Raw genomic sequence first — 72,089 nt, forward strand, 5'->3', positions numbered from 1 at the left:
TGTTAGGCAAATGTAAAACCAAGTTGGGCCTTGCCGAAGGAGTTTTATTCAAAATGAACTGTCAAGGGGTTCCCATAACACCCAATCGCGTAAGGAACACAAAATCAAGGAACATAACACCGGTATGACGGAAACTAGGGCGGCAAGAGTGGAACAAAACACCAGGCATAAGGCCGAGCCTTCCACCCTTTACCAAGTATATAGATGCATTAATTAAATAAGAGATATTGTGATATCCCAACAATAACCATGTTCCAACATGGAACAAACTTCATCTTCACCTGCAACTAGCAACGCTATAAGAGGGGCTGAGCAAAGCGGTAACATAGCCAAACAACGGTTTGTTGGGAAAGGTGGTTTAGAGGCTTGTCATGGAAATATGGGAGTCATGATATAACAAGTGGTAGGTATCGCGGCATAGAAATAGAGCGAGCAACTAGCAAGCAAATATAGAAGTGATTTCGAGGGTATGGTCATCTTGTCTGAGATCTCGCAAGGAAGAAGAACGAGTCCATGAAGAAGACAAACGGACGAAGTTGAACGGATCCTCACAACTCCAGAACGAAACTGAAGCTAACGAGAGAAGCAACCCGGAAAGAAGCAAGCAACATAGTAAACAAACATCACATAAACATGGCATGATGCACAATCAAGTATGATACAAGTCCGGTTTAAAGAGGCATAGCATGGCAAAGAGCACAAACAATACTACAAATTAAGTGGAGATCAATATGCAATGAGTTGCATATTAATGAAACACCAAATCAATTATTTAGTTCTCTCTCGTTTATGTACCCAACAATATTAAGTTTTATTAAACATGGCAATATGGTGAAGCATGAGTAGAATACATAGTTAGGCATTTTAAATGAGGCCAGAAACAACAACAACAATTCCGGTAAATCCCCATATGCATTAGTAATTTAAGCAAACAACAATTGAAACATTCTTGATGTTGTTATCATGATGCAGATGACCTTGCAAGTTTTATGCAATATTTATGAAAATTTTGACTTGAGCATAACAAGAAGCATTTGTCACCATGGTGGAAAGAAAGGGTGCCACGGCGATGAATCCAAAAATGACGCCACGTCACCATATCGGTTCCGGTAGCTCACGGAGATACCGGTGCAAAAGGAAAAGTGACGGCAGCGTGTCATGCAAGGATGGCGGGGTGCTCCCGGATACCGGGTTCCCACATGTCGGTGACAAGGCAAAAGAGGGGCAACGACTAATGTTCACGGGCAGATACAACATCCAAACAGGCATCTCATACAACACATGCATTCATTCTCAGACGGTCGTTCTCGGCGGTTATACCTTCGAAGCGTGCGTTTCGAAGCAGATCGGTTCGTAGAAGAAGTAGTCGTTCACGGGTCATCGAGGGAAGTAGTGGTTCATGTTCTGTAGATGTTCGGGCGGCGGTAGTGGTACACGTTTCGAAGGTGAACTTGACAAACTCGAATCCCTTCGGGGTTGTCGTGGTACTTGGGGTCTTCGGACCCACCGGTCTCGTTCTTGCGACATAGTTGAACTTAAAGTTTTTGGTTCATGGGTCTTCGGCAACGGTACTCGTTCCAGGCATCGGGCGTCGAGGTACTTGGCAACAACCGGGGTTTTTGACGATCAGGCGAGACGACATGGTCCGGGGCAGTCTTGATCTTAATGGTCTCGATCTCCAAAGTGGCACAAGGAGAGATGCACAGTCGTGGTCATCTTCGGACCTAGGGCTCCATGATGGCGTCGTGATGGTCTTGTAGCAGTAGCCAGGGCGGCGGGGAGGAGATGGTCGTGGCGAGGTGATCAGGGGCGTGACGAAGTGGTCCTGGTCGCGACAAGAGAGGCAGCGAGGTGAGGCCCTTGCCGGACGGAGCTGGAGCAAGAGAAGGGGTCAACGCCCGGTGACGAGGTGCCGAGGCGGGAGCTTCGAGCTCGGCTGGCTGCGACCATGGAGGACGGCGGCACGGAGGCGGGGCACTCGAGGGTGCGGCGCGGATGCGGCTTGCGTGAAGGGAGAGGGACGGGGAGGCATGGGCGAGGAGGTGGACGCCGGCAGCGGCTGCTCCATGGCAGGAGGCCATGGTGAGCAGGCGGTGGCCATGGACGGCGACACATCACGGCGGCAAGCTCGCGGCAGGCTTCCTGCTGGACGCGGATGATGGCAGATGCGGGGGACGGTGCCATGGAAGGTGGCTGGAGGAGGCACGATCGGGGACTAGCATTGCAGAGGGAGGCGCGCGAGATTGAGAGGGAGAGATGGAGATGAGTGAATGAGGGAGAGAAGGATGGGGATCGAGCGAAGGAGCTCCTCTCCCTCTGCTCGATGAATGCTCTAGGGTTAGACGGGGGAGTGGGCCTTGGGAGGCCGGCCCAGTAGAGGGAGAGATGCGCCTAGGGAGCCTGACGGCTGGTTGGGCTGTGGGGAAAGGATGGACCTGGACTCTCTTCTCCCTCTCTCTCCTTAAAACCCATTTCTTTAACAGAAAAGAAATTAAAGAGAGGAAAAGAAAAGGAGGGTTAGGGAAGGATTTTGCGCATGGGGCTAATTTTCCCGAACTCACAAAAATATGCTCGTTCTGAGAAAAATAGAAAAAGCTAGATCGAACAAAAAGAATTCAAATGGATTTGAACTGGGACGAGGTTTTTGGAGTGTCCAAAAATGTTGAGAATTTTTGGTGGAGCTCCGGAAAATGAAGAAAGGATATATGGCAAAGTTAGAGGCCAAGAGTTGTGATAACAAAGGCATTAGGATTTTGCAAGTGTGTTATGGTGAATTCCAAAATAAAGGAATATTTATTATAGCTCCCTAATACTGGGATATATGTTGTAAAGAGAATCACCACGTGAATTCCCTCAGTTTAAATGGATCGAAGATCCATGCAATTTGTTTAAGAGAGTTTTAGTTAGCTTTGAGAAAAAGATGGCATGATGACATGATGCAATGCAAAATATGAAAAGAGGAATGCAGCAAGCAAAACAAAACACATGACAAAACTCGGAAACCCTGGAAGGCATCTGAAGCTCCGGTCTTGGGGCGTTACACACTAAGTGTTAATGCTTTAGTCTGGTACTCTATTAAAAAGAGGCCTTAATATCCCTTAGTTTCCAATAGGACCCCCCTGCCATGGGAGGGTAGGACAAAAGATGTCATGCATGTTCTTTTCCATAAGCATGTATGACTATATTCGGACTACATGCCTGCATTACATTGATGAACTAGAGCTAGTTCTGTATCACCCTATGTTATAACTGTTGCATGAGGAATCGCGTCCGACATAATTATCCATCATTGATCCATTGCCTACGAGCTTTTCACATATTGATCTTTGCTTAGTTACTTTTCTATTGCCACTGTTAGAATTGCTACAAAAACTACTACTGTTACTTTTGCCACTGTTACCGTTACTTCCATACTACTTTGCTACTAAATACTTTGCTGCAGATATTAAGTATTTCAGGTGCTATTGAATTGATAACTCCACTGTTAATACTTGATAATATTCTTTGGCTCCCCTTGTGTCGAATCAATAAATTTGGGTTGAATACTCTACCCTAGAAAACTATTGTGATCCCCTTACTTGTGGGTTATCAAGACTATTTTCTGGCATCGTTGCCGGGGAGCATAGCTTTATTCTTTGAGTCACTTGGGTTTTATATCTGTTGATCACTATGAGGAACTTAAAAGATGAAAGAACCAAGATTTTTCCCTCAACTACGAGGGGAGGTAAGGAACTTCCATCTAGCTCTGCACTTGATTCACCTTTTGTTTTGAGTAAACTTGCGACACCTATTGCTGCTATTGATTCTGATATGTCGCATGTTATTGATGATGCCACTTCTGCTATGCATTATGCTTATGATGAAACAACTTCTATGCTTGATAATACTATGCCATTAGGTGGATTTCTTGATGACCAACTTGCTAGGGTTAGAGAAAATGAAATTATTGAAACTGATAATACTGATGAAAGTGATGATGAAGATTCTCCCCCTAGATATGAATTGCCTGATGTGCCTGAGGGTTATATTATGGATGAAGAAAATGATAGAGATCTTTTAGCTTGCAAAGATAGATATGATCTTAAGAAACTGTTAGCTAAGCTGAAAGAAAAGTCTTTGAATGCTAGAATGAAATATGACCCTGCTTTTGCTACTTCACCTATCTGTATTTCTCATAAGGATTATGATTTCTCTGTCGATCCTGAGTTAATTACTTTGGTTGAATCTGATCCTTTTTATGGCTATGAATCTGAAACTGTTATGGCACATCTTACTAAATTGAATGATATAGCCACCCTATTCACTCATGAGGAAAAAATTCGTTACTACTATATCCTTAAGTTGTTTCCGTTCTCATTAAAGGGTGATGCTATAACATGGTTTAATTCTCTTGCTCCTGGTTGTGTGCGTAGTCCCCAGGATATGATTTATTACTTCTCTGCTAAATATTTCCCCACTCATAAGAAACAAGTTGCCTTAAGGGAAATATATAATTTTGTGCAAATTGAAGAAGAGAGTCTCCCGCAAGCTTGGGGGAGGCTTCTCTGATTACTTAATGCTTTGCTTGATCATCCTCTCAAGAAAAATTAAATACTTGATATCTTTTATAATGGACTAACCGATGCTTCCACAGACCACCTAGATAGTTGTGTTGGTTGTGTTTTCACGAAAGAACTGTTGAGCAAGCTGAATTGCTATTGAATAATATGTTGAGTAATGATAATGATTGGATACTTCCTGAACCAAGTCCTAAGCCAACTCCGAAGACTATTTCTCAGTCCTGAAGATATGCAAGAGGCAAGGAAATCTATGAAATAAAAAGGTTTTAAAGCTAAAGATGTTAAGAATTTACCACCTATTGAAGAAATACATGGTCTTAATAACCCGACACTGGTAGTAAAGGTAAATTCTCTCTATATATTTGATGAAGGTGATATTCCTCGTAATAAGTCTGCTAGCAAATACTTGGATGAGTTTGATGATTTCATTGTTAAACAAGAAAACTTCAATGCTTATGTTGGTTGACAATTGAAACGTAATGCTTATATGAGTGAACACTTGAGTGATCATATGTCTAGAGTTAAAGGTGACCTTAAAATTATCAGTAAACATGATTCCATGGTTACCACTCAAGTAGAACAAGTTCTTAAAGCACAAGATGATTTGCTCAATGAATTGAATAATAAGAAAAGCGATAATGTTGTTAGAGTTATGACTAGAGGGTGTAAAACGACTCATGAACCTTTGTATCCCGAGGGCCACCCTAAGAGAGTTGAGCAAGATTCTCAGAGAACTAATGTTGATGCACCTAGTCCTTCTAAGAAGAAAAAGAAAAATGATAGGACTTTGCATGCTTCTAGTGAACCTGTTGTTGACACACCTGAGAATCCCAATGATATTTCTATTTTTGATGCTGAAACACAATCTGTTAATGAACATGAACCTATTGATAATATTAATGATGATGTTCATGTTGATGCTCAATCTAGCAATAACAATGACGTAGAGATTGAACCTGATGTTGATCTTGATAACCCACAATCAAAGAATCAACATTATGATAAGAGAGACTTCGTTGCTCGGAAGCATGGTAAAGAAAGAGAACCATGGGTTCAGAAACCCATGCCTTTTCCTCCTAAACCATCCAAGAAAAAAAGATGATGAGGATTTTGAGCGCTTTGCTGAAATGATTAGACCTATCTTTTTGCGCATGCGTTTGACTGATATGCATAAAATGAATCCTTATGCTAAGTATATGAAATATATTGTTAGAAATAAAATAAAGATACCGGAAGCTGAAATTTCCACCATTCTTGCAAATTATACTTTAAAGTTGGAATACCTAAGAAACTAGGAGATCCTGGAATACCAACTATACCATGCTCCATTAAAAGAAACTATGTTAAAACTGCTTTATGTGATCTTGGAGCCAGTGTTAGTGTTATGCCTTTCTATTTATATCGTAGACTTGATTTTAATAAGTTGACACCTACTGAAATATCTTTGCAAATGGACGATAAATCAACTGCTATACCTATCAGTATTTGTGAGGATGTGCCTGTTGTAGTTGCAAACATTACTATTTTAATGGACTTTGTTATTCTTGATATCCCCGAGGACGATAGTATGTCGATTATCCTTGGTAGACCCTTTTTGAATACTGAAGGGGATTTTATTGATTGCAACAAAGGCAATGTCACTTTTCATGTTAATGGTAATGAGCATATGGTACACTTTCCGAGGAAACAATCTCAAGTCCATAGTATCAATTCTATTGGAAAAATTGCAACGATCACTAATGGAGGTTTTGGATTCCCTCTTCCTACTGTCAAGAAGAAATATGATATTCTTATTGTTGGGGACATGCATATCCCTGTTGAGGTAACCTAGTGTTATTAGAAAATTCTCTGGTTTCATGTTATTCAGAAAGAGTTTGTTAACAAGACTTGATCAACCTTGGTAGTGGATTCCTTTTGATGAGCATGAGATGGATGAAGTTAGAAAGCACAACCCTCTATACCCTCCTTTTACTTTCTGTTATTTAGATTAAATAAACAAAAATAGTATTTTCTATTTGTTTTCTAAATTATCCTTGCAATAAAAATACCCCGAAAATAAAAGTTGTCCAAATGTCCTAAAATGGTATATGATTTTTTGTAGAATATTTTAGAATTGTTCGCACTAAGAACACACCAGGCGGCTCCACCACTTGGCCACGAGAGTGCAGGGCACCACCCTGGGGCGCGCCCCCTGCCTTGTGGACCCCACGTGGACGCCCTCCACTTATTCCAGCACCCACACACTTCGTCTTCCTCCAAAAAAATCATCTCGTAGCTCAAACCCGTGTTCTAGCTCATCTTGCTGCCATTTTCGATCTCCTTTCTCAAAGCTCCATTCACAAAACTGCTTTGGGGGATTGTTCTTCGGTATGTGACTCCTCCAATGGTCAAATTCGTTTTTGTTCTAGTGCTTTATTTATTGCAAATTTTTGCTGCTTAGGTGACCCTATTCTTGAGCTTGCATGTCAAATTTATGTGGTCAAAAGTAGTTTTAATGCATGATATAGCCTCTAGGCACTTGTGGGAGTAGTTGCTATCAATCTTGTTCAGTTTAGTTCACTTTTATTTTGAGTCACTAAAAATTTCAGAAATTTTTAGAGGGAGAAAATGTTTAAGAGATTGTTGAGAGGCTCTTCGAGCTATAGCTCGAAGGATAAGCATAATGAGGAGAATAAAAATCCCAAATATAATCTTCCTCACACTGTGGATGTTCGCCCGTGTGAATGGCCTTGTGATGAGTTCTTAAGAACCGCCGAAATTTACGATGATTTCTATTACTTGGCTGAGAATGCAGGCCTCACCGACTTCCTCCACGACCAGCGTGAACAATATCTCCTACTCACTAATATTTTCGTGCAAATTTTTTATTTCCGTGCTAAGAAATCGCCACCTTCAGTGGAGTATCACTTATATGATGAGGTTAAGGAGATGTCACTCCATGATTTTTGTTGAGTCTGCAAGATACCCTTTGAGGGCAGCATCGAGGAACCACACCGTAGTGATGTGGATGGGTTTATTGATAGAATTGCTGTAGGAGAAACTAGGAACATTTCCGATGCAAGAATTACCAGTATACATTTTCCTGTTCTATGTTACTTTGCGATATTGGCTAATAGATGCTTAATTGGTCACGGGAACATTGGAAATCTTAGTGCTCCTGATATTGTCATATTGCACCATGCTTTGTTTCGTGATACCACTTTCAGTTTAGGTGCTATTCTTGCTAAATGATTGAATCCGAACCGTACAAAGGGCCCCATTTTGGAGGCATCTTTGCTTCATGCCTTCCTGAACATTTTGGGATACCTATTAGGCATTATGAGAAAGAGGAAAAGTTGTTGCCCCCTATTTTTTCTAGATTATAAGAGTATGGTAGCACATGATTTTATTGTTAAAGATAAGAAGAAGAGGCTTAAGTATAATTTGATATTTGATAAAACTCACTGTGAGATTATTACCTTGCCTGCACCCTCTTTGTTTAACATACTTTCATGCACGTACCTCTTCTTACCAGAGGCCATTTATGCATACTAGAGGTTGACACAAGTCCCAGAGCCTGAGCCCGATCCACCACTTGATCCGTATCGTTAGTCTGTTTATCTGTGGGATTCGGAGGAGATCGTCAACCAGTGGCATCCTGAGGACCCTCCTCAGTACACCGGAGGGAGTAGCTTCGATCTGTGGGCATAGACCAACTTAGGCCAAAAGCCTAAGCTTGGGGGAGTACGTATTTCTCACCCACATTACATTCATGTTCACACGCTCATTCTAGTTGTCGGTGCTCATACTTTTTCATTGTACTATCCATGCTAGTTTATTTTCTTTTCTAAGCCCTCGTCTTGTGTGTTTGAAAAACCTTAAGAAAAACCCAAAAAAATAGTTGTAGCTTTTATCTAGTTTACTCTGCATGCATGTAGTAGTAATTAAAAGAAAACCCAAAAAGATTTCTCATCCTTCTTTTTCTTGTTGGGAGCTTTCCCGTGTAAATAGTTTTATTTCTTTTCTTGCTCTTTGGGGTCGAGAGGATAAGACCATGATGAAAATGTTGAGTGGCTCTCATATGCATTATTGTTGATTTAACTAAGAGCCCATGTTACCTTGTCTTCTCCCTTGTATTAAATGCTTGCAGATTCTAGCTTAGTCCAATACACATGCACTATTATTATTATCCACATCGTTCGGTTGTGCAAGTGAAAGGAAATAATAACGATATATGATGGACTGATTGAGATGAGAGAAGCTGGTATGAACTCGACCTATCTTGTTTTTGTAAATACGATTAGTTCATCGTTCCTGATTTAGCCTATTATGAATAAAACATGTTTGCAACGACAATTAGAGATTATAGTTGCCCATGCCATGCTTATTTAGCTAGGAGTTTATAATGGTTTACCTTGCGTCCCAACATGCTATTAAAATGGTTGTGATGTGGTATGATAGGGTAGTATCCTCCTTTGAACGATTCGAGTGGATTGACTTGGCACATGTTCACGCATGTAGTTGAAACAAAATCAACATAGCCTCCACGATACTTATGTTCATGGTGATTTATATCCTACTCATGCTTGCACTCATTGTTGATTAATCTTAATGCATGTTCATGACAGTTGCCGCTCTCTAGTTGGTCGGTTCCCTGTCTCTTTCTAGCCTTCACTTGTACTAAGCGGGAATACTGCTTGTGCATCCACTTCTATAAACCCCAAAAGTTATTCCATATGAGTCCAACATACCTTCCTATATGCGGTATCTACCTGCCATTCCAAGTAAATTTGTATGTGCCAAACTCTAAACCTTCAAATGAAATTCTGTTTTGTATGCTCGAATATCTCATGTATCAACTAGGGCTGACTATATCTTCCATGCTTGGTGCGTTATTCTCAAGATGAATGGACTCCGCTCATCATTCATGAGAAAATGGCTGGTAACCGGGATGCCCAGTCCCATGCTCAAATCAAAATAATTGCAAACAAAACTCCCCCAGGATTATTGTTAGTTGGAGGCACCCGTTGTTTCGGACAAGCCATGGATTGATTTTTGTTAGTGGTTGGGGAGTATAAACTTCACCATTCTGTTTGGGAACTACCTATAATGTGTGTAGCATGGAAGATATCGAGATGTCTTGGTTGTTATGTTGACAATGAAAGTATACCACTCAAAATATTATTTATCTCTGTTTCAAAACTTGAGCTCTGGCACCTCTGCAAATCCCTGCTTCGCTTTGTGATGGGTCTATCTATTTACTTTTATCTTGAGTCATCATCCTCTTATTAAAAAGCACTAGTTGGAGAGCACCGCTATCATTTGCATGCATTGCTATTAATTTACATTGAGTATGACTGTGACTGGATCTCTTTTACCATGAATTACAATGTTTAGTCAGTCCTTGATCTTCAGGGGTGCTCTGCATTTATGTTATGCGGTCTCAGAAAGGGCTAGCGAGATACCATCTTGTTATATCATATTATGATTGTTTTGAGAAAGTGTTGTGATCCAAGATTTATTATTATTGCTCGCTAGTTGATTATGCCATTGATATGAGGAAACATGAGCCCTAAATGTTATTGTGAATATGGTTAGTTCATAACCTTTGCTGAAAACATCAATGTTGGCTTTACATATTTGCAACAACAATAGCAAACAAAGTTTGTAAAAGTTCTTCTTTATCACTTTCAGTTTGTCAACTGAATTTCTTGAGGACAAGCAAAGGTTTAAGCTTGGGGGAGTTGATACGTCTCCAACCTATCTACTATTCCAAACACTTTTTCCCTTGTTTTGGACTCTAACTTACATGATTTGAATGGAACTAACCCGGACTGATGTTGTTTTCTGCAGAATTGCCATGGTATTATTTTTGTGCAGAAATAAAAGTTCTTAGAATGACCTGAAAATTCATGGAGACACGTTTTGGAATATATAAAAAATACCGGCAAAAGAATCAACGTAAGGGGGGCCACACCCTATGCACGAGGGTGCAGGGCGCGCCCCCCGCCTCGTGGGCCTCCTGAGGCTCCACTGACGTCAACTCCAACTCTCACTACTAGGAAAAGGCCTACTAATGGCGCACTGGTTTTGCCTACTAATGGCGCATTACCAGTGCGCCATTAGTAGCATGTCACTAGTATATCTTACTAATGGCGCACCACAGGTGCGCCATTAGTATCTGGTATACTAATGGCGCACCCACTAGTGCGCCATTAGTATGTAACAGCATGCGCCATTAGTGTGCCTCCCGGGGGGCCATACGTAAGCATGGCTTTGTCATACTAATGGTGCATTCTCTGTTGATGCGCCATTAGTATCCTTTGGCATACTAATGGCGCACCTGGTGGTGATGCGCCATTAGTATGAATATTTGGTTTTTTTCCTTTTATGATTTTTGCACAGGTTACAAAATATATTATTAGATGGAATATAAAATATATTATTAGACAGAATATAGACAGCAGCACACAGCAACATCAGATTCATCGAATACAATAGAAGATTAGTCTCCGAATACTATTCATCATCTTAGTCTCCGAATTCAAAAGACCGAACAAAGATAAAACATTACAAGTCTCAAGACCGCGAGTATCGAGTTTGTCTTCACATTACAAGTCGATATCGATCATCTAAACTACCATCACATAGAAGAGAGCTGTGGTCATCACGATGAGCATCATCGCGATCAAAATGGTCTTCATCCGGTTCCTCCTTGTCCCATATAGGCTCCGCCACTCTGTAACCGCTGGGACCGAGTTTGTGTTCCCCTAAGTTCAACTCCCGCATTTCTTTCCCCCACTGACTTGATTCAGAGGTTGCACTGCTCTCGCACTTGATCTTGAACTCCTTGTACTCATCTTCGCTCATCAAAGGATATTTCACCTTGATCTTCTCATAACTATCACCTTTATCAATCATTCTCTTCACCGCGCTTTTCCAAGTAGACAGGGCCGTGCTCATCTTCATGAGGGCGGCACTATTCACTTTATTCCCTGATAGGTGTGTGTTTTCAAATTCGGCGGGGAACTTGTATCGTTCGTGCAGCTTCATGAAGAGGAGGTTGCGCAAATTCCCTCGGTCCTTATGCCTAAGATTCTCGGTGTTGATCGAGACGGTGCTCTGGAGAATGCACCCGAGTTGAAGCGAGTACCCCTTGACTATATGTTTGGGCTCCGTTGGATTCCCGTCGGAGTCCACTTGAGTGAATTCCTCCTTGAGGGTGCGGAGCGCATTCGGGTGCCGGTCCTTCCTTTGCTTCTTCAGTTGGCTGCCATCTGTGTGTGCGCCGCCATCATCAGTGGTGGCATCCTCGGCGGCACCATCAGTGGTGTCATCCTTGACGCCACTAGGGGTTGTGTAATCAGGATCGGTGTCTTCCGCGGCGTCCTCATAGCGGTGAGGTTGTTCCTCCATCTCCTGGGACAGCTCCCAGAATTGCTTGCCGCCCGAACCACCGGCCTCATCGTTGTGGGCCATGTTTCGCTCTAAATAGGAAAAAAGTTTGGTCAAAAAGTTGGTTATTGTCAAGGAACAAGATCATGGTCTCATCATTTAGGGTTTGTCGACACCGAGGCACCCTAAAAGCCTAAGCTTTCATCATTTAAGGTTTGTCGATGCCGAGGCACCCTAAAAGCCTAAGCGTACATCATTTAGGTTCACATCGACACCGAGGCATCCGGGGCAGCCAAGTTAAGTTTTCATCATTTAGGGTTTATCGATGCCGAGGCACCCTAGGTTGGGCCTAATCACTAGGCACTAATCACTTGGCTCTATTGCCACCTATGTTGGGTTTATCATCTAGGGTTTATCGATGCTAAGGAGAATTCTAAGTTGGGCCTAATCACTTGGCTCTATTGCCACCTATGGTTTAATGCAGGAAGAATAAAGGGGCAGTTGATCCTACTTAATTAAGTACTAAGATACCCCAGCCCATGCATTATTGCAAGCACCCCATATGTCCTATTTTTAGCAAAGTCATGCTAAAATTCATGGAAAATTTCAGCATGACCTTTGCTGAAAATAGGACATATGGAGTACCCAAATTTGCCGGAACGGAAGTTAATCGACATTCCGGCAAACTCAAGGGCCTCTCGGGGTACCTACAAATTCATCATACATGATGTTCGGAGACAAAACCCAGCAAACTAGCACCACAATGTGCCTCTACTTTCATATGGATGAAAAGGCCACGGACCATATGGTCCTCTGCTTTCATATGGACAAAAATCAGCTCAACTTATGTGAGCTTCCATTCCAGATCTAATAGCATCAAGTTGTTCCCTTGTAGCTCAACTTATGTGAGCTGCCTTCAAGAAAAGAAATCTGCAGTGGCACATCTGCTCTCTAAATACATTGGCAAGAAACAAAACAACACCTAGTACCATCCATCTGCTATGGCCGTATCATGCAGTTTAACTAAGCACTAACAGGTAATTATATAACAGAAAACTTGGCGCGTACATGTCACTTAGCTTGGGCAAGCAACATACCTCGTCCTCTTGGTTAGTCCAAACAAGCTGTATGCTGAGCCTCAACTCACCACCTGCACATTTTACAGCACCCATGAAATGAAAAACTAAACATAATTGTCAACCAACAAAACCAAAACACAAACAGGACTTCAAATTTTCACGACCAGGAAGAAAAACAGGGTTTTCAACTACTATATTCAGTTTCATGGCATCAGTTGAACAGTTGAAAAAGAACAAGCTTCATTTAAATATCTTGCTGCTAACAAACATAACTAATGTCAGTACTCAAAAAATAGAGTGACCACACAGGGAACAAACAAACTATTCACTTTTTATTTCTTCAGAATTGGACCAGACAGAGAACAACTCCTTGGAAGCAAACTTATATGAAAAGGTTCAGCAACTTGAACATAACTCTTATATGAAAATCTTCTGTATGATCAAGTAAGCAGAGCACATTTATATACCTGTATCACTGTCTTGGAGCCAACAAACGCCTCAATTATTCTCCAACCGTGATCGAACCTGATCGCCTATTCTTCTTCTTTCACTCTCCTGCATAAAGTTATTGTTACTACCTGGGAGGGATTATATGCTTGTTTACCACTACTAATACCATTTTTTAATATAATCTTCATTCTCCTGCTATTTCTTTTCTTACAAGTGTTGATGCCATAGTGTCTCAGGTTCTTCCTAGTTAAAACATGTGATTTTGAGAAGGAATTTGCCCAATTTTCGCAGGGAGACAAAACTTAGCTAAAAATTTGATATAACAAGTAGTCCATGAAATTATATTTCCTCTAGGCAAAGTAGAAGATATTATTTTGTTTTTCCTCTAAGGTAAAGGAAATAGCCATCACTTTGAAGTGTCTAATAGATGAAATAATGCATGAGTTAGAAAGATATGTGCAAGTGTCTGAAGGCATCCTGTGAAGCAGAGCTTCCAAATTGATCTTCTTGAAACATTGTTACTAAGTAAGGCTTAATTTCATATTTCTGCAAACTAAGGTAAACCAATTACTACATGCATAAATTTCTCATTTGGAGAAGCCAAGTATCAAAGGTTTCGAACCATGAGAATTTATTGCATTTTTCGGTGACAACACGGCTAGGAAAAAAGACTCTGATACAGAGACTAATGACGCGATGCCCCCCTCCCTTAGAGGCATTATCACAAACACCTATCAAGCACAATCCTTTCACATGTTAACTTGAGCATGCTCTGGAAAAATCATGCAGCAAGCAAAAAATTGAACAGAGGATGCAAGAGGAAGGAGGGAGGGGGGATGAGGGAAGAGGGAGGAAGGACGAAGGAGTGGTGGCTACCTGCCTACAGACTGGTCGCCGGCGTAGCTCCGGGCGGCAGCGTTGCTGGGCAGGAGCGCCTGCTCCAGGGAGGGGGGCGCCACTGGTGGGAGCGGCTGCTTGATGGGGGGAGGTGCTGCTGGGGTCCTGTACCGGAGGCGGGGCAGCGGAGGGTTCGGCCAGCTGGGCGCGCCGCGGCGGCGGGCCGACAGCGGTGGCGGCGGCTAGGAACCCTAGCTGTCGCGCTCGGGAGGAAGGTTGACGCAGGCGGGGCCGCGGGGGGAGGGGGGCGGCGAGGGCGCGGGCGCGGGCGGAGGGGGGACGGTGAGGGAGGTGGTCGGGTTCGGCGGGGGAAGCGAGCACGGCCGGGGACGGCGAGCACGGGGGAAGTGGTGGGCGGTGGTGGTCAGGCGCGGGTGAGACGAGGCAGGGGAGGGATTAGAGAGAAATGGAGATTGGGGATTTTAGTGTTGGGGGAGGCTTAGCAATGGCGCACCACCCAGGGGTGCGCCATAAGTACATCCATAGCAATGGAGCACCACCAAGGGGTGCGCCATAAGTAATTTAATCTAGCCCGACTTGTTAGGTTATATACAACCTAACCCTATCTACAGCAGACCCCGCCCACTAGCTCGACTGGTCAATACACAGCACACACACCAGGAGGTCCTGGGTTCGATTCCCAGGCTCCCCAATATTTTTTTATGCATTTTAAATTCTGTTTGATATTTATTTGTGTTTAAATATGTTCAAACTTGTTTAAATCATAACAGTAATATTTTTTTATAAAAACAGTAATAACCCCCCAGGGGTGCAGGGGGCCGGGTGCTCGTCGGCGGCGGTGGAGCGGGGGAGGGTTGCGGTGGGTCGTCGGCGGCGGTGGAGCTAGCTAGCGGGGGAGGGTGCGGGTGGGATCGAGATCAAGATGGAGGGGGAATCGAGATCGAGATGGAAGGGGATCGAGATCAAGTGTCCTCATGAATCCAAAAAGTGCCCATGAAATTTAAAAATATTCATGATATCAAAAAGTGCCCATGAAATACAATCGAGAAATGAAGACTACGATTTAAATACAATCGATCTTAGCTAGCTATCTATTCACAATCTTCTTGCCCTTCTTTTTCGCAAATGGAGTTCTTTTGTGGAACGGACGTCCTTTAGGTAGGGTGGTCCTGCTTCTTCTTGTGGTGTGTGCTGCTACTTCATCATCGTCATCATGTTCGATCTTCGGGTCGCCGTACTTGTCGAAGTCTTGCTCATTGGCTACTCCATCCATTCCGATGATCTTCCTTTTGCCTCTCATCACGACAACACGACTCGGCTTTGACGGGTCGGTAATGAAGAAGCATTGGTCCACTTGGGAAGCCAGTACCCATGGCTCATTTTTCGCGGTGAAGTTTGCGCCCGCGGTCTTGGATTTGGCTTCGGGTATAACCATGGTGGTGAAATACCGGTCTTCTTTTAGGACGCTCTTGGCCCATCTGACACGGAACATCGGGACCTTCTCTCCAGCGTAGCTCAGCTCCCAGATCTCCTCAATCCTTCCGTAGTATCCGTCCTTGTCATTGCCGGTGTAGGATTCCATCGTTACCCCGGAGTTCTGATAACCATCGCTCTTCATGTCCTTGTCCTCAGTGTAGAATGTGTAGCCGTTGATATCGTACGCCTCATAGGTCATCAGGTTGTGCTCGGCGCCCTGTGACAAGGCGAATATGAGTTGTTCTTCCACGGAAGAATCCTCATGTAAAGGGTACGACAGAAGCTTCTGCTTGAACCAACGCGTGAAACATGAGTTGTGCTCTTTGAGTATATCTCCGTCCGTCCTCTGTTGGCCTCGGTCATTGTACGTCTTCTCAATAAAGGTTTTGTGCTCTACCACCCAAGGATCGACCACGTCTATGTTTTGTAGCGCGACTAGGTTTGCTCTTTCAAAGTCGGTGAGTCGACCCTCGAAGTCGACATGCATTTCACGGCGACCCTCATGGTGACCCCATCCAGCGAGCCTGCTGAGGTGCCTGTTGACGGGCAGACCAACGGGGTTCTCGATGCCTAGATAATTCGTGCAGTAGGAGATGAACTCTTCGGTCAGAAAGCCCCTGGCTATACTTCCCTCTGGACGTGACATGTTGCGAACGTATCCTTTGATGAAACCATTCATCCTTTCGAACGGCATCATGCTGTGCAGGAACGTCGGCCCGAGTTGGATGATATCCTCCACGATATGGACTAGTAGATGCACCATAACGTCGAAGAATGCGGGCGGGAAGTACATCTCAAGCTCGCATAGTATCACCACGATCTCTTCCTATAGCCTTCTGAGTTGCCTCACGCCAATCGACTTCCGAGAGATGACATCGAAAAAGTTGCATAGGCCAAATAGCGTTTCACGGATGTGCGCGTCCATGATCCCACGGATTGCAACTGGAAGTATCTGCGTCATCAGCACGTGACAGTCGTGAGACTTCATCCCGCTGAACTTCTGCTTCGCTGGGTCTAGGTATCTGCTTATCTTCCCCGCGTAACCGTAAGGAAGTTTTACTCCTAGGAGCCAGGTGAAAAACTGCTCGATCTCCTCCTGACTTAGAGTGAAGCACGTGGGAGGGTAGTCATTTCCGGTCTTCTTGGCCTTTTTGCCTTTGCGACGACTTTCTGTGTCCTTCTTCGCCTCATCATCATCATCATTAGCGTGAAGCTCCTGCCTGATGCCCATTGATTTCAAGTATGCCCTTGCTTTTGGCCCATCTTTGGTCCTCTCTGGCATGTTGAGCAGGGTACCAAGCAGACTCTCGCACACGTTCTTCGTGATATGCATGACATCAAGGCTGTGAGGAACACGGTGGATCTTCCAGTACGGCAAGTCCCAGAAAACAGACCTCGTTTTCCATACCTTCAGCAGCGACTCTGGCGCCTTTCGCTTCTTTCCCGGCTCTGGCGCCTTTTGCTTCTTTCCCAGCAGTGGGCAGTCTTTCCAATTTTTCAACAGCTCGTCTATTTCCTCGCCGCTCCTCGTACACGGGCGTTTTCGGGGTTCGGTTTCACCATCGAACAGATCCTTGCGTTTCCTCCACGGGTCATCATCGCGAAGCCACCTTCGATGTCCCATGAACACGGTTTTTGAAGACCCGGGATCTCTATCTAGCTGGCGATACGTTGTGTCATCCATGCACCTTACGCATCCAGAAAATCCGTGGACTACCTGCCCCGCGAGATATCCGTAACCGAGATAGTCGTGCACCGTCGTGAGCAGTGCGGCTCTCATAGGGAAATATTCTTTCTCTGCGGTGTCCCACGTATTGGCTGGCGTTTTGCACAGCGTGTCTAGCTCCTCCTTCAGCAGCCCCAGATATAGATTGATGTCGTTCCCTGGTTGTTTCGGCCCTTCAATTAGCATAATCATGTGAATGTACTTCCTCTTCATGCACAACCAGGGGGGAAGGTTGTACATCCACACAAACACAGGCCAGGTGCTATGTGTGCTTCTCTGGCTGCCAAACGGATTGACTCCATCGGTGCTCGCGCCCAGCACGATGTTCCTTGGATCCTTCCCAAATTCTGGGTATTCGAAGTTCAACGCTTGCCACTGGCTCGCATCCTTAGGGCGACTCAGCATCTTGTCTTTTTTATTTATCTACGGATCATTTCCGTCATCTTCCCGCTTCTTCTCCTCCCTATCCGCGTGCCAACGCAGGAGCTTTGCTACCTTAGGGTCTGCGAAATACCGCTGCAGACGAGGAGTGATCGGAAAGTACCACACTGATTTTTCAGGAGCTTTCTTCCTCTTCTTGTATCGAGTGACGCCGCACACCGGACATATGGTAGACTTCGCGTGCTCGTCCCGATAAATGATACAATTGTTCATGCACACATGGTATTTCACGTGCGGTAAATCCAGAGGACACACAATTTTCTTCGCCTCCTCGAAACTGGTCGGGCACTTGTTCCCCTTGGGAAGACGTTCGTGCAAGAATGACATGTTCTCGTCGAAGCATGCGTCGGTCATTTTGTGTTTTACCTTCACCTCTAGATCCATGAGCGTTACTTTCAGGAGGGTATCCTCGGGCCTGCATCCTTCATACAATGGAGTAACCGCGTCTATCTCTAGTTGATCCAGCTTGGCTTTCTCTCGGGCGGCAGCTCTTGCGTTATCCGTCTGCTTGAGAAGCAGCTCTTGAATATGAGGGTCCTGCACCCAGCCTCCATCGTCGTCTGCTCCGGCATCTTCATCTTCATGATCATGCCCTTCGTCTTGATCTTCCTCATCATCATGTATGACATCTTCTACAGGATGACTGTGTACAGCATCACCGTCGTGATCATGTCCTGGAGATTCTTCGTCTTCTCGCCCGCCCTTGCCGCGGTGGTACTTGTCTTGTTGCCCTTCCTCATTTCTTGCCCGGCCCCGGCCATGGACGACTTCATAGTCATCTTCATCACCTTGCCACCGATAGCCATCCATGAAACCACGCAAGAGCAGGTGGTCCCGCACCTGCCCGAAATCCGGGTCCGCAATAAGGCTCTTCAGCTTGCATCTTCGACACGGACATCTTATCTCCGTCTCGTTCTTTTGAAGCATCTCGGCCTTCGCGGAGCTCAAAAACCTATTCACGATGCCTTCAGTCATCATGCGGACCATGGTCGCCTGCGGGGTAGAGCAAAACGATATTTTAGAACCAAGAAAAAATTTGGCATGACCTTCCCTAAAAATAGGACCAAAAAGAATGCATAGTGCCAAAATTCTCGCCGAAACAGAAATGAATCAAAACATTCCGGCAAAATATTGGCAACTATCGCATTTCAAATACCGGTACCTTCAAACACAAACATATATGCAACACCACAAACACATGCAACACCACAAACATACATAGATCTAGCTAGGCCACAAAAAGTGGATGTGCACGTTGTTGGAGCGAGCTAGGGAGAAAAAAAGTAGATCTACATCATGAAGATTGCTTTCCCCTTACTTACCTATCAAAAAAAGGTAATTTCACCACTTAATTTTGATGAATCTATGGTGGAAATGAGGTGAGGAGGAGGAGGCAGCCGAAAGCTTGGAGGAGGTGGAGGGAATGAAGTGGGGAAAGTGAGTGGGTAGGTGTGGGGCTGTCCAAAATATCTTGTTGGGGTCCCAGGTTACTAATGGCGCACCACAAGGAAATGCGCCATTAGTAACCCTGGTTACTAATGGCGCACCTGCAGGTGGTGCGCCATTAGAAGTTTTGCAAAAAAGTAAAAAATATAAATATATATACTAATGGCGCACCGTGTAATAGTGCGCCATTACTAGTTTAAACTAGTAATGGCGCACTGTGAAACGGTGCGCCATTAGTAGTTTTGCAAAAAAAAGAATAAGAAAAAAATTACAGTAATGGCGCACTCTCTGCCTGGTGCGCCAATACTAGTTAGAACTAGTAATGGCGCATTGTCAACCTGATGCGCCATTAGTATGTATGGAAAAATGGAAAAAAAATTAATACTAGTGGCGCACCCTGTTTCTGGTGCACCATTAGTGTCTTCCACACTAATGGCGCATCACCAACAGGTGCGCCATTAGTATATAGTAGTGGCGCACTACTTCCCTAGTGTGCCATTAGTATCAATCCTATCTATAGCCCTTTTCCTAGTAGTGTCTATATATTCACGTTCAGGGAGAAACAAATCAGAGAGAAGGATTCATCGCGTTTTATGATACGGAGCCACCGCCAAGCCCTAATCTTCATCAGGAGGGCTGATCTGGAGTCCATCGGAGCTCCGGAGAGGGGAATCCATCGCCATCATCATCAACAACCTTCCTCCATCACCAATTTCATGATGCTCACTGCCGTGCGTGAGTAATTCTATCGTAGGCTTGCTGGACGGTGATGGGTTGTATGAGATTTACCATGTAATCGAGTTAGTTTTGTTAGGGTTTGATCCCTAGTATCCATTATGTTCTAAGATTGATGTTGCTATGACTTTGTTATGCTTAATGCTTTTCACTAGGGCCCGAGTGCCATGATTTCAGATCTGAACTTGTTATGTTTTCACGAATATATGTGAGTTCTCGGTCCTATCTTGCAAGTAAATAGTCACCTACTATGTGTTATGATCCGGTAACCCTGAAGTGACAAAAATCGGGACCACTCCCGGTGATGACCCTAGTTTGACGATTTCATGTATTCACTAAGTGTTAATGCTTTGGTCTGGTAATCTATTAAAAGGAGGCCTTAATATCCCTTAGTTTCCAATAGGACCCCGCTGCCACGGGAGGGTAGGACAAAAGATGTCATGCAAGTTCTTTTCCATAAGCATGTATGACTATATTCGGAATACATGCCTACATTACACTGATGAACTGGAGCTAGTTCTGTGTCACCCTATGTTATAACTGTTGCATGAGGAATCACATCCGACATAATTATCCATCATTGATCCATTTCCTACGAGCTTTTCACATATTGATCTTTGCTTAGTCACTTTTCCATTGCCACTGTTACAATTGCTACGAAAACTACTACTGTTACTTTTGCCACTGTTACCGTTACTTCCATACAACTTTGCTACTAAATACTTTGCTGCAGATATTAAGTCTTTCAGGTGCGGTTGAATTGACAACTCAACTATTAATACTTGAGAATATTCTTTGGCTCCCCTTGTGTCGAATCAATAAATTTGGATTGAATACTCTACCCTCGAAAACTGTTGCGATCCCTTATACTTGTGGGTTATCACGGACACATCAGGACTTGGCGGCCTCCGCCAGACATTCATGGAGTTCCATCTCACCGTACCAGATGACTTGAGGAATCGAGCGATACGTTCAACCTCACCCTAAATCGGTTGGCATGGCCTACTTTCCTGAACATATACTAAATATTGCTAAATTTGGATAAAAGGTGCCACATGAACCATATACGTCAAAGGGGATTTATTCCCTCTTCTTTCTATATTAGGAAAATTAGTGATGTATCGTTCTTTCGATTACTCTCATATTTCAATGACATCATGTTTACCCTACCTGTTTAATTATAGATTTTTGTCTTAGATTTCAACTGTTGTATAGTTCTTTAAATTTGGGCCCATATATGCATGTCACTATATTTTCTTTAACAATCCTACCATTTTCTGCAGTGCGTCCCTTGCTATGCAACAAAATCTGTAGTGCACAATCTTTCCCTTTACATAAATCAAGACTGCTGGGATGTCATACTTGAACACAAACCATGGATTTACAATCGTTGCTACTGTAAGACTTCATGAATGTGGTGACTCCTATTTTGGCACTGGCCTTTGAAAGAAATTTCTAAGTTTTATGCACTGAAAGCTGGCACTATAATTGCACTGCATATAAAAGAGCCTGGTCATGAGATATGTTCTAACTTCCCCGACAATATCATCTGTCCAGACTTTGTTCGAAGGAAGTTTTCTTTTCAAGTATCTGCATGTCGACTTACCCAGCAATATCAAATGAATTGTGTAGTAATTAAGCAACCAATTGTTATTCCATTTTCTTACTATATTCCTACCTAATAACTTCTAGTTACCAATACACTTTTCTATTACCCTATTTTAACTAAATATTCCCTGTACTCCCACTTCTATCAGAAAACGACACTGACAAGGAGACTCCGGAGGTGGAGAGTGGGGCTACCAACAAGCGGAGGCGGGGCAAGCAAGAACCGCAAGCGAGTCGTGCATACCTAGACTTCATCAGTAGCCTCCCCAATGATAGGTTGACAATCATCATCTCCCTCCTCCCAATCAAATATGGGGCGCAGACAACCGTCCTTTCTCAGCGATGGCTCCCCCTATGGAACTCCACCCTTCTCGACCTCAACAACACCCACGAGCTCTGACATGGCTATCGCAAAAGCTTGGATGCATTCTCCAAGATCCTCAGCAGTCACCTTGGCCCAACTAGAGGCCTTAGAATGGGCAAGTTCCATTCCAACGGCAAGGACCGAGCCAAACTTGATGACTAGGTCCGATCCCCCACCCTAGATCAGCTCGAGGAGCTCACTTTTGATGATGTGCATATGCACTCGCTGCCAACGTCTGCGCTTTGTGTCACGCCCACGATGAGCATCACCAAGTTCAAGAACTGCCATCCCCCCTTAATGACGCGCCTGCTCTTATTCTACCACGACTGAAGCACCTCGAGCTCATCGTCGTCTGCCTCCCAAACGGTGACATGGAGCACCTGCTTCGTGGCTGTACTGCACTCAAGTACCTTCGTCTTCAGGAGATCAATGGGTTGAGTAGCTTCCACATCACCCCCATCACTCTCCAGACTATTTATGTGTGTTGCTAGTGCGGCAAGAAGACATCACAAGATGTGTACCACGGTATGGTCATTGAAGACACACCTGCACTTAAGAGATTAATTGTAGTCGATCAAAAAGGTCAAACAAGAATCAATGTCATTTCTGCGCTGAAATTGATAGTGGTGGGCTACTCATCTGAGAAATACTCCGAACTTGTTATTGGATCCACACCCGTTCAGGTACAACAGCCGCCTTCTACCTCTCCTACAAATTAACATTATTTCTAATTTTGAAGATGTATGTTCGTCTGTCATCCAGAAAACGATTCTGACAAGCTTGACCCCAAAACTACCCACATTGAAGGTCTTGGAACTAGAATCTATCAGCCCCAACCTGGAGCAAGTTGTCAGTTTCCTGAGATGCTTTATGTGCCTGTAAAAGCTATATATCGAGGTGATATTCCTTTCTTGTTAAATGTTAACCATAAGGGAGCTCAATTTGTGACACCTTTTTCCAAGTTTACAATGACAATGTACTACGATTTCTGAAGGATTCTTTTGGAGGATTTCAGTACATACATGTCCCCCCCATATTGGTTGCTTGATATATATGGTTACAATCCATAAGCATTTCTCCTTTGGATTCATCTGTACTAGTTTTCTTAGGGAACTTTTCATCCACTCCAACCTCTTGTGAAGAAGGATACATTTTTCTAGATTGTAATCAAATGCCCATGCTAATCATGTCAGATCGAAGATGGCATGTTAGTGCATTTTACAAATCCTTCAAACCAAATAGGCATGTAGTAGTGTTCAAAACTGCATGTAGGCACTAACACATTTTCTTCTTTTGTAGATAAGATTAGGCCCAGTGGTGGATAATGTGATACACTATAACAATAATGTCGAATGCCTCGACCTACATCTTTCAGAAATTACTTTGAACTCCTACTGAGGGACCTTACCGGAGATTATATTTGCAGGTTCTTTGTTGTCAGAGCAAGGGTGCTGAAGGTAATCAGGTTTGCCCTACATTTATTTCCAAAAAAATGAATGGTTTGTTGATCAGTGCTGGCGGCTGCGGCAGAATGGAATAGGCTCCGAAAATGCTGAATTTCATTTTGGAACTTCAGATGACAGAGTAATCGGAAGTCATTGTGTCAACCCCATACATGACTTCTCAGTGGCTGACCCCTTTGCAAAAATTATGAGGTTTCAAAACAAGACTTAGAAGTGGTAATATTAGTTTGAACCTCTCTGATATCCATGTTTAGCAGATCAGCACGAGCGTTTGCAGCTGATGAGCTGAATTTCATTTCTAATATCAGTTTGAACCTTGTAATCTTTGAATTTGATCCATATAACTCTGGAATTTGAACCTTGTAATATTTTGAGCTTTTGTGGTACAATCATTGAAATGGCATCGTATGAGACTCGTATATTGGTAGCACCATTTTTACCTTAATATGCAATGGTCTTAGATTTTATTAACCATTCTCGAATCTGTTTACCTTGTCGATCTCATAGCACATGATCTATATAGCTAACTCGACTACGATCTTCGACATTATTGCACACAGTTAGTTTCTTCAACCGTGTGTCCTGTAGATGCTACCTCTTGAGCTTGCGTTGGTTTTTCCCTTGAAGAGGAGAGGGTGATGTAGCAAAGTATCAATCCCGTAGGAGACAACGCAACAAGCCACTGAATTCCTGCACAAACAAACACCAACTTGCACCCAACGCAACAAAGGGGTTGTTAATCCCTTCACGGTTATTTTCAAAGTGAGATCTGATATAGATGGATAAACGATAAAGTAATATTTTTGGTATTTTTGGTTTATAGATCGGAAAGTAAAAGATTGCAAAGAAAGTAAATCAGAAAATAAAATTGTTGATAGGAAAATTATATGATGGAAAATAGACCCGGGGGCCACAGGTTTCACTAGAGGCTTCTCTCAAGATAAAAAATATTATGGAGGGTGAAAAAATTACTGTCGAGCAATTGATAGAAAAGTGCAAAGTTATGATGATATCTAAGACAATGATGATGAATATAGGCATCACGTCCGTGTTAAGTAGACCGAAATGATTTTGCATCTACTACTATTACTCCACACATCGACCGACTCCTTCCTGCATCTAGAGTATTAAGTTCATAAGAACAGAGTAACACATTAAGTAAGATGATATGATGTAGCGGAATTAACTCAAGCAATATGATGAAATCCCCATCTTGTTATGCTCGATGGCAATAATACAATACTTGTCATTCCCCTTCTGTCACTAGGATCGAGCACCGCAAGATTGAACCGAAGCTAATGTAACATCCCAATTTTCAATTTGGATGTTATACATAGGTCATCATATGCATATCACATTTTATTTGCATTGTTGGTTGAGATCCTAGAAATCTTAAGCAACTCAAGGACCCAAGGAGAGAGTTGGGGCATTTCACAAATTTTCATATTTGAATTTTCTCAAATTTGAAAAGAGGATCAATTGGATTTTAATATTTTTCTCTCCAATCATTTCCAATATTTAAATTAAAAGAGAGAAGATAATATGACTTCTTCAAAAGAAAAGGAATATTGGAGAAGAAAATTTAAAATAAAATTTATATTTTATTAGCAATTTTATTTGAATTAAAAAATTTATGCATTTTTAAAAATTGCATTTTAGGCCAGAAAAATGTTCACTTTCTTCTAAATAATAGGTTTAGACGGTGAAAATTGTTTTTGGCATTTTTAGAATCTTTTTTATATTTTTTTAGGATTTTTCTTCGGGAAAAATTATTTAAAAAAAAATCCCACCCGACTAGGCCAAAGCCCGCCTGAGCAGTCGGCCCGCCTGCGCGCCGCCTCCCTCCCGCGCAGAGCCCCCCCCCCCCCATCGCATGGACGCCGAGGGGAGTCCGAACCGGACTCCACCCCGCGCGGCCCCTTCCCCTAGGCACCGCCGCCCCCCGGCCTTTAAATACCGCCGCCCCCGCTGCCTCCTCTCCACCTTGCCCCACCGCAACCGCCACAAGCCTCCACCACTGTCGCAGCTCGCGTCCAGATCAGCCCTCCCGCTGTCGCTGCTACTGAAGCGCCGCCGCCCCACCGCGCCGCCGCCGCCCCTGCCTCGCCCGCGCCGGAGCCGCCGCCGCCGCCGTTGACCGCGGCCGCCGCCGAACCGGTAAAGCGGATATTGGTTTCCTTGGTTTTCTCTTGTTTAATTTTTTTAGGGTTTTGTCGGTTGGTTTAGAACGGGTTTTTTCGGTTTCACTAATTAGCGAACGTTTGTTCGAACGTCTCTGTTAGCGAACGTATTCGTTCGTTTGTCCCTGATAGCAAATGTTTGTTTGGTAGACTTTTCTTTTTATTCTATTTTCGTCTAGGGACCCATCCGCGATTATTTTTTTATTGCAGATTAGCCCCTGAACTTCAAACCTTCGCAACTTTTTGCTCGTTCGTCCAAATCCAGTGAAACCAATGCCAAAATCTTCGTCTTGTTCCCCTCTTTCCAGATAATCAAATTGAACATGGTTTTGACAATTTAAAATTTGGTTGCAAGCAGATTTGAATTCGAACTTCTTTTGATCGTAGTTTGAGTTTCGTAGCTCTGATTTGATTGATTCTTTTTTTCAAATCAAAGCTCTTCAGTCGAACTTTCAATTTGGATCTTTTTATTTGAGTTTTACCCTTGCATCTATTTTTTGATTGCTCATGTATGCTATTATTTCTTTATGATAGAGTTTCGGGAGTGCGAAGCGTGCTTCTACGAGTCACTAGGGTTTTGAGATCGTCAGCAAGGCAACTAACACTTTGATCATACCCCTTATTACCCAGTTTTTATGCATTAGCTCAATCCTCAAACACTGCATGGTTAGGACTTGAATACTTGTGGGTACTGGGAAGTAGTGATGAGGTAGTACCTATTGCCTTTAATTTCAAACCCTAGGAGTTACTTTTAAGTTATGCCTATATTGTTATGCTATGCTCGTAGACGTGGCTTGGTTTGAGTGATCCATGACAGATGTGAGAGTTTTAATTAATGGTTGAAATTAAGGTGGCTACTTTAATACACATCTGGGTGGATTGGTTGAGGCACCCTGGAGCACCCAGTGGTTGTCTGGGCACCTGGAGCAATCCAGTGTTGTCCTGGGATATCTCGGAGTACCCGTGTGATCATCCTACGGTTTGCCACCCAGGCTCAAAGGGATCATAAGATTATTCATGATGGAAACTTCCATGTGCAGCCACAAGCCATTATGGTCTCTGGCATATTTGAGTAAGTTGTCTGACCTCTTTTAGTGGTAGGCTAGCAGATGTAGGGGATGTAGGTGGTACTGTCTACCCAGAGTAAAGAGTTAATACTTTTGAAAGACTGTGTCTCGGTCATTCGTTTCTCAAACACCATGTAGTGCGAGAAATCTAACGGAGGAGATCGAGTCTTGTGGGGAAAAGTGCGCAAACCTCTTCAGAGTGTATAAACTAATCATGGTTAGCCGTGTCCCCAGTTATGGACATCTTGAGTATCTGGTACTTGAATTATTGATTTGATCTCATCACTCTATTAATTAATTTGTTGGGTTGATGATTATTAATTTGGGGTTGAGTTGGAGGAACCTTCTCAATGTTTTCAAGAAACATTGTAGTTAAATAAAATATATTCCTTTGTTGTAGGGAAAAACTAGCTTTCTGCAAAAATAACCATAGAGCCTCCACCAGCCATATATGCATATAGTTATAGCTATTACTTGTTCATTACTTTATAGTGTTATCTTGCCGGCATATTCCATGTGCTGACCTACACAAGCTGCAACGTATTATGTAGCAGAGTTTTCAAACGAAGAGTAAGGTGCGCTAGGTCGTTGTCATGCACTCAGCTATGTCGTTGGAGTTGATGGACTCATTTTACCTTCGAAGCTTCCGCTATTATCTTCATTAGATGGCCTTCGGCCATATTATTGTAATAAGTACTCTCTTTTGAGATATTCGATGTAATAAGTGTGTGATTGAACTCTGTTATAAATCCTTCAAGTACTGTGTGTGTCAGCATTACCGATCCAGCGATGACACTTATGCACAGAGATTTGACCATTTGAGGTCGAATCGCTACAAGATGGTATCAGAGCACACGCTGACTGTAGGACGCGACCACTAACATAAGCCATAGGACCCTCTTCTCTACTCATTTCTGACTCTTCTCCACTTTCCACTCTATAGATGGCGGACCAAAGAAACAAGTTTGCTCAACCGGATGAAGACACCCCTTTTGGACGACACTTGAAGGGGGCCACTAGATACCTGAACATCGGAATACCAAGCTTCACGGGGACCTACACCGCCACTCGACCGAAAGAAGATCATTGTACAGTTCGAGTACATGTTCCAGGAAGGACATTCACACCAATTACGGAGCCCATAGAGTTTTCCTTTGAGGCACCAACCTGGAATCTAGGAAAGAGCATGGCAGTTCACATCGCCATGGGATGCATTGGCGAAGTTTACCACAAGGATCTTAAGGACACCATATACCAGATATGTGGATGCCAAGATGAGCAATGGGAGATGATCTGCACCAGGAGGGACAAGTCCGTTGCAGCCTACATCCAGGAGTTGAACCAACACATTCGTCGTCAGGAGAACTAGATGTGCGCCAACATGATAGACCTGAAGAAGGTGATGACCAGTAACATGGAGCTAAAAGAGGAACTCAAGTCTACAAGCGATGGATATGAAGAGGAAATTACAGTACTAGTGGAGAAGAATGAATACCTGAAGATGAAGCTAGGAGTATTCATGGGAGACCCTGCGCCAGGAGGTGACGACCATCCCAAAGACTACATCATCATCAACGACACTGACTCCGACCCCGATAGTGATGATGATTATGAAGACGAAGCTGGAGCAGATATCATGGAGTCTTCCTCCAATCAAAATTTCTAGTCTACCACCATATTATTAGTACTATTCCCCCCATGTATATAGTAGTAGTCCGAGTATTTTGTAGCGGTAGCTAGATCGATTGTATACCCTTGTTTGAATTGAGTGGTGTGATTTGAATGTGTCTGTCTCATGTGCATATGGGTAGTGACTTTCTCCTTAGACCTCACTCTATTCTAATCTCTCCCCTCTAAACCTATCAGATGCCTCCGAGACGTGACCCCGGTTTTGTCTTCCCACCGGAGCCCACTCAGTTGATCCAGCAGCAGAATGCCTTGATGCAGCTACTAGTCCAGAACCAAGGCAACAACAACAACAACAAAAACAACAATCCACTGCCACCACCTCTAGTTGACAATTTAGCCCGTTTTCTGAGGTTTAATCCGCCGGTGTTTTCTAGTAGCACCGAGCCAATAGTTGCCGATGACTGGCTCCGCAGGATTCGAAGGGAGCTGACCACCGCAAGTTGCATAGATGCTGAGAAGGTGCGCTTTGCCGCACATCAATTGGATGTACCTACAGCCTCATGGTGGGAAAATTACACAACCACTTTACCCCTAGCCAATGTCACATGGGATCAGTTTCAGCAAGCTTTCCGTAAAGTCCATGTCTCAACTGGAGCAATGAGTATGAAGAAGCGTGAGTTTTGCAACTTACACCAGGGAAATCGTACTGTGGGGCAGTACGTGAATGGGTTTAGTAAGTTAACTCACTATGCCCCAGATGATGTGGCCACATATGCCGTGAAGTAGGAGAAGTTTATGGAAGGGCTGAGTGATGAGCTGACTATGCAGTTGTCGGTAGCAATATGCAATAACTACCATGATTTGGTAGACAGGGCCCTTATGATTGAAGGCAAGCGGCAACAGATAGTGAGCCGCAAAAGGAAGTATGGGTAAGGGAAGTACAATTCTGGAGCTCGGCAGAAGCCTCGTTTTACCCCGAGCTCGGGAGGACACACACATAACCATGGAGGTCATACTCATAGTGGAGGGAGTGCATAACCACAGTGGACCCAAGAATGGGAATGGGAATGGAGGAAGCAACGGACAGAACCGTTCCAACCCAGCAACACCCGCCAGGAAGGATCTAAGTCACATTACTTGTTTCAAGTGCGGGAAGACTAGACACTACGCCCCAAAATGTCCTGAAGCAAAGAATGGAAATGGCAATGGAAGCTCAGGGAAGAAGAAAAACCCTTTCACCAGAGGTCAGGCGAACCACATCAATGTGGAGGAGGTTGAAGAACAGCCTGACGCGGTGATCGGTAAGTTTTTGATTAAGTCATTTACCGCTCTCGTTCTTTTTGACACTGGTGCATCGCATTCTTGCATATCAAGGGGATTTGTGGACAAGTTTAAGTTGCAAACATTAGCCCTTAGGTCACCCATGTTAGTAAGCTCGCTAGGAGCATAGTATATGGCCAGCCGATGGTGTGATCGGTTACCCCTAACCATTGGTAGCCACGTTTTCCCCTCAGACCAAATAATTTTGGAGTCCCAAGGATTGTACATAATATTAGGCATGGATTCATTACTGAAGTATGGAGGAAACATTGATTATGCTAGTAAATCAATTTTACTTACCACCCCGGAGGGAAAAAGGATCAAGTACTTGTCTAGGCATGCGCCAAGTAGGACCCAAGTGAATTCTCTCTCGGGAGTTGTTCAGGAAGAAGTGCCTATTGTGAAGGATTACCCGGATGTATTTCCAAATGAATTACCAGGCATGCCACCAGATCAAGACATAGAGGTTTTGATAGAGCTGTTGCCAGGCACCGGACCAATTTCAAAGAGACCGTATCGGATGCCCGCAAATGATCTGGAGGAAATTAAGAAGCAGATTAAGGAGTTACTGGAGAAAGGTTACATCCGACCAAGTTCATCACCTTGGGCAACCCGAGTTCTCTTAGTTGAGAAGAAGGATGGATCTTTGAGAATGGTTGTTGATTATCAGGCTTTGAACAAAGTGACGATCAAGAACAAGTACCCACTACCGATGATCAATGATCTGTTTGACCAGTTGCAAGGAGCTAAAGTATTCTACAAGATCGACCTTTGATCAGGATACCACCAGTTGAAGATCCGAGAACAGGATATAGCTAAGACATCTCTTACCACAAGGTATGGGCTATATGAGTACACGGTCATGTCATTTGGATTGACTAATGCCCCTGCCTATTTTATGAGTATGACGAACAAGGTATTCATGGAGTTTTTGGATAAGTTTGTTGTGGTATTCATTGATGATATTTTGGTGTACTCGAAGAATGAAGAGGAACACAAGGAACACTTGCGCCTAGTTCTCGAGAAGCTCAGTGAACATCAGCTATATGCCAAGTTTAGCAAGTGTCTGTTTTGGTTAAAGGAAGTTGGAATTCTTGGAAATGTTATATCACGAGAAGGTATAGCTGTAGACCCTATGAAGGTTCAGTCTGTCACTGAGTGGTTGGAAACCACCTCAGTTGGAGAGACCGGAAGTTTTCTGGGACTCGCAGGATATTACAAGAGGTTCATTGAGAATTTCTCCAAGATTCCGAAACCCATGACAGAGCTGTTAAAGAAGGACACCAGGTTCAAATGGACCGAAGATTGTGAGGCCAATTTTCAAAAGTGAAAGAAACATTTGGTTACAGCCCTAGTGTTGATTCTTTCGGATATACGCAAGGATTTCCAAGTGTATTGTGATGCTTCTAGCTTGGGACTTGGAGGTGTACTTATGCAAGACGGAAGAGTTATTTCATATGCCTCACAGTAGCTTCGACCATACAAGTTGAATTATGCCACACATGCTTTGGAGTTAGCAGTTGTAGTGCATGCGCTCAAGACCTGGAGACATTTCCTGGATGGAAATATATATGATTTGTGCATGGATCATAAGAGTTTAAAGTACATTTTCACGCAGAAGGAGTTGAACCTCAGGCAGAGGAGATGGTTGGAGCTCATAAAGGATTATGATATGAAGTTGCACTATCATCCAGGCAAGGCTAATGTCATAGCAGACGTTTTGAGCCGCAAAAGTTATGCTAATACCCTGGTAAGCGGAGGATTACCGCAAGAGTTAGTTGACGATCTCAAGGAACTTCGTTCGGAGATAGTTCCGGGAGGTTTTGTTGCAACAATGGGGGTTCAATCTACATTATAGGGAAAGATTCGAGAAGCTCAAAAGGATGGTAAGGAAATTGCAGAGATAAAGGAGAAAATGAGCAAAGGAAAAGCCAAAGGTTTTCGTGAGAAGGAGCACAAGACTTTATGGTTTGAGGATCGTGTATATGTGCCCAATAATGTGGAAATTAGGAAGTTAATACTTCAGGAGCTCATGACTTGCCATACTCGATTCACCCTAGAAACACCAAGATGTATTTGGATTTGAAGGAACATTTCTTGTGGACAAGTATGAAGAAGGATATTGCCGAGTATGTAGTAGTATGTGATGTATGTCAGAGAGTTAATGCAGAGCATCAGAAGCCAGCCGGATTATTACAGTCTATGCCGATACCAGATTGGAACTGGGATAAACTTGGTATGGACTTTATCACCGGATTACCCAGGACCCGATCAGGATATGATTCTATCTGGGTAGTAGTTGATCGCTTGACCAAGTTAGCTCACTTTATCCCAGTGAAATCGGGAAGTTGGCCAAGATATATATGACCTGGATCGTATGTCTTCATGGAGTTCCAAGGACCATCGTATCAGACAGAGGGACACAGTTTACCTCGAAATTTTGGAATCAGCTGCACAGACTTTGGTTACTAGGCTGGAGTTCAGTACAACCTTTCATCCGCAGACAGATGGTTAGACCGAGAGAGTCAATCAGATTCTGGAGGACATGTTGAGAGCGTGTGCCCTAGACTTTGGATCTAGTTGGGATGACAATTTACCTTACGCAGAGTTCTCATACAACAACAGTTATCAGGCTAGTTTGAAGATGGCCCCTTTTGAAGCCTTGTATGGAAGGAGATGCAGGACACCGTTAATGTGGGATGAAGTTGGAGACCGTCAGTTATTTGGACCAGATTTGATCAAAGAGTCCGAAGAGAAAGTTAAGTTGATTCGTGATAGACTGAAGGTAGCTCAGTACAGGTAGAAGAGTTATGCCGATACTAAACGCAAGGAGGTAGTCTATGAAATTCGAGACAGAGCATATCTTCATGTGTCACCACTCCAAGGAGTTAAACGATTTGGAGTTAAGGGAAAGTTAGCCCCGAGATTTGTAGGACCATACCGAGTTCTGGAACGTATGGGAGAGGTTGCCTACAAGTTGGAGTTACCTGAAGGATTGTCAGGAGTTCATGATGTGTTTAATGTTTCCCAGTTGAAGAAGTGCCATGCGGAGATGGACGATATTCCTCTAAGAGACACAATGCCCCTAGAAGCAATTCAGTTGGAGAGTGATCTGACCTACGAGGAGAAACTCGTCAAGATTCTTGAGTTTGCCAGCCGAGTGACACGAAGCAAGGTTATCAAGTTTTGCAAGGTTCAGTGGAGCGACCACACCGAGGATGAAGCCACCTGGGAGCGAGAAGAAGACCTACGGAAAGACCACCCACACCTATTTTCTAGCCAACCCGAATCTCGAGGGCGAGATTCGTTTTAAGGGGGGTAGGTTTGTAACATCCCGATTTTCAATTTGGATGTTATACATAGGTCATCATATGCATATCATATTTTATTTGCATTGTTGGTTGAGATCCTAGAAATCTTAAGCAGCTCAAGGACCCAAGGAGAGAGTTGGGGGATTTCACAAATTTTCATGTTTGAATTTTCTCAAATTTGAAAAGAGGATCAATTTGGTTTTAATATTTTTCTCTCCAACTATTTCCAATATTTAAATTAAAAGAGAGAAGATAATATGACTTCTTCAAAAGAGAACGAATATTGGAGAAGAAAACTTAAATTCAAATTTATATTTTATTTGGATTTTATTTGCTATTTTATTTGAATTAGAAGAAAAAATATGCATTTCTGAAAATTGCATTTTAGGCCAGAAAAATGTTCACTTTGTTCTAAATAATAGGTTTAGACGGTGAAAATTGTTTTTTTGGCATATTTTAGCATTGTTTCATATTTTTGTAGGCTTTTTCTTCTGGCGAAATTATTATTAAAAAAAAACTTTTCCCGCCCGACTCGGCTGAAGCCTAGCCGAGCAGGCCGGCACGCATGCGCGCCGCCTCCCTCCCGCGCAGAGCCCTGCCGCCGCACGGACGCCCAAGGGAGTCCGAGCCCGACTCCACCCCGCGCAGCCCCTTCCCCAAGGCACCGCCGCCCCCCGCCTTTAAATACCACTGCCCCCGCCCCCTCCTCTCCACCTCGCCCCACCGCAGCCGCCGCTAGCCACCGCCGCTGCCGCAGCTCACGCCCGCGCCGCTAGCCGCCCGCTGTCGCTGCTGCTGCCGCGCCGCCGCCCTGCCTAGCCCGCGCCGGAGCCGCCGTTGACCGCCGCCGCTGTCGTAATGGTAAAAGTGATCTTGGTTTGCCTTGGTTTTCTCCGGTTTATTTTTTTATGGTTTTGTCGGTTGGTTTAGATTGGTTTTTTTTGTTCCGCTAATTAGCGAATGTTCGTTCGAACGTCTCTGTTAGCGAATGTATTCGTTCGTTTGTCCCTGAGAGCGAACATTCGTTCGATAGCCTTTTATTTTTATTTTATTTTCGACCAGGGACCTATCCGCGATTATTTTTTATCGCAGATTAGCCCCTGAACTTCAAACCTTCGCCACTTTTTGCTCATTCATCCAAATCCAGTGAAACCAATGCCAAAATCTTTGTCTTGTTCCCCTCTTTCTAGATAATCAACATGAACATGGTTTTGACAATTTAAAGTTTGGTTGCAAGCGGATTTGATTTCGAACTTCTTTTGATCATAGTTTGAGTTTCGTAGCTCTGATTTGATTGATTCTTTTTGCAAATCAAAGCTCTTCAGTTGAACTATCAGTTTGGATTTTTTTTATTTGAGTTTTACCCTTGCATCTATTGCTTGATTGATCATGTATGCTATTGTTTGTTTACAAATAGAGTTTCTGAAGTGCGAAGCATGCTACTACGAATCACTAGGGTTTTCAGATCGTTAGCAAGGCAAGTAACACTTTGATCATACCCCTTATTACCCAATTTTTATGCATTAGGTCAATCCTAAAACACTGCATGGTTAGGACTTGATTACTTGTGGGTACTGGGAAGTAGTGATGAGGTAGTACCTATTTCCTTTAATTTCAAACCATGGGAGTTACTTCTACGTTATGCTTATACTGCTATGCTATGCTCGTAGACGTGGTTTGGTTCGAGTGATCCATGATAGATGTGAGAGTTTTAATTAATGATTAAACTTAAGGTGGCTACTTTAATACACATCTGGGTGGATTGGTTGAGGCACCCTGGAGCACCCAGTGATTGTTTGGGCACCTGGAACAATCCAGTGTTGTCCTAGGATATCCCAGAGTACCCGTGTGATCATGCTTCGGTTTGCCACCCAGGCTCAAAGGGATCATAAGATTATTCATGCTGGAAACTTCCGTGTGCAGCTACAAGCCATTATGGGCTCTGGCATAGTTAGTTTGTGTGACCTCTTTCAGTGGTAGGCTAGCAGATGTAGGGGATGTAGGTGGTACAGTCTACCCAGAGTAAAGAGTTAATACTTCTGAATGACTATGTCTCAGTCATCCCTTTTTCAAACACCATGTAGTGCGAGAAATCTAACAGAGGAGATCGAGTCTTGTGGGGAAAAGTGCGCAAACCTCTTCGTAGTGTATAAACTAATCATGGTTAGCTGTGTCCCCGGTTATGGACATCTTGAGTATATGGTACATGAATTATCGATTTGATCTCATCACTCTATTAATTAATTTGTTAGTTTGATGATTATTAATTTGGGATTGAGTAGGAGGAACCTTCTCAATGTTTTCAACAAACTTTGTAGTTAAACAAAATATATTCCTTTGTTGTAGGAAAAAACTAGCTTTCTACAAAAATAATCATAGAGCATCCACTAGCCATATATGCATATAGTTATAGCTGTTACTTGTTCATTGTTTTATAGTGTTATATTACTAGCATATTCCATGTGCTGACCTACACAGGCTGCAACGTATTATGTTGAAGAGTTTTCAGACGAAGAGTAAGGTGCGCTAGGTCGTTGTCATGCACTCAGCTATGCCGTTGGAGTTGATGGACTCATTTTACCTTCGAAGCTTCCGTTGTTATCTTCATTAGATGGCCTTCTGCCCTATTATTCTAATAACTACTCTCTTTTGAGATATTCGATGTAATAAGTGTGTGATTGAACTCTGTTATAAATCCTTCAAGTACTGTGTGTGTCAGCATTACCGATCTAGGGATGACACTTATACACAGAGATTTGACCGTTTGAGGTCGGATCGCTGTAGCTAAGCACGTCCCCATTGCAAGAAAAACCAATCTGGTTGGACAAACCAAACCGATAATTCGAAGATACTTGCAAAGATATTAAATCTTGCATATAAGAATTCAAAGGAGATTCCAATAATATTCATATATAAGCTGATCATAAATCCACAATGCATCGGATCTCGGCAAACACACCGCAAATAAGTATTACATCGAATAGTTCTCAAAGAACATCGAGGAGAACATGGTATTGAGAATCAAAGAGAGAGAATTGTGGATTATTTGAGAACATGGTATAGATCCGTAGGTCTGTGGTAAACTACTCATGCTTCATCGGAGAAGCAATGGTGTTGATGTAGAAGCCCTCCGTGAATGAATCCCCCTCCGGCAGGACACCGGAAAAGGCCCCTAGATGGGATCTCACGAGTACAGAAGGTTGCAGCGGTGGAAAAGTGGTTTTGTGGCTCCCCTGGAAGGTTTTGGGTTATTTGAGAATGTATAGGTGGAAGAAATAGGTCGGTGGAGTCACGAGGGGCCCACAAGGGTGGGGGGCGCTCCCTCCGTCCTTGTGGATGCCTTGTGGCTTCCCCGACATCTACTCCAAGTCCTTTGGATGTCTTCTAGTCCAAGAAAAATCCTCGCGAAAGTTTCATTCCGTTTGGACTCCGTTGGGTATTCCTTTTTTGCGAAACTCTAAAACAAGGAAAAAAACAGAAACTGGCACTAGGCTCTTGGTTAATAGGTTAGTCCTAAAAATCATATAAAATGGCATATTAATGCATATAAAACATCCAAAACAGATAATATAATAGCATGGAACAATAAAAAATTATGGATAAGTTGGAGACGTATCAGGCATCCCCAAGCTTTATTCCTGCTCGTCCTCGAGTAGGTAAATGATAAAAACAAAATTTTTGATGTAGAATGCTATCTAACATATTTATCCATGTAATTCCCTTTATTGTGGCATGAATGTTCAGATTCTTATGATTCAAAACAAAATTTTAATATTGACATAAAAACAATAATACTTTTCAAGCATACTAACAAAATAATTATGTCTTCTCAAAATAACATGGCCAAAGAAAGCTTATCCCTACAAAATCATATAGTCTAGCTATGCTCCTTCTTCATCACACAAAATACTCAAATCATGCACAACCCCGATGACAAGCCAAGCAACTGTTTCATACTTTTGATGTTCTCAAACTTTTTCAACTTTCACGCAATACATGAGCGTGAGCCATGGACATAGCACTATAGGTAGAATAGAAGGTGGTTGTGGAGAAGACAAAAAGAAGGAGATAGTCTCACATCAACTAGGCATATCAACGGGCTATGGAGATGCCCATCAATAGATATCAATGTGAGTGAGTAGGTATTGCCATGCAACGGATGCACTAGAGCTATAAGTTTATGAAAGTTCAAAAATAAAACTAAGTGGGTGTGCACCCAACTTGCTTGCTCATGAAGACCTAGGGCATTTTGTGGAGGCCCATCATTGGAATACACAAGCCAAGTTCTATAATGAAAAATTCCCACTGGTATATGAAAGTGACAATATAGGAGACTCTCTATCATTGTCCCTTCTCTTTTTCTCTCTCATTTTTTGGGCCTTCTCTTTTTTGGCCTTTCTCTTTTTTTTATTTCCTCAGATGGGACAATGCTCTAATAATGAAGTTCATCACACTTTTATTTACTTACAACTCGAAAATTAAAAATCGATACTAGAACAAAATATGACTCTATGTGTACCGGGATGTGCAATGAATAAAGAGTGACATGTATAAAAAATATGATGAATGGTGGCTTTGCCACAAATACCATGTCAAGCACATGATCATGCATAACAATATGACAATGATGGAGCATGTCATAATAAATGAGATGGTGGAAAGTTGCATGGCAATATATCTCGGAATGGCTATGGAATTGCCATAATAGGTAGGTATGGTGGCTGTTTTGAGGAAGGTATATGGTGGGTTTATGGTACCGGCGAAAGTTGCGCGGTACTAGAGAGGCTAGCAATGTCGGAAAGGTGAGAGTACGTATAATCCATGGACTCAACATTAGTCATAAAGAACTATCACGCCCAATATGTGATCCTATCCGAGAGGAACTCGAAGGTCCCACCAAGGATAGAGCCGCATATTGAAACGCTTTTGCAAGGTGGATATCATTAAATCGTACCATTACATGATAGTTGGGGATACATACAAAGACATACAAATGCCACAAGAATACATCAATACATCATACATGAGAACAACATCCGACTACGGATGAAACACAAACAGAAACTCAAACAACATCCACCCTGCTAGCCTAGGCTGCCGACCAGGAACCTAACCCCTAATCGAAGAAGAAGCAGCAGTAATCGAAAACAATCAAGCATCGCTCTCACGTCAGATCATCGCATTTCCTGTACCTGCAACTGTGGTTGTAGTAATCTGTGAGCCACAAGGACTCTGCAATCCCATTACCATGGGTATCAAGACTAGCAAAGCTTAATAGGTATGGAAAGGATAAATTGTGAGGTTGCAGCAAGCGACTAAGCATGTATGGTGGCTAACTTACGAGTACCAGAATAAGGTGAGAAACTATGCAAATTATCACAACTAGTAATGATCAATAAGTGATCCTGAACTACTTACGTTCAAACATAACCCCACCGTGTTCTCTTCTCAAATCACTCGGAAAGAGACCATCACGGTTAAGCACGCGGTTGGTGCATTTTATTTTGGGTCTGGTGTCAAGTTCTCTACAACAGGATATTAAAAATTCCCATCTACCACATAAACGCGGACACGGCTCTTGAAAGTTTAAACCCTGTAGGGGTGTCCCAACATAGCCCATGACAAGCTCACGATCCGTGGAGACAATCCTCCATCGCGGGACATCCGATCAAACTCAGGATCCCGGCGCACAAGACATTTCGATAATGGTAAAACCAAACCAACAGGACCTCCCGACGTGCCGACACCCTGATAGTAGCCACGCGTATCTCGTCTCAGGCCATGATCGGATAAGCTAAGCATACAAGAACCAGAGGAGCACTGGCCCGGGGGTTGATTAAGAATCCTCGGGGTACGGAAAGTCCCTGTGCAAGTTTTAGTTGTTATTAGGAAAATGGTAAAACCCATGTTCGGCCTTGCTGGAAGAGTTTTATTCAAAGCGGACTGTCAAGAGGGGCCCATAAACCCTCACCATGTTAGGGACGCAAAATCAAGGAACATAACACTAGTATGACGGAAACCAAGGTGGCAAGAGTGGAACAAAACACCAGGCAAAGGCCGATCCTTCCACCCTTTACCAAGTATATAGATGCATTAATTAAATAAGAGATATTGTTATATCCCAAGAAATCCATGATATCCATGTCCCAACATGGAACAACCTGCAAGTGCACCTGCAACTAACAACGCTATAAGAGAGGCTGAGCAAAGTGGTAACTTAGCCAAACAACGATTTGCTGGGAGCGTGAAAATGTTAGAGGCTGTCATAGCAATTCGTGAGGCCTGATAAACAAGTGGTAGGTAGTGCGACATAGCGATAGCATCGAGACAACTAGCAAAGCAAATATAGTAGTGAGATCCAGGGTAATGATCATCTTGCCTGAAATTCCGCTAGGAAGAAGAAGAAGTCCATGAACAAGATGAACGGGTGTAGTCGAACGAATCCTCACAATCGCAACGTTACCGGAGCTATCGATAAGAAGCAACACCGGAAAGAAGCAAACAACATGGCAAACACACAACACATAACATGGCATGATGCTCATCCAAGTATGATGCATGACAAGTTTGCACGATGCTACTCATGGAAAGAGAGGATGCATACAAGAACCCCACATCAAGGAAAGTTTAAATGAGGCCGGAATCAACATACAACAATTCCGGAAAGTCCCCATATGCAAATTTCGAATTTGGTCCAGATCTGAATAACACATTATGTTGAAGTTGTTAAACAGCAAGTTAAAATGCACCATGATGATCTACACGTTTTTCTAGTCAAGTTACATATAAAGTTCGTTTAATTCAGAGCTACGGCCTAGAAGATATGAGCAACACAAGTTAAACATGGCATTGATGCAAAATGCATACAAATATCAACCAGATATACTCAAATTAAGGATGCAAGATGACATGATGAAACTACATGCAAGACTAAGGAAGTTTCATATAGAGCATGCTCAAACGGAGCCACGGTTCAACACATACACATGAAACAAGTTTAAAGGACAAGTTGTCCAAAACAGCAACTAGGCATCTTACAAGTATCATAACAACATGCTACAAGAACAAGATAGGCACAACCAGGACATGCACTTAAAGTAGAGGTTACATACTTCAATTATCGTCAAGGTTCAGGTTCATAGACATCAAGATTAAACAAATATGATGAATGCAACAAGCAACTTTATAACACAGATTAGGACTTTGTGAAAAACTGGGCACATACATGAGTAGAGTTAATATGATGGCATGTTGGAGGCATGAAACAAAAATGCTACATTGCAAGATCATGGCAAACGAAAGCATGGAATTAAAGTAGAGGCTAAACATGGCTACTCAGCTACAACTATAAACCACTAAAACATGCTCAAAATATCATTGCAAGATTGCAAATGATAACAGATTCTTAGACAGTGAAATAAACTGATCATGGCAGAAAAAGCGACAAGTAGGCATGTTTGCATGCTTGTGCAGCTCATCTCAAAGAATATCATGGCGTGTGAATATTACAAACAGAAATAAGACATGTTTGTGCAGCTACTCATGGCAATAACATTGTCATAGGATGCAGAAATCACTAGCTATTGACATGGAAAAAATGAACTTATTGATAACAGGTTGACATAAATATTATTTGGCAATTTTAGAGCATGGTAATAACAGGCTACAGTAGGCCATAAATGCAAACAAGGGCATGGAAGGATAGAGCATAACATAGACGTCAAAACATGATTACTGGACATCTCCAAAATATGCATAGATTCACTAGTAGCATCAAGTGAACATGGAAACATAATATAACAGATTCAGACTTTGCAGAAATCAGTCACTGAAATCAGCAACAGTAAATATCCTATTTTGCATTCTTGTGCTAGTCACCACAGGGCATATCAAAATGCATGGATTGCTCCACTCTAAAGATGGCATGAGTGTGCTCCAAAACATGTTATGATAATTTCCAACTGATTATATCATTTAGCACTTCTGCAACGGGGATTATGGCAATAAGATGAACATTAATATGAATACAAATGCAACCATCATGTGGAGCATCAACAGATGAACAAATTCACATAAGGATCTGCTCCATCAGGCAAGCAAGCACAAAGTTATGACATCTCTAACATGCACATGTGAAGTTGGATCACAGGGACTTAGAGGAAATATATACTCTCTGGAACTGGACAGGACGGTTCTGGGACAGAGCGGTACAGTGCCGCAAAGGCCGTTTGGTTCAGGGCTTGCGGCAACCCGGGACGGCGTCGTGCAGATCTGGGGGTCGAGGTCACACCGGCGATGAAATGCTCCGACGAGTAGGGGAGGTCGGGGATGGGCGCGGGGCAGCGGATCCGGGCAGCTCCTGCCCTGATCCGGCCAGAGGTGGGGCCGACGGTGAGCTGCGGGGCCGCAGCTGGTGATGCGGGTTGGGGCGAGGAGGTAAGTGAGCGGGGTGGCGGCGCTCGGCTCCGGCAGGCGAGGCGAGGCAACGGGGCGATGTGGGAGGACGACGGCGAGGCACGGCCGGAGGCGAGGTCCACGACGGAGGTGCGGGCGAGCGGCGCTCGGGGATGCGCTGGCGGCCTGGTGGAGGAGCGGGCCAGTCGGCGGTGGGGACACGCTGGCGGCCTTGCGGAGGAGCGAGCCAGCCGGCGGTGGGGACGGGGCTGCGCGGGCCCACGATGGGCTCCGCGGGCCGGGGCGGCTGTAGGCGCAAGGGGAAGAGGCGCGGGGCGACCTGGCACGGCCCGGTTGGCTGGGTGAGGTGGCGACACCTGATTGGCCGAGGGAGACGGCGGCGGGCGGCGGGGGGAGTGGGCAGGCATGGAAAACATGGCAGGAGTGGCGGCTGAAGCTAGGAGGAGGGGGTAGGGGCTAGGAATGCCCAAAATGGCAAGGGGGTTGTTTATATATGGAAAGGGGTTAGGGTTAGGGAGGATTTGGAGCCATTCGGAGCCATCCGAGCTAGATGGACTGTGCTAGAGGGTGTTGGGCTGAGAGGAGAGAATATAAGTGCATCCTGGCAACCGTTTCCGGAAACCGAAAACGTCTGATGTTTGACTCGCTATATTGCGGCTATACGTTTAACAGTTGGGCTATCAAACAGACTCCGAATGTGATGAAACTTGACAGGCAGTCTACCAACACTATAACAACACCACACGCCAACTTTCATCCCATTCCGATAACATTTTTATCCCACTTATAAAATAATATTTCGGAGGTGTCGCGGGTGCGGGCGAGTGTGTGTCCGGGCTCAGAACGGACAACGGAGAGAACTGGGAGACCCGGGAAGATGCAAGTTTTGAAAACATGCAGAAGAAATGCATATGATGACATGGCAAAGTGCAACACGCAAGCAGATGACATGGCAACAAAGACGAATAAACTGAAGACACCTAGTGCATCAGCCTCGGGGCGTTACAAGAACTCACATACTTATTGCAAAAATCTATTAGTCATCGAAGCAAAGTACTATGCGCATGCTCCTAGGGGTGTAGATTGGTAGAAAAATACCATCGCTCGTCCCCAACCGCCACTCATAAGGAAGACAATCAAAAAATATCTCATGCTCCAACTTCGTTACATAACGGTTCATCATAAGTGCATGCTACGGGACTCACAAACCTTAACACAAGTATTTCTCAAATTCACAACTACTTGCTAGCATGACTCTAATACCACCATCTTCATATCTCAAAACAATCATAAGGAATCGAACTTCTCATAATATTCAATGCACTTTATATCAAACGTTTTATTATATCCCTCTTGGATGCCTATCATATTAGGACTAATTTTATAACCAAAGAAAATTATCATGCTGTTTTTAAAGACTCCCAAAATAATATAAGTGAAGTACGAGACTTCATCAATTTCTATAAAATAAAACCACTGATGTGCTCTAAAAAGATATAAGTTAAGCACTAGAGCAAAATTGCCTAGCTCAAAAGATATAAGTGAAGCACATAGAGTATTCTAATAAATCACGATTCATGTGTGTCTCTTTCAAAAGGTGTGTACAACAAGAATGATTGTGAAAAACTAAAAAGCAAAGACTCAAATCATACAAGACGCTCCAAGCAAAACACATATCATGTGGTGAATAAAAATATAGCCTCAAGTAAAGTTACCGATAGATGAAGACGAAAGAGGGGATGCCTTCCCGGGGCATACCCAAGCCTAGGCTCTTGGCATCCTTGAATATTACCTTGGGGTGCCTTGGGAATCCCCAAGCTTAGGCTCTTGCCACTCCTTATTCCATAGTCCATCAAATCCTTACCCAAAACTTGAAAACCTCACAACACAAAACTTCAACAGAAAATCTCATAAGCTCCGTTAGTGTAAGAAAATAAATCACCACTTTTGGTACTGTTGTGAACTCATTCTTTATTATATTTGTGTAATATATGTTGTATTCCAACTTTTCCATGGTTCATACCCCCCGGTACTAGCCATAGATTCATCAAAATAAGCAAACAACACGTGAAAAACAGAATCTGTCAAAAATAGAACAGTTTGTAGCAATTTGGAGATTTAAAATACTTTCATAACTCCCAAAATCCTGAGAAATTAGGAGTCCTAGGAATTTTTTTATATTCATCTTCCTAAAAAATAATAAATATTTTATCGTGCTTCTATTAAAAATGAAAACTAATCCCCTGGGCGCAAAAGTTTTAGTTTTTCAGCAGGATCAAATCAACTATCACCGTAAGCTATCCCAAAGGTCTTACTGGACACAAACACTAATTAAAACATAAAACCACATCTAACCCGAGGCTAGATGAATTATTTGTTGCAAAACATGACCTAAAAAGAAAAAAAGAAAATAAAATTGGGTTGTCTCCCAACAAGCGCTATTGTTTAATGCCCTTAGCTAGGCATAAAACACGAATGTCTAAGTATTATCATCTTTGGCATGCAAACCTTCAGTTACACACTTATGATTCTTAGGAGATTCTTTGGTTTTATAAATGATCAAACTCCTAGGCAAGAAATCAAGAAATTCATTTGTGACAATAGGTTCTTTAAGAATATCGAGAAAATTGGGGTGAATACTAATTGATTTGAGATCTTCATTGTCTTTACTAGAAGATTCACCCTTATTCTTAGGAACATAAGTAAACTTGGCAATCTTGGTAGGAGGAAGGTTTTGAGTAGTTTTAACGGAGGAAAAAGCAGAACCCAAGTTGGTAATAATATCTTCTAGTTTGCCAATTCCAGTAGAATCTTGATCTATCCTTTCATTAACTATTGGTTCTTTTTCCCTAAGATTCTTTAAAGTAACTCCTACTTTAGATCTATATTGCATAATCTGATTATGAATCCTTTTATCCAAATTTTCAGTCAACTTAACAGTAGCAATTTTATTCCCAATAATATCAAGTCTTTGCATCTCATACTCCAAAGTTAAAATAGTTCCATTAATCAAAAGAGGTGGGGGGCCTAGCAAATCTATCATGGCATTATAAGAATCAAAAGTATGGCTCCCCAAGAAATTTCCTTCGGTAATGGTATCTAGAACATATCTATTCCAAGGAGTAACGCCCACATAAAAATTGTGAAGAAGAACAACAGTAGATCGCTTTCGAGTAGATCTATTTTGAGCATTGCAAATTCTATACCAAGCATCTTTTAAATTTTCTCCTTCCCTTTGTTTGAAATTGAGGACGTCATTATTGGGAGTGCTAACAAGGATAGTTGGACTAGCCATTGGAACTAAATGGGTGTTTAAACACACGAGCACACAAAAAGAAAACAAAGAAGACGAACAGAAGAGGGGCGAAGAAAAGGCGAATCTTTTCAAATATCGTTTTAGAAGTGGGGAGAGGAAAACGAGAGGTGAGTGGCAAATAATGTAATGAGAGGGATGAGAGTTTGTGATGGGTACTTGGTATGTCTTGGCTTTGCGTAGATCTCCCCGGCAACGGCGCCAGAAATTCATCCTGCTACCTCTTCAGCTTGCGTTGGTTTTCCCTTGAAGAGGAAACGGTGATGCAGCAAAGTAGAGTAAGTATTTCCCTCAGATTTTGAGAACCATGGTATTGATCCAGTAGGAGACAACGCAACAAGCCACCGAATACCTCCACAAAAGAACACCAACTTGCACCCAACGCGACAAAGGGGTTGTCAATCCCTTCATAGTTATTTGCAAAGTGAGATCTGATATAGATGGATAAACGGTAAAGTAATATTTTTGGTTTATAGATCGGAAAGTAAGAGATTGCAAAGAAAGTAAATCGGAAACTAAAATCGTAGATCGGAAACTTAAATGATGGAAAATAGATGATTATATGATGGAAAATAGACCCGGGGAGCATAGGTTTCACTAGAGGCTTCTCTCATGATAGAAAATATTATGGTGGGTGAACAAATTACTACCGAGCAATTTATAGAAAAATGCAAAGTTATGACGATATCTAAGGCAATGATCATTAATATAGGCACCACGTCCATGTCAAGTAGACCGAAATGATTCTGCATCTACTACTATTACTCCACACGTCGACCGACTCCTACCTGCATCTAGAGTATTAAGTTCATAAGAACAGAGTAACGCATTAAGTAAGATGACATGATTTAGCAGAAATAAAATTAACTCATGCAATATGATGAAAACCCCATCTTGTTACCCTCGATGGCAACAATACAATACGTGTCGGTTCCCCTTCTGTCACTAGGATCGTGCACCATAAGATTGAACCCAAAGCTAAACACTTCTCCCATTGCAAGAAAAATCAATCAAGTTGGCCAAACCAAATCGATAATTCAAAGAGACTTGCAAAGATATCAAATCATGCATACAAGAATTTATAGGAGATTCAAATAATATTCATAGATAAGCTGATCATAAATCCACAGTTCATCGGATCTCGGCAAACACACTGCAAAAAAGTATTACATCGAATAGATCTCCAAGAACATCGAGGAGAACATGGTATTGTGAATCAAAGAGAGAGAAGAAGCCATCTAGCTACTAGCTATGTATCCGCAGGTCTGTGGTAAACTACTCACGCTTCATCAGAGAGGCAATGGTGTTGATGTAGAAGCCCTTTGTGATCGAATCCACCTCCGGCAGGATGCCGGAAAAGGCCCCTAACTGGGATCTCATGGGTATAGAAGGTTACGACAGTGGAAAAGTGGTTTCATGGCACTCCTGGAAGGTTTTGGGGTATTTTAGAATATATAGGTGGAAGAAATAGGTCGGTGGAGCCACGAGGGGCCCACAAGGGTGGGGAGAGCGCCCTACCCCCTAGGCGCGCCCTCCATCCTTGTGGATGCCTTGTGGCTTCCCTGGCGTGTACTCCAAGTCCTCTCGATGTCTTCCGGTCCAAGAAAAATCATCATGAAAGTTTCGTTCCGTTTGGACTGTGTTTGGTATTCCTTTTCTGCGAAACTCTAAAACAAGGAAAAAACAGAAACTGACACTGGGCTCTAGGTTAATAGGTTAGTCCCAAAAATCATATAGCATAGCATATTAGTGAATATAAAACATCCAAAACAGATAATATAATAGCATGAAACAATCAAAAATTATAGATATGTTGGAGACGTATCAGTAGAGCGCATAATTAATTATCGCACTCGAGTGTCAATCATCACCCTTCTGTCTAACTTTGACCTCATCACCCATGGGTAAACTTATGACCGAAGTAATTCCACACATTTCGTTTTTACAAAGCTTTTTGCCAATAAACACCCACGATTTGTCCCTCTTCTAGACGACGAAGAATTAATTATCGCACTTGAGGGTCCATCATCACCCTTCTGTGTAACTTTGACCTCATCACCCATGGGTAAACTTATGGCCAAAGTCACTCCACACACTTTGTTTTTACAAAGCTTTTTGCCAATAAACGCCCATGATTTCTTCCTCTTCTAGCCGACGCATAGCCAAACTAGCCGGGCAGGAAGCTTGCGCGGTAGCGCTGGAACATGCTCACCGACGATATAGTTGGTGCCTCTTCGATCCCATGCGTGGTCAAACGAAACACGTGCGGTGCGGTGTTGTCAAGCGTGCACTGGAATACTCCGCTATGAATGTCCTGACAAGACGTGATGATTACAGGCCAGCCGACCCCCATTTATTACACGACCATTTAACCCTTGTGTCTCTTCAACCTTCGATCGCGCCCCACCATTGCGAGAAGCACACCCACCATGACAAATTCTTAGAGGGTATCCTACGCGGCTCTAATGGCACTCCAAGCGGCTGCCGACGATGAGCAGCAGATTATATCCTTTGGTCGGACTGTTGGACTATGAAGATACAAGATTGAAGACTTCGTCCCTTGTCCGGGTGGGACACTCCTTTGTGTGGAAGGCAAGCTTGGCAATACGGATATGTAGATCTCCTCCCTTGTAACCGAATCTGTGTAACCCTAGCCCTCTCTGGTGTCTATATAAACAGGAGGGTTTAGTCCATAGGGCAACAACAATCATAATCATAGGCTAGCTTCTAGGGTTTAGCCTCTACGATCTCGTGGTAGATCAACTCTTGTAATAATCATATCATCAAGATAAATCAAGCAGGAAGTAGGGTATTACCTCCATCGAGAGGGACCGAACCTGGGTAAACATTGTGTCCCCTGCCTCCTGTTACCATCCGCCTTAGATGCATAGTTCGGGACCCCCTACCCAAGATCCGCCGGTTTTGACACCGACAGACACCCATAGAAGGTTTAGGGAGCTCTTAGTGGTGTACATCAACAACCCGGTCTGGGTGGAGCACTCCATCCACATCATGGAGTTGTTGCTTGCCAAGGAGAAGTACAAGGTGGTCGGTTTCGACCTCGAGTACACCCGCGCTCGAGCCGGGTCTCGTCCTGAGGTCACCGTCGCCCAGATGTGCGTGCACAACCACGTTCTCGTCTACCACTACTGCCTGGCCAGAAGGCCTTTCTAGTGTTTCGCCAGGATTGTCAACAACCCCCACTACATGTTCTCTACGGTGGACATCACCAACAATGTAAAGATGCTCAAGAATTTAGGCATCGCTTGCCAGAATCTTGTCGACATCCACGACCAATACAAGATCTAGGGCAGCAAGGAGCATGAGAAGGACTCACTGGTTCACCTCGCCGAGTCCATCATCGACCCTTACTACAGAGACATGAAGGATTCCTGCAACAAGGCCAAGCATGCCTGGCACTCGACCTGGATGAGGAAACTCGACAAAGCTCATGTTGTGTACGCGGCCAAGGAGGCGTACACGAGCTACGACATGTATAGGAGGATCGTTGACATGAGGAAGTGCCTCCTTCCCCAAAACGTCCAGGGATCCAGCCGGTAGGAGAGCAATGGCAAGCGTCGTCGCAACAATAAGTATATGATTAGATCCTCGTTTCTCCAATTTTAGTATGCATGTAATTTCTTACTTTGGTGTGTGGAAATGTTATGTGTGTAGTCACTTGTGTAATTATATGCTTAATTTGGTTTTGCTATGCTGTCTTTTTAAGTATATATGTTGATGCTCTGTAGAGAGCAAATCACATCGCACACGGATAAAACAATGGAACCCGTCAGTGATGATTTCATCAATCATTGACAATTGTATACCAGCAATCATTTTCTCACAACACACACGGCTTGTTAATAGGAATCGTCTGTGTTGTTATCGGTCTTCCCACACATTTCCGATTACAGATCTATTTACCGTGTATCACACACATCTTGTTAAGTTGAACCATTTTTGTTCTCTTGGCTCAACAAAAACAGTTCATCCCAGTGAACTGTATGCCGTATATCGCACACACCTTCATTTGGCTGCCCGTTTCTGTTGTTCCACCTCATCACAAACAGTTCATCCGAGTGAACCATATGCTGTATATCGCACACACCTTCATTTGGCTGCTCATTTCTTTTGTTTTGCCTCGTCCCAAACAGTTCATTGAACTCAACCTTATACCCCTCATCGCACACGCAACTAAAATATGAACCGTGTCCGATGTATCCTTCATCGCAAAACTTTTGCACCTTTTTTGATGTTTTTTTACACCACCGTTTGTGATTATTGCATCACACATAGTTTTGTCGAAGAGTCACTGATCGTAGTGTCGTGTTAGCAACATCCTGCAGTAGTGCCTTAATAGCAATGATACATGCGTGTCTTGCTGCCCCTTCTGTCACTGGGAAAGAAAACCGCAATATCGAACCCATCACAAAGCACCTCTTCCCATGGCAAGAAAAATCAATCTAGTTGGCCTAACTGAACCAAAGATTCCAAGAGGAAATACGAGGCTATAAATAATCATGCATATAAGAGATCAAAGAAGACTCAAATAAAATTCATGGATATAGATCTGATCATAAACTCAAAGTTCATCGGATCCCAACAAACACACTGCAAAAAAGAGTTACATCAAATAGATCTCTAAGAGACCATTGTATTGAGAATCAAAAAGAGATAAGAAGCCATCTAGCTACTGCCTACGGACACGTAGGTCTATGGTGGACTACTCACGCATCATCGGAGAGGCCCAATGAGGATGATGAACCCCCCCCCCCCCCCCCCCCCCCCCCCCCCGTGATGGTGTTAGATTGGATCTCGTGGTTCTCGAACTTGCGGAGGCTAGAATTGTGTTTCGTCAAGTCCCCTAGGGTTTCTGGAATATAGAGGCGGTGCAGGGGGCTCCGTGGGGGGGCACAACCCCCTTGGGCGCCCTGGTGGGTTGTGCTCCCCACGGGCCTCACCTCTGGTACTTCTTTGGCCCACTAGGTGTCTTCTAGTCAAGAAAAAATTTCCAAAAAGTTTCGTTGCATTTGGACTCCGTTTGGTATTGATATTCTGTGAAGTAAAAAAACAAGCAAAAAACGACAACTTGCACTAGGATCTATGTCAATAGGTTAGTCTCGAAAAATGATATAAAGTTGCTATAAAATGATTGTAAAACATCCTAGAATGATAGTATAACAGCATGGAACAATCAAAAATTATAGATACGTTGGAGACGTATCATTACTATCATTACCTCTAATGTGCTTGCTTCAGTTCGAGTCAAGAAGATAAACTTATGCATCAGTTAAGGTAGCTTGATCAGTTCATATAAGGTTCATCAAGTCATATGTTGACATTACTAATAGTACATGTCTTTTAGATGCATCAATTCGAATGAGGAAGACTGTTGTTGAAAAATTAAATACACCTGTTACACAGTAAGTTCAGTGATACAAAAACTGGGAGTACTTCTAATGTAGATGCAACAGTTTTATATATGCCTATTTTTCCCAAGTTCATTGTTCATGTTACCAGTAGTACACCAAATGTGCATGCATCAGTTATACAAAAAAACATAGGAAAAAACATTTGCATCTCTTCATTAACCCATAGCGACGCATCACTACTAACAGTACATCAGTGCTAACATGTCCATCCATCAGTTCGACTGAAAGTACATAAGAGAAAATAAACACAAAGTTTAATAACGCCCAACGATGCAAGTTCAATTTATAGGTTACCTTCAGTACAAGACATGCTACCATTATTTCTAGGGGAAAAGCTAGAAATATTAATCATAAAAGTGTTGAATGTCATTGCAGAAACATGCAAGGCAGCACCTGGTTGGGTAACACCAGAAATGGCCCCCTGATACTTCAATTATACAGGAAGATTTGAAGCTACTCCAGAATCATCGAAAGCATGGCCTCGTTCTTCTCCGCAGCAAACACCACTTACTGGGCACACAAGCTTTGCCAATGCCGGGGTGCAACAAGGTCCACAATGTCCCCAACAACAAATGTTTTCCTTCCCTGGCGCATGTAGAAAGGGAAGGACGCACAGTCCTCCACCAGTCTCTCCATCAACAACAATCATCTGTGCTACAAAAGCGGTTGCGACGAGAAGACCATGCGAAAGAGACTGGAATGCTCACCAATCTAGCAGGGTACAACGTAGCAGATATGAGCCATATAGACAGGAGCCACCTCACAACACATCTGAGCAATGACGATCATACAATGAGAGATGGAGAGCTTCATCAACATTGCTCCCTCCAATAGATGCACTATTGCATGTGTCGAGGGTGACACTAACACTGTTGGGAAACATAGTAGAAAGCAAAAAAATCTCCCTACGATCACCCAATAACAATACAAAGATGCATAACGGGTTGTGATCAACGATCATTACCGACTCTGAGAGTGCAGCTGGAGTAGACGAGTCTGTGTAGATCATACTTGGAGTCCCTTGAACGTCGATGACGATCCCGTGAACCGCCCTTGAATGATCCCTCGAACAGAAGACCGAAAGTACATCCTCTCTACTTGGTTGCAAGCGTACGGTCTTCATAATCGAGCAGCGCTTCACGATCGAGAGCTAGTCGTCACCAGAGATTTAGAGGGAGGATATTAGAACCATATTGGGCTTCTAATTATGAGGATTCAAGGTGGCTAGGGCTATCTCTAATTATACAACTAGTACCAACTAGAACTAGTACTAGATGAACTAGAGGAGGCTCCAAAACATGTGTCTCCACATTGTGGAAATCCTCTAGTATATATAGGTTAGAGGGGAGGGAGAGGACTTCCACCAAGGGGGGAAAGTCCCCCTTGGGGTGCCAGCTAAAGGGGGACGAGTAGGACCCTCCCCTTGTCCAATTTGCCCCCCCCCCCCTATAAGGAAAGGGGGCGCCTTCCTACTTGGGCCCTTGTGGCCAGAGCTTCCCTCCACCTCTTGGCCTTTTAAGGCCCATTGATATTTAAATTAAATATGAAATATTCTAAACATTTTCAGATCATTATATATATATATTAACATCCCTGAAAACATTTTCCACATATATATAATTAACCGATAATACCCGGTATTACCCGATATTCACCGTAACCATTTCGGTGACCATGAAGCGCTTCCGGAACCTTCCATAACTATTCCAGATATTAATGAAACAATTGCACCAATATATTCTCATCACTCCTGTCCTACTAACACTCATAAGATCATGATTACCTTAAGCTTGTAACCCCGTAGGTTCGGTAAATCATAGACATGAATGAAACCCCTTTGTACAATGACTGATAGCGGAACCGTGGACATCCATATCGGTCCCTATGATTACACAAATAATATTCGAGTGAACCTTGGCTGTCATGTGATGTTGCCTTTGCTTCATGATACTTTACAAAACCCGGTGTGCATCAGTATCCTCCTGAGTCATCACCATGCTCACTATACCGTTGCTCCCACTACCGGTTTTGTTCTTCCTTCTTGTTAACATGTTCCGGCATCCCCGTGAGAAAGTCACATGTGTCTAGCCAGACGATAATGGATGCTGTCACACTAGGAGGGCCCAAAGAATATATCTCCATCGTTGGAGGAGCAAATCCTACTCTCGAGTTGTTCGGTCACTTGTCAAACTTTCCGGTGAACCTCAAAGTTGTCGTTATGATCACCTTGTTACAGGTGATGCTTGAGCAACCCCAAAGGCCACCATCATGAAGGAAGTAACTGAGACACTCTTATGGTCTGAGGAACTTTTAGAACACATGTAACACTCCGGGTTATAACAAATGATATTAGACAATACGATCACAAAGTATAACATACAAGTTTGGGTCGATTCAATATGATCATTCTTCTAACATCATACCCTCAATGTTGTTTTAGGACTATCATTACACTCAATGGTATACTAAGATCGGAATAACTTGATCACCAACAAAACTTGAGCCAGTCCTAGAGGTTGCATCTGGAACCTATAGTTTTATCGTTTATCATTCCACACGTGCATATGAGTTTTCCATTGAATCGCATATTACAGAATCATTGCAGTTATAGCATGAAATATAAACTCATAATTATGAATGACGGAAATATAACGGTACAATATTATTGCCTCTAGGGCATATTTCTAACAAACACCACCCGCGCCCATACACGAGGGTGAACAGTAAACACCAGAAGCAGCATAGACCTATATATGCACATGTAAGTACTGAATGAGACCTAGATTAGGGGGTTCTCTGGCTGCTGACTTATCTCTCATGGGCTGGACAGGTGGGCCATGCTACAGCTGCTGAAAGACCGGACTATGAGGCGGCTTTGTATCCAGACAGGAGATCTTTGGTGCCTTAGCGCATACTCCAAGTCAAGATAGATGATTCTGCTTGTCTATTCTTTCCTTGTAACCGACTATGTGCAACCCTAATACCCCTGGTGTCTATATAAACCGGAGGGTTTAGTTCGTAGATGCTAGAACAATCATCATCCTACTCACCTAGGGTTTAGTTCATCTGATATCATGGTAGATCGACTATGTAATCATCCTATTCACTTCAATATAATCGAGGAGGACGTAGGGTTTTACCTCTTTGAGAGGGCCCGAACCTGGGTAAACATCGCCTCCTTCGTCCCTTGTTACCCAATGATTCAAGATCCAAAGCTCGGGGCCCCCTACCCGAGATCCGCCAGTTTTGATACCGACATTGGTGCTTTCATTGATAGTTCCGCTGTTGGATTTCCAGTGGATCAATGGCTCGCCTAACCATTGGAGGTGGCATCTGTATGGGGAACGCCTTCGCCCTTGGCCAGAATTTCACGTCTGGCACTATCATGCTGCACGCCGACCCAACTAGCCGCCTCGGTCAGGTGAAAGCACAAGTGCTCCTTGGGTTATTTTGGTAATTAATGTCAACATATCTCTTGTTGGACTAATACTTTTATCTAGTATATTTCAGAGAGTTCAACAAAGGCGTGGCATGGACAAGAGGATGTGGAACCCCTTCAAGATGCTAAGGACAAACATTGGCAAAAGCTCAAGACTCTGCATTATCATTTTAGTGGTCCAAGATCACATTCAGTCCATAGGAAAAGCCAATACTATTAAAAGGGGATGAGGTGTTGCTTAATGGCTTGCTTGCTCAAAGTGCTTAATCATATGCTCCAAAGACCCCAACCACTTTCTCATTTCCACATATGTCCCAAACCTAAAGTCAAACTCAGCCCCTCTGGTTTGATCTATCCGGCGCCACCGAGTTCGTTTGACATAGCCACTGCCAGAAACCCTAATCAGGTTCGGTCTCACTGATGGGATTTTGGTCTCATCGAGATGGGCTTGCAAACTCTCTATTGCCTGTTGCAATTATCTCGGTCCCACCGAGATATGCAATCGGTCTCACCGAGCTTGCTTGAACAACTCTTTGTTTTGCTTATTACCAAAATCGGTCTCACCGAGTTTGTGTAATCAGTCAAACCGAGTTGAGGTTTTACCCTAACCCTAGCACATCGGTCCCACTGAGTTGATCATACCGGTCCCACAGAAAACTCTAATGTTCACATTTTTAACCATATTGGTCTGACTGAGTTTCTCAATTCAGTCCCACCGAGTTTGGTGAATTGTGTGTATCAAATATATTTTGTGTGGAGGCTATATATACCCCTCCACCCATCCTCCATTCGCAGAGGGAGCAATCAGAACGTGCCTACGCTTCCACTACTCATTTCCTGAGAGAGAACCATCTACTCATGTGTTGAGACCAAGACATTCCATTCCAACCACAAGAATCTTGATCTCTAGCCTTCCCCAAGTTGCTTTCCACTCAAATCATCTTTCCACCATATCCAAATCTGTGAGAGAGAGTTGAGTGTTGGGGAGACTTTCATTTGAAGAACAAGAGCTAGGAGTTCATCATCAACACACCATCTATTACCTTTTGGAGAGTGGGGTCTCCTAGATTGGTTAGGTGTCACTTGGGAGCCTCTGCCAAGATTGTAGAGTTGAACTAAGGAGTTTGTAAGGGCAAGGAGATCGCCTACTTCGTGAAGATCTACCCAAGTGAGGCAAGTCCTTCGTGGGCGATGGCCATGGTGGGATAGACAAGGTTGCTTCTTCGTGGACCCTTCGTGGGTGGAGCCCTCCATGGACACGCGCAACTATTACCCATTCATGGGTTGAGGTCTCCATCAATGTGGACGTATGATAGCATCACCTATGGGAACCATGCCAAAAATCTCTGTGTCTCCAATTGCGTTTGCACACTCCAATCCCATCCCTTTACTTTGTTGCAACTAGCATGCTTTACTTTCTGTTGCTCATATACTCTTGCCATGCTTGCTTGAAATTTATTATGAATGTTTAAACTTGTGCTAAAACTCCACCTTAACTTAAAGAAATTAAAATTGCTACTTTTCTTTGTTGAGGGTCTAATCCCCCCTCTAGACACCTCTTCTTGATCCTTTCAATTGGTATCAGAGCATTGGTCTCCATTGCTCTGGTTTAATCACCATTGGAGGAAGATGGATGAGTCTAAGTTGGGGAGTCTTTGATGTAGAGTGCCTATACTTGATGGAGAGTTCTTTCATGAGTGAAAAATGAGATGCTTGAGATTTTCAATGAATATCATTTGAACAAGTACATTACTAGCCCTTGTGCACCGCTTGTTGATCCTTTGCATCCTACTCCCAATGAGTCTCTTGACATGATCCGCAACCTTAGAACTGTCAATCTTATTACTAGAGGTTTGCCTAGAAATTTGATTGTTTGCTTGCCTACTCTTGGTTGTGCTTACACCATATGGAGATTTCTTGAGGAACGATTTCTAAACTATTCCTTGCTAAATCTAAATATGATTCTTCATAAGTCAATTGCCTTAAGTAAGATGAATTCCAATGATCCTAAGTTTGGTGATTGTCTATTTGAGCTTCATGCCCTTATGCATGCCAAAGGAGATGTTTGAATCATTACTAATATCATCTCCGAAGTCATTAGAATTCATAAAGATGAACATTGTGATGATCATATATCTAATGAATCACTCTCTCTAGGAAATGATCAATCACAAGACAATATTGAACATGGATACTATGATGAGGATGATGATGATGATAGTTACTTCGATCTCGATGAATCTATGATACATTTTGGTCTTATGGCTAATCTTCGCGGCTACATGGCTGTAGGAAAGGAATGGGTTCTTGATAGTGGATGTATCGATCACATGATCGGAGACAAGGATATGTTTCATGAGCTTGCTAAAAATGACGACCCTTGATAATATGTCACTTTTGGTGATAACTCAAAGGGTAAGGTGGATGGCCTTGGTAAGGTGGCCATCTCATATGATAGCTCCATACAAAATGTTATGCTTGTTGAATCTCTTGTCTATAATTTACTTTCCGTATCTAGACTAGCTGACTTTTGCTTCAGTTTCCTATTTACTGAAGTAGATTGCCAAGTGTTTCGAAGAGATAATCATAAAAAGGACTTTGCTGGTATACGTAGAGGTGATCTATACATTGTTGATTTCACTAAAAAGGCTCGACCTAGAACTTGCTTAATTGCTAAATCTTCTAAAGCTTGGTTGTAGCGTAGAAGGTTAGGTCATGTGGGAATGTGAAATCTTGATAATCTTATCAAAGGTGATCATATCCTTGGAGTGAAAGATGTTATATTTGACAAGGATAGATTGTGTAGTGCTTGTCAAGCAGGAAAACAAGTTGGAGGAAGCCACCCCATGAAGAACATCATGACCACGAGAAGACCGCTCGAGCTACTTCATATGGATCTCTTTGGTCCCAACGCATATAAAAGTCTCGGTGGAAACTCAGTTGGTCTAGTCATAGTTGATGATTTTTCAAGATTTACGTGGGTGTTCTTTCTTGATGATAAATCGCAGGTGTAAAAGATCTTCGAGAACTTCGCTAGGAAGGCCCAAAATCAATTTCAAGTGAAGATCAAGTAGGTTCGCAGTGACAACAGAACGGAGTTCAAGAATGCAAATGTGGACACCTTTCTTGACGAAGAAGGGATTTCACATGAGTTCTCGGCTACGTACATGCCTCAACAAAGTGGAGTTATTGAGAGGAAGAACCGGACTCTTGTTGAGATGGCGAGAACAATTCTTGATGAGTACAAGACGCCAAAACACATTTGGGCGGAAGCGGTTGAGATAGCTTGTCATACAACAAATCATTTATATCTTCACAAGCTACTCAGCAAGACGGCATACAAGCTTCTCACCGATAACAAACCCCAAGTTTGATACTTTCAAGTATTCGGCTCAAAGTCTTACATTCTTGATAAGCATCGTCGTTCTAAATTTTCTCCTAAATCTGATGAGGGTTTCCTACTCGGTTATGGCTCAAACTCTCACACATACCGTGTATACAACAATTTCACCCGAAAGGTTAAAGAGACGGTAGATGTGAAGTTTGATGAATCTAACGGCTCGCAAGTAGAGCAATTGCCAATTGATGTAGGAGACTGATACGTCTCCAACGTATCTATAACTTTTTATGTATTCATGCCATGTTTATAATATTTTTGCATGATTTTGGTATGATTTGGTTAGAACTAACCCGGACTGACGCTGTTTTCAGTATAACTAGTGTGGTGCTGTTTTTGTGCAGAAATAAAAGTTCTCGGAATGTGCTGAAAATCAACGAAGATTTTTTCTGGAAAATATAAAAAATACTGAGACGAAGATTTAACAGAGAGGAGACCTGTGGGCCCCACGAGGGTGGAGAGCACACCCACCCCCTAAGGCATGCCCCCGTGCCTCGTGGACTCTTCGTGGGGCCCCCTAACTTGTTCTCGACATGAACATCTCCTATAAATCCCCAAACCTCCAAAAAATAACCTAGATCAGGAGTTCCGCCGCTGCAAGCCTCTGTAGCCACCAAAAACCAATCGGAACCTTGTTCTAGCACACTGCTGGAGGGGGGATCCATCACCGGTGGCCATCTTCATCATCCCAGCGCTCTCCATGACGAGGAGGGAGTAGTTCACCCTCGGGGCTGAGGGTATGTACTAGTAGCTATGTGTTTGATATCTCTCTCTCTCTCTCGTGTTCTTGATATGGCATGATCTTGATGTATCGTGAGCTTTTCTATTATAGTTGGATCTTATGATGCTTCTCCCCCACTATCTTCTTGTAATGGATTGAGTTTTCCCTTGGAAGTTATCTTATCGGATTGAGTCTTTAAGGATTTGAGAACACTTGATGTATCTCTTGCATGTGCTTATCTGTGATAACAATGGGATATTCACGTGATCCACTTGATGTATGTTTTGGTGATCAACTTGCGAGTTCTGTGACCTTGGGAACTCATGTATAGGGGTTGGCACACGTTTTCATCTTGACTCTCCGGTAGAAACTTTGGTGCACTCTTTGAAGTTCTTTGTGTTGGTTGAATAGATGATTCTGAGATTGTGTGATGCATATCGTATAATCATACCTGTGGATACTTGAGGTGACATTTGAGTATCTAGGTGACATTAGGGTTTTGGTTGATTTGTGTCTTAAGGTGTTATTTTACTACGAACTCTAGGGCTATTTGTGACACTTATAGGAATAGCCCAATGGATTGATTGGAAAGAATAACTTTGAGGTAGTTTCGTACCCTACAATTATCTCTTCGTTCGTTCTCCGCTATTAGTGACTTTGCAGTGACTCTTTGTTGCATGTTGAGGGATTGTTATATGATCCAATTATGTTATTATTGTTGAGAGAACTTGCATTAGTGAAAGTATGAACCCTAGGCCTTGTTTCCTAGCATTGCAACACCACTTGAGCTCACTTTTACCACTTTCTACCTTGCTGTTTTTATATTTTCAGATTACAAAAACCTATATCTACCATCCATATTGCACTTGTATCACCATCTATTCGCCGCACTAGTGCACCTATACAATTTACCATTTTATTGGGTGTGTTGGGGACACAAGAGACACTTTGTTATTTGGTTGCAGGGTTGTTTGAAAGAGACCATCTTCATCCTATGCCTCCCACGGGTTGATAAACCTTAGGTCATCCACTCGAGGGAAATTTGCTACTGTCCTACAAACCTCTGCACTTGGAGGCCCAACAACATCTACAAGAAGAAGGTTGTGTAGTAGACATGAAGCTCTTTTCTGGCGCCGTTGCCGGGGAGGTTAGTGCTTGAAGGTATATCTTTAGATCTTGCAATCGAATCTTTTAGTTTCTTGTTTTATCACTAGTTTAGTCTATAAAAGAAAACTACAAAAAAATGGAATTGGGGTTGCCTCATATGCTTCATCTTTTTAATGTCTTCCGTGAAAATAAGGATTCCGATAATTATGCCAAAGTGTTAGAAGAACATTGCATTAAAATGTTTGCACTAGATCTTTGAATGATGAGCATTATTGCAATATTGTTAGTATTGATTATTTAAATATCCACGATGCTAATGATATGCAAATCCACAAGCTTGGGGATGCTATGTTTGATGAAGATGATATTTTTTGTCCCCCATGTTTTGATGAGCAAATTTATTATGATGAGAGCATGCCCCCTATTTATGATGATTATTGTGATGACTTTTACGCTATAAAGAATAATGATAACCAAGAAACTTGTCATCATGATTTTCATTTTCAATTGAATTATACCTCACATGATAATTATTTCGTTGAGTTTGCTCCCACTACTATTCATGTGGTGAGTAGTAAAATTTATATGCTTGCACATCATGAAAATAGTGCTTTATGTGATAGTTATATTGTTGAATTTATTCATGATGCTACTGAAAATTATTATGAGGGAGGAATATATGCTTGTAGGAATTGCAATAATATCAAGTTTCCTCTCTATGTGGTGAAAATCTTGAAGTTTTGCTTTCTTTACCTTCCTATGCAAGTTGATTCTTGTTCCCATAACTTGTTTGCTCACAAAATTCCTATGCATAGGAAGTGGGTTAGACTTAAATGTGTTAGTCGTATGCTTCATGATGCTCCCTTTATATTTCAACTCTTATCTTTTATGTGAGCATCATTGACATCATCATGCCTAGCTAGAAAGGCATTAAAGAAAAGTGCTTGTTGGGAGACAACCCAATATTTACCCCTACTGTTTTAGTGTGTACACATGATTAAGCTATTGTAGTAATCATGGTTTATAGCTTTTGTTTGAATAAAGTGCCAATTAAGACCTTTGGGAGGGCTTACGGCGATAGTTGATTTGAACTTGCTGAAAAACAGAAACTTTTGCACTCAGGTAAACAATTCTCATTTTTAACAGAAGCGTGATAAAATACTAATTATTTTTGCAGAAGATTAATAAACAAATTGCCTAGGACTATCTAATTTATCAGGAGATTTGGAGTTACATAAGTATTTGAGAGTTACAGATTACTACAAACTATTCTGTTTTTGACAAATTCTGTTTTCGATGCATAGTTTGCTTGTTTTCTAGTTTCTATGGCTTATATTTATTAAAATAAATTCTAGAAATGATATGGTACATTAGGAATCATGTGATAAACATTATAAATCTTTTCTTGACAGTACCTAAGTGGTGATTTGTTTTCTTACTAACAGACCTTACGAGTTTTCTGTTAAGTTTTGTGTTGTGAAGTTTTCAAGTTTTGGGTAAAGATTCGATGGACTATGGAATAAGGAGTGGTAAGAGCCTAAGCTTGGGGATTCCCAAGTCACACCAAGGTAATATTCAAGGACAACCAAGAGCCTAAGCTTGGGGATGACTCGGATGACATCCCATCTTTCGTCTTCGTTCATCGGTAACCTTACTTGGAGCTATATTTCTATTCACCACGTGATATGTGTTTTGCTTAGAGCGTCATTTTATTTTATTAGGATTTGCTTGCTGTTATTTAGAGTAATGTTTTGCATATTTTATTTCAATAAAAAGGTCAAGTGTAGCCTTTACCATGCTTATTTTGCAAGTCTATATGTTGTTGTTTGAAAACAGAAAGTTTGTTGTCATGTTTTGAATATTTGTGAATAGTCAGACCATGATAAAATCTTGAAACTTTCACACAATGAGTAACAACAAATTTTCTACAGTGTGGTAATTTTCCAGAATTTTGGGAGTTAAATAAGTATGATTCCTCTTGCATTCTTTAAAACTATCATGTTTAGACAGATTGCTGTTATGTTTGCATTGTTTGCATATGTTTGCTTGTTTAATGATTCTATTTGAGGATAGGAGTGTTAAATATGAAGAGGCATTTAGTAGGAAATATCAAATTATAATATTATTGATTTTCTACAGTAGAGAATGATAAGGTTTTGCAGGATTTATACTAACTTATCTCACGAGTTCTTGTTGAGTTTTGTGTGGATGAAGTTTTTAAGAATTAGGGAAACCGTGATATGAAAAAATTAAGGAGACACAAAAGCTCAAGCTCGGGGATCCCAAGGCATCCCTAATTAATATTTCAAGAAGTCTCAAGCATCTAAGCTTGGGGATGCCCCGGTAGGCATCCCACCTTTCTTCATCAACAATTATCGGTTAGCCGCCGTTGAGGCTAAGTTTTTGCTTCTTCACATGATATGTGTTATCCTTGCAATGTCATTTTATTTTGTTTTGCTTGCTATTTGAATAATATCCCAAGATATAAAATTCTTAAATGTTATAGAGTCTTCACATAGTTACATAATTATTCGACTACTCATTGATCTTCACTTATATCTTTTGGAGTAGTTTTTTGTTTGCTCTAGTGCTTCACTTATATCTTTTTAGAGCACGTAGATAGTTTTATTTTGAAGAAATTTTTGAACTCTCATGCTTCACTTATACCATTTTGAGAGTCTTTAAACAGCATGATAATTTGCTTTGGTTATGAATTTAGTCCTAATATGATGTGCATCCAAGAGGGATATAATAAAAACTTTCATATAAACTTCATTGAATACTATGTGAAGTTTGATTCCTTATGATTGTTTTGAGATATGAGGATGGTAACATTAGAGTCATGCTAGTGAGTAGTTGTGAATTTGAGAGATTCTTGTGTTAAAGTTTGTGATTCCCGTAGCATGCATGTATGGTGAACCGTTATGTGATGAAGTCGGGGCATGATTTATTTTTTGATTGTCTTATGAGTGGCGGTCGGGGATGAGTGATGGTCTTTTCATACCAATCTATCCCCCTAGGAGCATGCGCATAGTAATCCATTTCGATAACTAATAGATTTTTGCAATAAGTATGTGAGTTCTTTATGACTAATGTTGAGTCCATGGATTATACGCACTCTCACCCTTCCACCATTGCTAGCCTTTCTTGTGCCGCGCAACTTTCGACGGTACCATACACCCACCATTACCTTCCTCAAAACAGCCACCATACCTACCTATTATGGCATTTCCATAGCCATTCCGAGATATATTGCCATGCAACTTTCCAACATTCCGTTTATTATGACACGCTCCATCATTGTCATATTGATTTGCATGTTCATGTAGTTGACATCATATTTGTCGCAAAGCCACCATTCATAATTCTTTCATACATGTCACTCTTGACTCATTGCACATCCCGGTACACCGTCGGAGGCATTCACATAGAGTCATATTTTATTCTAAGTATCGAGTTGTAATTCTTGAGTTGTAAGTAAATAAAAGTGTGATGATCTTCACTATTAGAGCATTGTCCCAGTGAGGAAAAGATGATGGAGACTGTGATTCCCCCACAAGTCGGGATGAGACTCCGGACAAAAAATAAAAGAAAAAGAAAAAAGAGGCCATAAAAAGGAAAAAAGGCCCAAATAAAAAATAAAAAATAAAAATAAAAAATGGGGGAAAAAAGAGAGAAGGGACAATGTTACTATCCTTTTTCAACACTTGTGCTTCAAAGTAGCACCATGATCTTCATGATAGAGTGTCCTCTTTTGTCACTTTCATATACTAGTGGGAATTTTCATTATAGAACTTGGCTTGTATATTCCAATGATGAGCTTTCATACACTTATAACTCTAGTGCATCCGTTGCATGGCAATCCCAACTCACTCACATTGATATCTATTGATGGGGATCTCCATAGCCCGTTGATACGCCTAGTTGATGTGAGACTATCTTCTCCTTTTTGTCTTCTTCACAACCACCCCTCTATTCCACCTATAGTGCTATATCCATGGCTCACGCTCATGTATTGCGTGAAGATTGAAAAAGTTTGAGAACATCAAAAGTATGAAATAATTGCTTGGCTTGTCATCGGGGTTGTGCATGATTTAAATATTTTGTGTGATGAAGATAGAGCATAGCCAGACTATATAATTTTGTAGGGATAACTTTCTTTGGCCATGTTATTTTGAGAAGAAATGATTGCTTTGTTAGTATGCTTAAAGTATTATTGTTTTTATGTCAATATTCAAATTTTGTTTTGAACTTACGGATCTGAATATTCTTGCCACAATAAAGAAGATTACATTTATAAATATATTAGGTAGAATTCCACATCAAAAATTCTATTTTTATCATTTACTTACTCGAGGACGAGCATGAATTAAGCTTGGGAATGCTGATATATCTCCAACGTATCTATAATTTTTGATGTATTCATGCCATGTTTATCATATTTTTGCATGATTTTGGTATGATTTAGTTAGAACTAACCCGGACTAACGTTGTTTTTAGCAGAACTACCGTGGTGTTGTTTTTGTGCAGGAATAAAAGTTCTCGGAATGCGCTGAAAATCAACGGAGATTTTTTTTGGAAAATATAAAAAATACTAGAACGAAGAGTTACCAGAGGGGAGTCCCGTGAGCCCCACGAGGGTGGAGGGCGCGCCCCTGTGCCTCGTGGACTCTCCGTGGGGCCCCCTAACTTGTTCTCGACGCCAACCTCTCCTATAAATCCCAAAACCTCCAGAAAATAACCTAGATCGGGAGTTCCACCGCTGCAAGCCACTGTAGCCACCAAAAACCAATCAGGACCCTGTTCCGGCACCCTGCCGGAGTGGGGATCCATCACCGGTGGCCATCTTCATCATCCCGGCTCGCTCCATGATAAGGAGGGAGTAGTTCACCCTCGGTGCTGAGGGTATGTACCGGCAGCTATGTGTTTGATCTCTCTCTCTCTCTCGTGTTCTTGATATGGCACGATCTTGATGTATCGCGAGATTTTCTATTATAGTTGGATCTTATGATGCTTCTCCCCCTGTATCTTCTTGTAATGGATTGAGTTTTCCCTTTGAAGTTATCTTATCGGCTTGAGTATTTAAGGATTTGAGAACACTTGATGTATGTCTTGCATGTGCTTATCTGTGGTGACAATGGGATATTCACGTGATCCAGTTGATGTATATTTTGGTGATCAACTTGCGAGTTCTGTGACCTTGTGAACTTGTGCATAGGGGTTGGCACACGTTTTTGTCTTGACTCTCTGGTAAAAACTTTGGGGCACTCTTTGAAGTTCTTTGTGTTGGTTAAATAGATGAATCTGAGATTGTGTGATGCATATCGTATAATCAAAACCGCGGATACCTGAGGTGACATTGGAGTATCTAGGTGACATTAGGGTTTTGGTTGATTTGTGTCTTCAGGTGTTATTTTACTATGAACTCTAGGGCTGTTTGTGACATTTATAGGAATATCCCAATGGATTGATCGGAAAGAATAACTTTGAGGTGGTTTCATACCCTACAATAATCTCTTCGTTTGTTCTCCGCTATTAGTGACTTTGGAGTGACTCTTTGTTGCATGTTGAGGGATTGTTATATGATCCAATTATGTTATTATTGTTGAGAGAACTTGCACTAGTGAAAGTATGAACCCTAGGCCTTGTTTCCTAGCATTGCAACACCGTTTACGCTCACTTTTACCACTTGCTACTTTGCTGTTTTTATATTTTCATATTACAAAAACCTATATATACCATCCAAATTGCACTTGTATCACCATCTCTTCGCCGAACTAGTGCACCTATACAATTTACCATCGTATTGGGTGTGTTGGGGACACGACTCTTTGTTATTTGGTTGCAGGGTTGTTTGAGAGAGACCATCTTCATCATACACCTCCCACGGATTGATAAACCTTAGGTCATCCACTTGAGGGAAATTTGCTAGTGTCCTACAAACCTCTTCACTTGGAGGCCCAACAACGTCTACAAGAAGAAGGTTGCGTAGTAGATATCAAAGACAAATACCCTTTGGAAGCAATCCAAGACTTTCCTATTGGCAAGATTCGTCCAACGGAGGTGAAGCAGAGTACCTCGTCCGTCCAAGTGGAAGCTTCTACCTCACAACAAGGTGAATCAAGAGTTGACACGGAGGCATCCACAAGTGGGACACATCAAGATGAAGAACACGAGGAAGTACACAAAGATGAACCTCATCAACCTCCTTCTCCACATCGACAAGAGAACAACAACATCAACAATGAAAAAGTCCAAGAGGAAGAACAAGATGATGAAGAAGATGTTCCACCGCGACCCAAGCAAAAACTGTCACGAGTTAGAGCAAGAGTTTCACGAGACCATCCCATCGAACAAATCTTCAATGATATCCAAACCAGGAGAATCACTCGCTCTAAAACTCGTTTGGCTAATGTTTGTGAACATTATTCATTCATCTCTAGCATTGAACCTATGAAAGTTGAAAAAGCATTGGAAGATCTGGATTGGACAAATGCCATGCACGAAGAGCTACACAACTTTGAGAGGAACCAAGTCTGGACATATGGGTTGAGAAGCCCGATAACATCCACAACATCATCGGTACCAAATGGGTGTTTCTCAACAAGCAAGATGAAGATGGACAAGTCGTTCGCAACAAAGCACGTCTCGTCGCCCAAGGCTACACTCAAGTCGAAGGTATGGACTATGGTGAGACATATGCCCCCGTTGCTAGACTTGAGTCCATCTGCATCTTACTTGCCTATGCAAATCACCTTTCAAATCATCTGGATCTCTAGCCTTTCCCACGTTTCTTTCCACTCAAATCATCTTTCCACCATATCCAAATATGTGAGAGAGAGTTGAGTGTTGGGGAGACTATCATTTGAAGCACGAGAGCAAGGAGTTCATCGTCAACACACCATCTATTACCTTTTGGAGAGTGGTGTCTCCTAGATTTCTTAGGTGTCACCTGGGATCCTCCGTCAAGATTGTGGAGTTGAACCAAGGAGTTTGTAAGGGCAAGGAGATCACCTACTTCGTGAAGATCTACCCAAGTGAGGCAAGTCCTTCATGGGCAATGGCCATGGTGGGATAGACAAGGTTGCTTCTTTGTGGACCATTCATGGGTGGAGCCCTCCGTGGACTCGCGCAACCGTTACCCTTCGTGGGTTGAAGTCTCCATCAACGTGGATGTACAATAGCACCACCTATTGAAACCATGCCAAAAATCTCCGTGTCACCAATTGCGTTTGCACACTCCAATCCCATCCCCTTACTTTCTTGCAACTTGCATGCTTTACTTTCCGCTGCTCGTATATGATACGTCTCCAACGTATCTATAATTTTTGATTGCTCCATGCTATATTATCTACTGTTTTGGACATTATTGGGCTTTATTATCCATTTTTATATTATTTTTGGGACTAACCTATTAACCGGAGGCCCAGCCCAGAATTGCTGTTTCTTTGCCTATTTTAGGGTTTCGAAGAAAAGGAATATCAAACGGAGTCCAAACGGAATGAAACCTTCGGGAACGTAATTTTCTCACCGAACATGATCCAGGAGACTTGGACCCTACGTCAAGAAACAAAGGAGGAGGCCACGAGGTAGGGGGGCGCGCCTACCCCCCCTCCCAGGCGCACCCTCCACCCTCGTGGCCCCCCTGTTGCTCCACCGACGTACTCCTTCCTCCTATATATACCTACGTACCCCCAAACGATCAGATACGGAGCCAAAACGCTAATTCCACCGCCGCAACTTTTTGTATCCACGAGATCCCATCTTGGGGCATGTTCCGGAGCTCCGCCGGAGGGGGCATCGATCACGGAGGGCTTCTACATCATCACCATAGCCTATCCGATGAAGTGTGAGTAGTTTACCTCAGACCTACGGGTCCATAGTTATTAGCTAGATGGCTTCTTCTCTCTTTTTGGATCTCAATACAATGTTCTCCCCCCTCTCTTGTGGAGATCTATTCGATTTGATCTTCTTTTTGCGGTGTGTTTGTTGAGACCGATGAATTGTGGGTTTATGATCAAGATTATCTATGAACAATATTTGAATCTCCTCTGAATTCTTTTATGTACGATTGGTTATCTTTGCAAGTCTCTTCGAAATATCAGTTTGGTATGGCCTACTAGATTGATCTTTCTTGCAATGGGAGAAGTGCTTAGCTTTGGGTTCAATCTTGCGGTGTCCTTTCCCAGTGATAGTAGGGGCAGCAAGGCACGTATTGTATTGTTGCCATCGAGGATAACAAGATGGTTTTTTATCATATTGCATGAATCTATCCCTCTACATCATGTCATCTTGCTTAAGGCATTACTCTGTTTTCATTAACTTAATACTCTAGATGCATGCTGGATAGCGGTCGATGAGTGGAGTAATAGTAGTAGATGCAGGCAGGAGTCGGTCTACTTGTCTCAGACGTGATGCCTATATACATGATCATACCTAGATATTCTCATAACTATGCTCAATTATGTCAATTGCTCAACAGTAATTCGTTCACCCACCGTAAAATACCTATGCTCTTGAGAGAAGCCACTAGTGAAACCTACGGCCCCCGAGTCTATCGTCATCATATTAATCTTCCAATACTTAGTTATTTCCTTTGCTTTTTTACTTTGCTTTTATTTTACTTTGCATCTCTATCATAAAAATACCAAAAATATTATCTTACCATATCTATCAGATCTCACTCTCGTAAGTGACCATGAAGGGATTGACAACCCCTTATCGCGTTGGTTGCGAGGAGTTATTTGTTTTTTTGCAGGTACGAGGGACTCGTGCGTAGCCTCCTACTGGATTGATACCTTGGTTCTCAAAAACTAAGGGAAATACTTACACTACTTTGTTGCATCACCCTTTCCTCTTCAAGGAAATCCAACGCAGTGCTCAAGAGGAAGCAGAGAAGATTTCTGGCGCCGTTGCCGGGGAGTCTACGCAAAAGTCAATATACCAAGTACCCATCACATACCCTTATCTCCCGCATTACATTATTTGCCATTTGCCTCTCGTTTTCCTCTCCCCCAACTTCACCCTTGCCATTTTATTCGCCTCTCTCTCTATCCTCCCTCTCTTTCTCTATTTGCCTCTTTTTGCCCGCTTGCTTTTTGTTTGCTTGTGTGTTGGATTGCTTTCTTGTCACGATGGCTCAAGATAACACTAAATTGTGTGACCTTACCAATACCAACAACAATGATTTTATTAGCACTCCGATTTCTCCTCTTACCGATGTTGAATCTTGTGAAATTAATGTTGCCTTGCTCAATCTTGTTATGAAAGATCCGTTTTCCGGCCTTCCTAGTGAAGATGCCGCTACCCATCTAAATAGCTTTGTTGATCTATGTGATATGCAAAAAAAGAAAGATGTGGATAATGATATTGTTAAATTGAAGCTATTTCCTTTTTCGCTTAGAGATCGTGCTAAAGCTTGGTTTTGGTCTTTGCCTAAAAATAGTATTGATTCTTGGAACAAGTGCAAAGATGCTTTTATCTCTAAGTATTTTCCTCCCGCTAAGATCATCTCCCTTAGAAATGATATTATGAATTTTAAGCAACTTGATCATGAACATGTTGCACAAGCTTGGGAGAGGATGAAATTAATGATACATAATTGCCGTACTCATGGTTTGAATTTGTGGATGATTATACAAAAATTTTATGCCGGATTGAATTTTGCTTCTAGAAATCTGTTAGATTCGGCCGCGGGAGGCACTTTTATGGAAATCACTTTAGGAGAAGCTACTAAACTCCTAGATAATATTATGGTTAATTATTCTCAATGGCATACTAAAAGATCTACTAATAAAAAGGTGCATGCGATATAAGAAATTAATGTTTTGAGTGGAAAGATGGATGAACTTATGAAATTATTTGCTAGTAAGAGTGTTTCTTCTGATCCTAATGATATGCCCTTGTCTACTTTGATTGAGAATAATAATGAATCTATGGATGTGAATTTTGTTGGTAGGAACAATTTTGGTAACAACACGTATAGAGGAAATTTTAATCCTAGGCCTTATCCTAGTAATCCCTCTAACAATTATGGTAATTCCTACAACAGTTCTTATAGAAATTATAATAAGATGCCCTCTGATTTTTAATCTAATATTAAGGAATTTATTACTTCGCAAAAGAATTTCAATGCTTTGATTGAAGAAAAATTTCTTAAGATTGATGAGTTAGCTAGGAACATTGATAGAATTTCTCTTGATGTTGATTATTTGAAACTTAGATTTATTCCTCCTAAGCATGATCTCAATGAGTCTCTCAAAGCCATGAGAATTTCCATTGATGAGTGCAAAGAAAGAACCGCTAGGATGCGTGCTAAGAAAGATGCCTTTATAAGAGCGTGTTCTTCTAGTTCCTATGAAAATAAATATGAAGATCTAAAAGTTATTGATGTGTCCCCTATTAAATTTTTGTTTTGCAATATGAATCTTGATAATGACGGGACTGAATATGATCCACCTTTACCTAGAATGCGTTCCAAAAATTCGGAGTTCTTAGATCTTGATGCTAAAATTGATAAAAGTGGGATTGAAGAAATTAAAACCCTAGATGTTGCTAAACCCACTATTTTGGATTTCAAGGAATTTAATTATGAAAATTGCTCTTTGTTTGATTGTATTTCTTTGTTGCAATCCATGCTAAATTCTTGTCATGCTTATAGTCAAAATAAAGCGTTTACTAAACATATCGTTGATGCCTTGATGTAATCTTATGAAGAAAAACTTGAATTGGAAGTTTCTATCCCTGGAAAACTTTATGATGAGTGGGAACCAACTATTAAAATTAAAATTAAAGATCATTAATGATATGCTTTGTGTGATTTGGGTGCTAGTGTTTCCACGATTCCAAAGACTTTGTATGATTTGTTAGGTTTCTGTGATTTTGATGATTGCTCTTTAAACTTGCGCCTTGCGGATTCCACTATTAAGAAACCTATGGGAAGAATTAATGATGTTCTTATTGTTGCAAATAGGAATTATGTACCCATAGATTTTATTTTTCTTGACATAGATTTTAATCCTTCATGTCCTATTATTCTTGGTAGACCTTTCCTTAGAACGATTGGTGCAATTATTGATATGAAGGAAGTAAATATTAGATTCCAATTTCCGTTAAGGAAAGGCAAGGAACACTTTCCTAGAAAGAATATTAAATTACCTTATGAATCTATTATGAGAGGCACTTATGGATTTCCTACCAAAGATGGCAATACCTAGATCTATCCATGCTTATTATGCCTAGCTAGGGGCGTTAAACGATAGCACTTGTTGGGACGCAACCCAATTTTATTTTTATTCCTTGCTTTTTGCTCCTGTTTAGTAATAAATAATTTACCTATCCTCTGTTTTGGTTGTGTTTTTTGTGTTTAATTAGTGTTTGTGCCAAGTAGAACCATTGGGAAGACTTGGGGAAAGTCTTGTTAATTTTGCTGTAAAAAACAGAAACTTTAGCGCTCACGACAACTGCTGCCATTTTTATTTAGAAAGTGCTATTTAGTTAATTATTTTTGAAGATTATTAATAGATAAATTCCTCACGTCCAGCAATTTATTTTAGAATTTTTGGGGTTCCATAAGTTTGCGTTAGTCACAGATTACTACAGACTGTTCTGTTTCTGACAGATTCAGTTTTTCGTGTGTTGTTTGCTTATTTTGATGAATCTATGGCTAGTAAAATAGTTTATAAACCATAGAGAAGTTGGAATACAGTAGGTTTAACACCAATATAAATAAATAATGAGTTCATTATAGTACCTTGAAGTGGTCTTTTGTTTTCATTCGCTAATGGAGCTCACGAGATTTTCTACTTTGAGTTTTGTGTTGTGAAGTTTTCAAGTTTTGGGTAAAGATTTGATGGATTATGGAACAAGGAGTGGCAAGAGCCTAAGCTTGGAGATGCACATGTAACCCCCAAGATAATCTAAGGACACCTAAAAGCCAAAGCTTGGGGATGCCCCGGAAGGCATCCCCTCTTTCGTCTACTTCTATCAGTAACTTTACTTGGAGCTGTATTTTTATTCACCACATGATATGTGTTTTGCTTGGAGCATATTTTATGATTTGAGTCTTTATTTTTTAGTTTACCACAATCATCCTTGCTGTACACACCTTTTGAGAGAGCCATACATGATTTGGAATTTGTTAGAATACTCTATGTGCTTCGCTTATATCATTTGAGTTATATAGTTTTGCTCTAGTACTTCACTTATATCTTTTGGAGAATGGTGGTGGATTTGTTTTATAGAAACTATTGATCTATCATGCTTCACTTAGATTATTTTCATAGTCTTAAATATCATGGTACTTTTCTTAAATAATCCTAATATACTTGGTATTCAAGAATAGTAAAAACTTTCTTATGAGTGTGTTGAATGTTATGAGAAGTTTGATACTTGATAATTGTTTTGAGATATGAAGATGATGATATTAAAGTTGTGCTAGTTGAGTAGTTGTGAATTTGAGACATACTTGTGTTAAAGTTTGTAATTCCCGTAGCACACACGTATGGTGAACCGTTATGCGATGAAGTCGGAGCATGATTTATTTTTTGACTGTCTTCCTTATGAGTGGCGGTCGGGGACGGGTGATGGTCTTTTCCTACCAATCTATTCCCCTAGGAGCATGCGCGTAATACTTTTCTTTGATAACTTGTAGATTTTCGCAATAAGTATATGAGTTCTTTATGACTAATGTTGAGTCCATGGATTATATGCACTTTTCTTCCTCCCACCATTGCTAGCCTCTCTAAATACCGCGTACCTTTCGCCGGTATCATACACCCACCATATACCTTCCTCAAAACAGCCACCATACCTACCTATTATGGCATTTCCATAGCCATTCCGATATATATTTCCATGCAACTTTCCACCGTTCCGTTTATTATGACACACTCCATCATTGTCATATTGCTTAGCATGATCATGTAGTTGACATCGTATTTGTGGCAAAGCCACCATTCATAATTCTTTCATACATGTCACTCTTGATTCATTGCATATCCCCGTACACCGCCGAAGGCATTCATATAGAGTCATATCTTGTTCTAAGTATCAAGTTGTAATTGTTGAGTTGTAAGAAAATAAAAGTGTGATGATCGTCATTATTATAACAGTGTCCCAGTGAGGAAAGGATGATGGAGACTATGATTCCTCCACAAGTCGGGATGAGACTCCGGATGA

Source organism: Triticum urartu, chromosome 2, assembly GCF_003073215.2.
Source record: "Triticum urartu cultivar G1812 chromosome 2, Tu2.1, whole genome shotgun sequence".
NCBI classification, from domain to species: domain Eukaryota; kingdom Viridiplantae; phylum Streptophyta; class Magnoliopsida; order Poales; family Poaceae; genus Triticum; species Triticum urartu.